General features: G+C 47.5%; 5 protein-coding genes across 16 annotated transcripts; all 5 read left to right on the top strand.

Moving 5' to 3' along the window:
• Window positions 1-5171: 5171 nt before the first annotated feature.
• On the top strand, window positions 5172-16961 carry ATOSB (atos homolog B). Of its 7 annotated transcripts, XM_090274356.1 has the most exons (10): window positions 9750-9989; window positions 11243-11486; window positions 12785-12928; window positions 13170-14133; window positions 14465-14523; window positions 14719-14824; window positions 14944-15102; window positions 15323-15391; window positions 15475-15650; window positions 15787-16961. In XM_090274356.1, exons 4-10 carry the CDS (start codon window positions 13246-13248, stop codon window positions 15938-15940), a joined length of 1611 nt encoding a protein of 536 aa, XP_090130482.1. In that variant the 5' UTR covers window positions 9750-9989; window positions 11243-11486; window positions 12785-12928; window positions 13170-13245; the 3' UTR covers window positions 15941-16961. The 7 variants fall into 7 exon arrangements, with proteins under 7 accessions (XP_090130485.1, XP_090130486.1, XP_090130480.1 ...); XM_090274359.1 differs by lacking the exons at window positions 9750-9989; window positions 11243-11486 and adding an exon at window positions 5172-5226; XM_090274354.1 differs by lacking the exons at window positions 9750-9989; window positions 11243-11486 and adding an exon at window positions 5595-5683.
• Window positions 16962-17945: 984 nt separating this feature from the next.
• On the top strand, window positions 17946-21199 carry STOML2 (stomatin like 2). The gene is made up of 10 exons (XM_090274389.1): window positions 17946-18069; window positions 18307-18444; window positions 18900-18999; window positions 19137-19195; window positions 19287-19388; window positions 19499-19633; window positions 19774-19918; window positions 20019-20098; window positions 20352-20480; window positions 20915-21199. Exons 1-10 carry the CDS (start codon window positions 18025-18027, stop codon window positions 21053-21055), a joined length of 1074 nt encoding a protein of 357 aa, XP_090130515.1. The 5' UTR covers window positions 17946-18024; the 3' UTR covers window positions 21056-21199.
• A 2633-nt stretch (window positions 21200-23832) lies between these two features.
• On the top strand, window positions 23833-31292 carry PIGO (phosphatidylinositol glycan anchor biosynthesis class O). Of its 3 annotated transcripts, none has more exons than XM_090274343.1 (11): window positions 23833-23891; window positions 24629-25172; window positions 25793-25936; window positions 26122-26245; window positions 26563-26722; window positions 26931-27110; window positions 27365-28889; window positions 29463-29669; window positions 29884-30098; window positions 30684-30754; window positions 30906-31292. In XM_090274343.1, the coding sequence occupies exons 2-11, from the start codon at window positions 24662-24664 to the stop codon at window positions 31033-31035; spliced, it is 3267 nt and encodes a 1088-aa protein (XP_090130469.1). In that variant the 5' UTR covers window positions 23833-23891; window positions 24629-24661; the 3' UTR covers window positions 31036-31292. The 3 variants fall into 3 exon arrangements, with proteins under 3 accessions (XP_090130469.1, XP_090130470.1, XP_090130471.1); XM_090274344.1 differs by lacking the exon at window positions 23833-23891 and adding an exon at window positions 23917-23939; XM_090274345.1 differs by lacking the exon at window positions 23833-23891 and having other exon boundaries at window positions 25118-25172; window positions 25765-25936.
• A 5122-nt stretch (window positions 31293-36414) lies between these two features.
• Window positions 36415-42187, top strand: FANCG (FA complementation group G). Of its 4 annotated transcripts, none has more exons than XM_090274349.1 (15): window positions 36415-36627; window positions 36779-36899; window positions 37103-37193; window positions 37572-37703; window positions 37923-38125; window positions 38634-38769; window positions 38894-39024; window positions 39124-39270; window positions 39448-39551; window positions 39918-39984; window positions 40234-40523; window positions 40663-40709; window positions 40905-41063; window positions 41515-41638; window positions 41796-42187. In XM_090274349.1, the coding sequence occupies exons 2-15, from the start codon at window positions 36804-36806 to the stop codon at window positions 41902-41904; spliced, it is 1836 nt and encodes a 611-aa protein (XP_090130475.1). In that variant the 5' UTR covers window positions 36415-36627; window positions 36779-36803; the 3' UTR covers window positions 41905-42187. The 4 variants fall into 4 exon arrangements, with proteins under 4 accessions (XP_090130475.1, XP_090130479.1, XP_090130476.1 ...); XM_090274353.1 differs by having other exon boundaries at window positions 39400-39551; XM_090274350.1 differs by lacking the exon at window positions 39124-39270.
• A 1400-nt stretch (window positions 42188-43587) lies between these two features.
• On the top strand, window positions 43588-57169 carry VCP (valosin containing protein). The gene is made up of 17 exons (XM_090274347.1): window positions 43588-43893; window positions 47134-47245; window positions 47432-47604; window positions 48697-48839; window positions 49384-49514; window positions 50034-50165; window positions 51088-51190; window positions 51845-51978; window positions 52064-52199; window positions 52552-52664; window positions 53068-53232; window positions 53324-53446; window positions 53694-53906; window positions 54111-54419; window positions 54688-54843; window positions 56197-56351; window positions 56504-57169. The coding sequence occupies exons 1-17, from the start codon at window positions 43877-43879 to the stop codon at window positions 56607-56609; spliced, it is 2421 nt and encodes an 806-aa protein (XP_090130473.1). The 5' UTR covers window positions 43588-43876; the 3' UTR covers window positions 56610-57169.
• Window positions 57170-64862: the final 7693 nt, after the last annotated feature.

Below are 64862 nucleotides of genomic sequence, written 5' to 3'. Positions count from 1 at the left end.
ATTTTTTAAATGAACAAATGAATGCATAAATAAGTCAGACAACAAATTGATGTTTCTCTCCTTTCCTCTCTCTAAAATCAATTAGGGGGGGTGAAAAAGGACACATCCTTTTGGATGCAGAGAGCATATGAGGCATAAAGAAGTTGTTTAAGGGTTTTACCTCTTGTAACAATGAGATTTTTGATATGCAAATATAATTTCCTAGAGGAGGTGGGTGTGGAGAAATTGCTTGGCTTGATAAAAAGCATTGGAAGTAGAGATGCAGTGGGAATCATGAGAGAGGGTCTAAAAAATATTATGGGATGGCTTAACACTTAAGACTATTTAAGGATTTGGAATGTCCAAATCTTAAAATTTAAGTGATTTGTGTAGATACATTTGTACCCCTTACCTTACCCACAAAGCTTCAATAAAGCCTGCCACTCACAAATACCTCCCACGAAAGGTTTGGAGGAAAAATAAAGAATTCCATGTCTAGGTCAGAAAAAATCGAGGAGAGAGGGTTTTGGGGATGGCAGGGTATTGGAGTGGGGAGTGGTAAGAGGAAGGAACTCAGGAATGACATAGCCCTGTCCAGTGGTCAAGTCACCAGAGGGAAGGGACTCTCTTGCACAGACCAAACCCTGCCTCCACCCCCAACATATATATGTATTCAAGATCTGAGGCGCCTTTCCCCCTTAATCTACTGTACCTCAAGTTCATTTTCCTTCTCAAACTAGTTAATATAGATATGAAGCAGAGCCCCATTGCTCTGTCAGCCTCTCTTTCTTTCTCCACAAACACTAAACCATGCCCACAGATATCTGCTTTCTATTTATATTCAACAGGTTCCAAAATCTGTATTTTTAGTTCAGAGGGCTCTCTTCAGCTATAGACTAATCTATTCCATAGCCTGCTGGATTTCTCTACCTGAATATCTCTCTAGTACCTAAAACTCAGCATTTAAAAAATTAAAACTGTTACCAGACAGAGGCCAAGCCTGAGGGGGTCTGCTTCAGGCTGGCCTGCCTTGAACTGGCCAGTGGTAGGTGAGTTCTCAACCTCTTGCAGGAAAGATTTCACAACAAGAGACCGGGTCTTTTTCAGAGTACATTTATTAAATCTGGGACAGTGAAACAGGAAAGGGCTTAGTGTGAGAAATGCTCACAATAAAAACTGGGACACAAGACTTGAGCAGCAAAGCAAGGCGTTTATTCACGAGTCTGCAGAGTTGGGCGCACCACCAGCCAGGAGAATGTGCGTGCAAAGTAGACAAAGAAAACTGGTTTTATACTAATGCGATTAGCTCCCCCTCCCTAACGCGATTAACTACCCCTCCCCTTTCCTTCTCCCTAGTTTCTCCATTACTGGTTAATCCAAGTTCACAATCTAACGCGTTCACTGGAGAGGACACTCCAGCGTCATCACAAGATGTCGATTCAACACGGGAGGAGACAGATACCGTGTCACTCCCGAGTCGGACTGCACAGCCATTCTCGGCGGTGCAGATAGACTCTTAAGAAGCTACACCATCGTCTCTCGAGACGGACGGCTGCCGACTACTAATCTAACGTGATTAACTACCTAACTCAGGGTGTGATTAACTAAGGGTAATCTAGTTTTAGGTCTTTCTCCAATTTATTTGCAAAGTTATCTAGTTACATCTTCCCATTTCTCTCTGTTTGGTGACAACAATCTTCCTCCTTTTGATCCCAGAGATATGTGTGAGAAGCTGCGGAATGTCATTTCCTTGCCCCTTTTCCATGATTCATCTGTTAATTATCTCCTGCTGATTTGAGAGTCACTGGCTTGCTTCTTTATCCCTAACATTAGGATAGAAGCAATATGAGAGAGCCTAGGTGGGGCTGCTTTTGCTCTCTACATATGTTGTAGAAAAGATACGAGCCAAGGTGGGGCTGCTATTGGCCCACTGAAAAGTCAGGAAAAGGGGGCTTTGAAACAGGTTCAACGGTTTTGCTGCCTGCTATTCCCCCGGTTGCAAGTCCCCCAGAGGTTTTTTTTTTTTAAGTAAGTACTGGAGAGAATGGCATGAGTGCACTCAGTGCAACTGCACCCTTTATTTTGAGGGTTTTTATGTGGCTTTTGCAGGCAGAGAAATCCTAGGCGAAGTCAACAGCATATTCATCAGCTTCCCAGGTGAGTTGTTTAACATGTTGATGTAAGAAAATGAGCACATAGAGGGACGTGGATGCAAGCCACGTCCTAGCTGGAGGCATGCAAGAGACAACTGACCTTGATGTTTCTCCCCCTCTCTTTCTCCCTCCTTTCCCCTCTCTCAAAAAATAAGTAGCCTTTTTCAATATCTTATTTAAAACATCAGACACTGCTGACTTCTGGCCAAGGCGGAGGCTTAGACGGACATGCTCCATCTTCCTCTACAACTAAAAAGGAATACAACTACCTCAAAACAAAAGATAACCAGAATTTCCAGAAAAGAAAACTACATGAAAGCCCAACGTATAAAGTTATAAACCAGCGGTGCTCGTCCAGACGGGTAGGAGGGGCGTCCAGACGGGTAGGAGGGGGAAAAAACGGCTGTCCGGTCTGTGGTAGCAGCAGGCATAGCGGCGGGACTGCGAGAAATGCCAGGGGAGCAAACACGGCTACAGTTGACTCCCAGCAGCTCGTGACCCCAACGCTGGGGAAGGCAGCCCTCCTATTGCCTCGGATGGTGAGGCCCAGAGAGCGGGGGGTAGGGGGTGGGGGTGGTAATGGATCCCAGTCTCAGCAGAGAGTAACGGCAGGAATCCATCTTGGACCCCTGCTCCCACACAAAGTGCCACAGTACTCGCTGATCACCGCAGGTCGCCAGGCAGTAATGAGTGTATGGGGCTCCACCCCCTATAGCCTGCCCAGGAAGCAAAGCTAATCACAAATCTGTCAGAATGAAGCAGACAACAATTGAAATCCCAGTGATGCAGTTCACCAGGCAGCAGATATGGAATCTGACAGACGAACAAATAGAAAACCTTTCAGAGGCTCAGTTTAGAGCAATAGTTATAAGGTGGCTTACAGAATTAACAAAAGATTTGGAACAGGACAGGGAAGGAATGAAAGCCACTCATACTGAAACAAATGAAAACACATATGAGACAAGTGGTGAGGAAATAAAATCCAGAGATCAAATCAACAAACCAGAACATAGAGAAGGAACAAACAGTCAACCAGTGCAGAGAGAGGAAACAAAAAGTAAGGAAAGTGAGGAGAGGATCAGAAACTTCTGGGACAGCTATAAATGATCAAACATTCAAATAATAGGATTGCCAGAGGGCAAAGAAGAACTAGAAATGGAAAAATTATGTGAAAAAATAATGAAGCAGAACTTCCCAAACTTGGGGAAGGAAATAGACTTACAGGTACAGGAAGCACAGAGAGTTCCAGAAAAACTGGACCCAAGGAGAACCACTCCAAGACACATTATAATCAAATTGTCATAAATTAAAGATAAAGAAAGAATCTTTAAAGCAGCAAGAGAGAAGAAAAGAATCATGTACAAATGGGTCCCAATTAGACTATCAGAGGATTTCTCAAAAGAGACCCTGCAGGCAGAAGGGACTGGCAAGAAATATTCAAAGTAATGAAAAGCAGAAACCTACAGCCACGAATACTCTATCCAGCGAAACTGTCATTCAGAATAGAAGGGCAGAGAAAGTGCTTCCAGAGCAAAGACTGAAGGAGTTCATTAGATCGAAACCACTATTATATGAGATGTTAAAGGGATTGGTTTAGAAGAAGAAGGATCAAAACTATGAACATTAAAATGAAAACCGCATCACAAGAACCAAGAACAGAAGCTAGGGAATTGAAACAAAGGCAAACTAAATAGGCAACGAGAGTGGAAAAAGAACTATAGGTATGGGGAACATATAGGGGGGAGGTCAGCAAGGAGGGGGAAGAGGAAAAGGTAGGGAAATGGTACAGGAATTGAGAAGCATAGTAGGAGATAATGGAGTAGACAGGAAGAGGTTGAGAAGAACTATATGCACAACCAACGGACATGGACTAAAAGGGGGGGACAACTGGAGGGCGGGGGGCCACCTGGTGGAGGGCAGCAGAGGGAAGGGAAATTGGGACAACTGTAACAGCATAATCAATAAAACATATTTAAAAAATAAGAAAGTCAATTAATTTACCCAAATTCATACAACTAGCAAATACCCAATATCCAAAGTTCAAGACCAACCCAAATGACCTCAAATCCTGTGTTTTTCCCATAATACCCTTCTAACTTTCTTCTCTTTAGGATTATAGAGGTATTTGCATGACTATCTGAAACAAGTTCCTAGGGGCAGAGGAAAAAAAAAATTTCTCCCAGCACTTCATCAATATTCAGTAAACCACCTTAAGTTAACTGCTCACAGAAAGTCCTGAAGAATCCGAGATTTGTCAGGTCCGACCTAACACACAGCCATCTCTACAGCATGTTCCTCTGGGCTTAGAGCCACTCATTTCTGCAAGAGTCCTGTGCTGCCATCTACTGGTAGCTAGTAAGCGTTGACCTCCCCAGCTGTATCATTGGAACCACAGAGGAGTGGGGAAGTTGAAGATTAAAAACCTAATTAAATTACAGAACATATGTGTTACAAAGTTCACTCAACATTTGTTCAAGGCAAAGGTCCTACTTTTCTTCAGAGCTTTCAGGCTCTCTTATCTCCGTGTTAAAATTTAGGCTCCTAAAATTCAGACTTCGTCTCTGACCCACCTCCACAGGTACAGATCTGACTTGTATCTCCGAAATCCCAGAATTTATGCTCTCCCGCACAGCCAGACTGCAGAAACCTGTCAACCTCACAAACCTGACACCCCACCGCCTAGATTTTCACACACCCCTGAGGCTCCTTGCACACTACCTTACAAACACCGCAGACCTCCTCTATAAGGGCAAACGCGCGCGCTAACCCAGACCTCCCCAAAAAGAGGTTCAAGTTCCGCATGAATCTCATATCAACCCGAAAGCCTGGGGAGAGCCGGGGTCAGGTTCGGAGCCCTCAGGATAGCTCTCTGGCTCGGGCTCCGGCCGCTACAACCCGCAGTGAACAGGTCAGCCTAGGCCCACAGCCTGCGGGCTGAGGCCCCGCCCCTCTAGACCTGTCATCACAGAAGCCGCACGTGGCCGGGGAGGGCCCTCAGGCGACCAGCAACAATCACTTCGTCTCCCCTGCCATCCTTTGGGGAAGCTGCGGCCAATCAGAGCCAGTGGATCCGGGTTGGATCCCGAGGGCAGGGGTGAGGAGAGCGGCAGAAGGGGTGGGGGTGGAGAGGCTCAGAGATGGGAGGGGGCTTATGTTGGAAGGGGGCCTGGCACAGGCTCTGCCAGGCTGGAATTCTAAGGGGCGGGTCCTAGTGAAAGGCGGAGAGACCAAAAGGGGGCAGGGATCAGGGGTGGGGCCAGGGACAAGCGAAGGATCCTGGGGAGACGCTGAGAATAGGAGAAGGAGCGGAGCCCGAGAGGGGCGTGGTCTGGGTTACGGGGGAGGACCCAGAGGAATTTAAGAAACTAAGAAAGGGGACGAACCCGGGGAAGATGGGAGGTGGGACAAGGGAGAGGGTGGGTCCGGGAGTTGCGGGGGCGGGGCTCGAACCTAAGGGGCGAGGTTTGCAGGCCGAGGGTGCAGATAGGGCCGCTCGGTAACTGCAGCAATCCACTACCTCCCCAGGTACAACGGAATTCACGGAACTACAGGTGTGGGGCAGGGTGCGGGTGGATGAAGGGACAAGGACGGGGGTGCGCTTGCGCAGACATGAGGATGTGGGGGACACTTTAGTGAAGGAGGAGATCTGTAGACTCCTGGGGGGGAGGAGGAAGACAGTTGGGGGAGGAGTTGGGAGCTCAATATGTGGGCAAGGAGGTGCACTATTCAGAGGCTCTTGTGGGGGAGGGGTGGGGTGCTTTGTAGGGGTGGAAGGTAGTATGTGAAGGGGTGAGGTCCCTGTCTGATGTGGAGGGTTGGAGGCGATACGTGATGGGGAGGGGATCGAAGGCACTTTGGGGGAACGTGGTGCTGTGATGAAGGGCTGGTGGTCCACAGTGTGGGAGCGACGGAGGGACTGGAGAAAGGAGGTACCGGGCGGTGGGCACTGTATGAGGGGAAGGGGCTGTGGGTCCCAATTAATGGGAGAGAACCCCTAGTGTTTTGAGAAAGTAATAGCAATAGTCTGGGGGCATTGTAGAGACTCCAGGAAGATGTTTGTGTACCGTATTCTAGGAGTGAGGGTGATGAAATTAATGGGGTGAAGAAGCCGGTCTGTAGTGCTCCTGGCTTCTCAGCTGCTAACTCCACCTTCTGGCCTGAGCACAAGAGAGTAGCCAGGCCCTCCCTTCTGGCCACTAGGGCTTGTGTGGCTTATCTCCTTAGTCTGCCTTGGATCTGTCTGGCGGAGACTGGGAGCATTCTTCTCCTAGTAGGTGTCCCTGAGACCCTTCCCCCATTCCGTTCTATTAACCCCCCCACCCTAGTTCCTCTTCCTCCCAGAAGATTGCCTTGGTCCCTGTCTTCCCCCTCCCCCCTCTCCTTTGCCCTGCCCTTATGCTCTGGGTGTGCTCATTTCCCACTTCCTTCCTCGCCCTGGGGCCTGGCCTGGTCCTTGCCCGTCTAGGAGCTGTGCCCTGCCCCAGACTTTGTATTCAGTGTCCAGAGACCCTAGTAACCAGCAGCAAGGACCAGACCCCACCCACCACTACTATCAAGATCTCTCCCAACAGCCCCCCAAGTGACTGTAGTCATATTTTTACCACTTACCAGAAACTGATTTTCTCCACCTTTTTTTTCTTTTCCTGGGTGAGGAGCCCTACGGCCCTCAAAAATTCTGGACTTCTGTGGGGGGAAGGACATAGGAATATTGAAGGTGTTTGGTCTATGTCTTGAGAGGTGGGCCACAATTGTAGGCTGAAATAGGAAAGGGATGTGAGGTTCCAGCTTCAATTGGGTGAGGAAGAGAGAATGGCTTCCCACACTCCTGGCTTGGAAGCTGACCATCAGCACCAAGACTAGAGCCCAATCCTTTGAGGGGCTCCTCTGGTTCCCTGAGGGAACTTGATATAGTGCCAGAGTTCTTTTTGCCTCTAAGCTGACTAAGAGAGGGTGGGAAAGGTCTGTCCTCCACACAGTGGCTGAATGAGTGTGACAGTGCTGCTGAAAGGGGCCCCTAGCCAGCCTCAGCTAGCTGAGAGACTGACTGGGGAGGGAGGGGGTTCTGAAGCCAAACAAAGCCATGGGGTAGGGTGGGGTAAAGGAGGCCAGGCTGATGCCTTTTGAGGAGGAGCTGATTGCTATGGCAACACAGCTTCCCAGAATGTCAGAGAGGCGGGCCTAGGGCAGACTCACTCCAGCTTCCTCAGGATTGAGGCATTTGTGTGAGTGGGTGGGGCATGAAGAGAAAGGGCATTAGTTTACTGTGCTTAGGCTGTAGTATATAGCCTTTCTCGTTCAATACAAGCAGCAGGGCATTCAGATGCTTGCACCATCTTCTGGAAATGGATATGAGTGAACAATAGCTGTTAGAACTATAGCAGTACAATGCTAGAGGTCATCGGTGGTCATCATTTATGCAAATCCCTCATTTTACAGATTTGGAAATTTACCACCAAAGAGACTTGATTTTCTCCAGGTTTCACAGTAGCAGAGCAGGAATTAGGACCCAAGTTTCCTGATTGCTGTTAACTCAGCCCAAGGCTAGTTGCTTTCTTCAGCAAATGTGTATTGAGCACCTATTATGTGCCAGGCACTTAGGTTGATTCTGGGAATAGCAGCAAGAACAAAACAAAGTTGCTGCGCTCAGTGGAGTTTCCATTCTAACAGGAGGAGAAAGAAAAATGGGGGAGGGGCAGTCAGCTATTGATAATGGCTATGAAAAAAAAATAAAGCAAGGTAAGAGTTAGGGCAACTAGGTAAGGCCTCTTGATTATACCATGCTGCTTTTCTAGGGCACACTGAGGCTTAGAACATCTTTGATCTTTCTCTCTGAACTATTGCCCTCTGACCTTTGAAAGCTACAAAGGTCTGGGTCAATGGTAGTGACACTAAGAGACAACAAGATAGGATCACCAAGGGATTATTCCTTTTCTACAGTGTCCTTTGTCTACCAGGGAGCTTTTACTAAGGCAACTAGATACACTGGTACTCTGCAATTTTGTCCAGGGTTGAAAATTTCTTTACTCCCGTTTCTTACCATTAGGGAAACCACAAGGAAGTCAGTCCATGGCAACTGGATTCCTTTTCAGGATTTTTCCTTGGTCTGAGGTGAGGAGAAGGTAGAGGAACTAACTTACTTGCTTGTCCTTCCTAAGTCTAGGGCACAAGGAGGAAGTAGGAGGAGGGGAACCTCTTTTTCCTGTCCAGTGACAAGGTAAAAACACAGGCAAGGTAGAAACAAGGTCCTTGGGCTTTCTGTGGCCTCTGATCTATTGAAGAACAGGACCCCACCCCCGTGGCTTCCACTTCTGTAGGCACAACCAGGGAACTGCCCTGGCTGATGTTAATCCTCCAGTGCCTCAGTTTCAGTCTTCCTTCTCTGGTTTTGTGTTTCCAGCCTGCTTCTGTGGAAGACCGGGAGCAAAAGCCTCCTAAGTTCAAAATTGTTTGACTTTCTGATAAATGCAGATAGAAAGGTAGACAGTGCTATCTATTTTCTTAGCTTTTCCCTAGAGCAGCCCCTCTGAAAAGTTTCTTTTAATGCCAAATTCTTACAGAGGTTTCCATCTTGGTCATGTAAAGAATAGGAGGATAAGAATTAGGAATCCTGGTTTTGCTGCCACTCAATTTGGCTGAGTCTGCGCTGGGCCTGGGGCCCAGTGATTCAGGGGGAGGGTGGGGAGTTTCAAGGGAACTCTGAGTCATAGGGGTGAACTCTATCATAAGAGTTGGGCATATTTCCCCCACTCTGGGCAGAAGCCTTCCTATCCCATTTCCCAATGGGTGTTCTGCCTCTTTGAACAGGGGCCTAGAATAGAAAGCTTACTGACAGAAGGGATAAAGGAGACTAATCTCAGAATGGGAGTTCTGAGACACGAAGAATGATGTTTAGATCTCTGAATTAAAATGTATCCTGATCTCATGAGCTATTGGGGCCCCTCTATTGAAAGCAAAAGAACATCAATATAGAGTAAGAAAGAATACTGTTTCTCAATGGAAGGAGATAGTATCCCACTTCAGGAGTTTTTCATCTGTTCTGGCAAGAAGGAAACTTCCTAGGCTCCAACAGTTCTCTGGTCCCTGGAGCTCTGGTTTGCAAAGCCAGGAGAGATGAATGGGAGTGGGGATATTTGGGGTCTAGTATAGGAATAGCAGGCAGATTTTGGAGGTTATCCAGTTGTGTCTATGAAAACCCTAGGGCGTCTTATTAACCAGCCTCGGAAAGAGAAGGGGTGAAGGGGGGAGGAAGAAGTGGGAAGCCTACGCCTTTGAAAGGGTTAAATGGCTGGGCAAAGAGAAGCTTTGGACTCTGGCAGCTGTGGGGTTAAGAAGGTGGGGGGGCCACCCTGGGTAGGTCTGCCCCCTTGTGGGCCAATGGGCTTGCACCTCTTGGAGGGGGGTGTGTCTTACACTTGGGGTCGTGGGAGGCTGGCCTCCTATGGGCCAATGAGCATGATCACTGCCATGAAGGGCGTGGTCTGAGGGGGGCGTGGCGGCCGGGGCAGCCGGGGCGGGGGTGTTGGGACGCTGGGCGGGGCGGGCAGCCCCATCAGCTGGTAGGAAATGGCCTGTGAGTCAGAGGGGCAGCAGTGTCGGCAGCGCGGAGCCGGGGTGGCCACGGGGAGGGACAGTCGCGGGGAGGGGCGCAGCAGAGGCTAGGGGGCTGCGGGCGCCAGGGCCCGCTAGTGTTGCACACGAAGCTGAACAGAAAAGAGCCTAGCAGAGCAGAGCTCAGTCTGAGCCACCCTTTGTCTGGGTTGGGGGCCCGTGTCGGGGAGGACTGGGGATTCGAAGGGAGGGACGGGACGCAGGGGCCTGGAGCAGCGACCGCCGTGGCGGAGCCAATTTGGGAGCGGGGTGAGTGTGTTCTAGGGGGAAAGAGCAAACCTACGAAGCTCCAGTAGGGAATGGGGCCTGTCCCAGACTGTGGGGAGGAGAGGGGTGAGAAAGGACCTGGTAGGCTAAGCAGGAGGTGGGGGTGGAGGATTGTCCAGAACAAGGAATCCAGGAACCAGGGTGAGTCTGCCAGGTTCAGTATGGAGGAGGTGCTGAGATCTGCTCCCTTTCCACTGAGGGTGGAGGGCTCTAGGCCAGTGGCCAAGAGAGTGGTGAGAGAGCAGAGGATGACCTTCCTACCCACAGCGGTGGTTTATAAAAGCAAGCCCCCTCGTTTGTGTGCACATGTGTGGGGACAAAATGTAGAGCAGCTGGCAGCAGTTCTCTCTGAACAGGATGAAGGTGGTAAGCACATGGGGAGGAATTCTCCTTCCTGCCACCCTCCTTGATCAGAGTAGAAATGGATATGTTTAATACTGAAGGGAAGAAGAGAGTGAGCCTGGGGAGCTTGTGCCTATACCAACACCCACCTATCCCACCTCCCAGGCCTAGCAGGTGTCTTAGGGTAGAGACCCCATGGTATTCTGGGACTTGTTGTTTTTGCCGGCCTTGCTCCCTTGGCATGTTGGGAGCTGTAGTCTTTGCCAACCAAAGCCTGGCACAGCTGTTTGACGCCAGCTGCTGCCCACCCCCTGCACAGAGAGGAGGTTTGGCCTACCCTTCCCCCACAGTCCTGCCCCATGAGTCAGCTTGAAGCCATGGTCTAGAGCCAGACTCCCTGGGTGGCAGGGAAGTGAGTCTTAAAGCTTCTGATCAACAGGGCAGGAACTGAGAGGGCTCTGGAGTAATGAGCAGGTGCCAGATGTGCTGGGGTCAAGTAGGGCATCATGTCATCGCATGGCTTCCCCAGGGCAAGGACTCAAGAGATCGATTGAGATGACGTGGAGGTGGAAGTACTAAGAAAAAGGCCCTTCCTGAATCTGTATGGCTTGGGTAGAGGAAAGGAGGAGTGGAGAGAGTACAGATTGTGCCCTCTGTCAACACTGCCATTGGCATTCTGCCCTTTCCTACCACACCACCCACCACAGAGAACCAGAATTTTCTTAGGGATCTTAGTTCTAATGAGAACTTGGTGAACTAGGATAGTGTGGGGTGCAATGATGGGAACTTAGTGTAGGAGAGCTTTTCATTCCCTGGATGCAAATCCCCCCCTTTCCCCTTGCCTCCCCCAACTCTCATCTCTGTTGTTGCTGATTCTTATTCTCCCTATGCAGTTCATCTCTCTGGTTCTCTCATCGTGGAAGCTTTTCCCTGCATTGTCAGGACTGCTGCCCACATCTCTGGGGCTTACATTCTACTTTTTTTGAGCTCTGCTGTGCTTACCCCTGTGCTTGGAGTTGGACACAGTAGTGCGGCACAACCTATCCTCAAGAACCCTGTGGTCAGTCTAGGAGATATCTTACCCACAGAAGGAGCAGAACTGTCATTGTGTTACAGGAAGTAGTGACACTGCCACAGGTGAGGTCTCAGAAGAGAGAAAGAGAGAGATCTCTGGGCTGGGTGGCCAGAGGAAACTTTCTGGAGGGGATGACATTTGACCTAGCCAATGAGGAAGGGTAGGTCTTAGGTAGAAAAAGAAGAGGCATTGCTTTCTTTCTTTCTTTCTATTTTTTTTTTTTTTTTTTAATCCTCACCCAAGGACATGCCCATTGATTTTAGAAAGAGGGGGAGAGAGGGAGGGAGAGAAACATCAGCTATCCCCTGCATGCGCCCCGACTGGGGACCATACCCACAACCCAGGCATGTGCCTCAATCTGGAATCAAACCTGTGACCCTTCAGTTTATGGGAGAATGCTCCAACGAACTGAGCCACACCAACCAAGGCCAGGAGGCATTTCTTTAAGTGGAAAGGGCATTGTGGATGTCAGGCAGCAAAGGCTGTTGCCCAAAAGAGAAGTATTTCCTTCCATGAGAGAAAATGGTCTTTAATTTGACATTCTCCTCACCCAGTATGTGCTCCTGAGAGTAGCCTAGTTGGTGAAAATGATCTTATGATCTGGCAGAAAAGTAGTGGTTTGGGTTTTGAGATATTGGATATGTGCTGGATGTGTTGTGGAGGAGTAAGTAGAAGGATACCTCTGGTTGCTTCCAGCTCTCTGACCGCCACTGCCTTATCTCTAGTTTGCAGGGCCTTGGGGGAGGAGTAGTGCCTTTTGGCAGTACCTCCTCTTCCCCATCCCCGCACCCCCCCACATACACACTTGTTTATGATTAGATTTGTTGTCTCTTGTTAAGGGGAGAGACTGCTGGGGGCAATTGGTAGTTTTAAGGCTGAAGGGCTCCCTCTTTGAGACAACCTGAGGTTTATACCTTGGAGGAATGCTGGGAATGCTGATGGGGAGGGGGTGAGTTTCTGCAAATCTCTGCCCTCAGGGCTCTGGGGTGGCACTTGTCTCTTTGGAAATAGATGTAGGGGAAGGAGTTGTGCAACTTGGTAGTCTTGACTAGGAGGGCTGAATTCTTGCCCTGACCACCTCTCAGCAGGCATGGTCTCTTGGATCTTGAGGTATCTCATCCCCCATCCCATTCGGGACATGAGTCCCCAAGGTCTTGGCCTATTACATTTAGCCAAGACCTACTTCTCTGTGACTCCTACGGTAGCCCTGGGACCAGGATTCCAAGACTGCCCCTTTTGTTTCTGAAGAACTCATAAGGGAGGAGAATGTCCTGGGGTATATTCTATTAGCCCACAGTTGGATAGCAGTCTTACCATTGAATGCAGGAATCCTGGCTTAAGTCTGTTTTTCTCTCCTTAGGGTCCAGCTGAGCCCACGAGCTGCACGGAATGGTGGCAGTCACCTTGCCAGTGCAGCGGGCATGGACCAGACTGCAAGCTAGGAGAACAAGGCATCAGTCAGGAAGAGAGAACACTCAGCTAGGCTTAAGGCCTCTTCATCGGGGTGAGTGCGGGGAGAGGGAGGGGAAGCTGGTCCAGTAAGAAACCTGAGCTAAACATGTGACCCTCTCAGAAACTCAGCAGTGGACCTCTATCCCATTAATCCATCTGGGCATTTGGACACCTTTACCCCCACAAACCCTTCAGGGTCACCTCTTTAGGCTAGGGAAGGATCTGAAACACAGCTGGGAGGGTGAAAACTCACTGATTCCTCTGACCACCTTCTCTTCTCTTCTCTTGCACAGATGTCCCCAGGCCCCCCAGCCCAGGCCCAGCATAAAGGCTGTGAGGGGGGGCCCCCCTGACCCAAGGGGGGACTTCATGCGCCACGTGCAGGCGGAGCCATCTCCATCCTCAGAGCCAGAGGCTGGCCCTTCACAGCCTGCAGTCAGGCAGGGGGTCCTCCAGGGTGGCCTGCTCATGGGCTACAGCCCAGCAGGAGGGGCGACATCCCCCGGGGTCTACCAGGTATCCATCTTTTCCTCTCCAGCTGGTGCCTCCGAGCCTCATAGAGCCCTGAAACGGCCATCTCCACTTACTGAGGGTCCCCGGGAGCTGAAGAGAGGCCCTGGGCTAGGGGCCAGAGAGGGACAACCCCCTGAAGAACCATCTATTGTGGGGCTATTGGGCCCAGAGGGGCTGGGGCTGGGTGTGGCCAGTCAGCATTTCTGCCATCATGGCCTGTGTGTTGTAGAACAGGGAGGTAGCTCCACCTCACCTTGGACTTCAGAAGCCCAGATTATCCCCTGGCCCCCGTCAAATGCTTCCTGCAATACTTTGCACACCAGAGACTGGGCTTCCCCAGATCTAGGGGGACAGGGGCCCGTGGGGGAGTCCCCAGGGCGAGCCCCTCCAGGCCAGCTGCGCACACTTAACACTGATTTGCACAGTCTTGCACAAATAGGGGGTAAGAGCCCAGTGGCTGGGGTGGGCAATGGGGGTAGCCCCTGGCATAGGGAGTCCCCTGGCACTGCCAATGGGCACAGTCCCGAGCACACACCCCCTGGCCCTGGACCTCCAGGCCCCTGCCCCACCAAGCGAAGGCTGCTTCCTGCTGGAGAAGCCCTGGATGTCAGCTCTGAGGATGAGGGGCCAGCCCCTCAGAGGCGCCGGGGAATCCTGGGTCACCCTCCTGCTGCCAACAGTTCTGATGCCAAAGCCACACCCTTCTGGAGCCACCTGCTGCCTGGGCCCAAGGAGCCTGTGCTGGTAAGCCAAGAGAGGAGGCAGTCTACATTTATATACCTTACAAAGTGATCACCACAATAAGTCTAGTAAACACCTGTCACTGTATGTAGTTATTATGATATTGTTGACTCTATTCCCTATGCTGTACATTATATCCCTGTGATATATTTTATAACAGGAAGTTTGTTCTTCTTAATCCTCTTCCCTTTTTCTGCCCAATCCCCCACCTCCTACTCTTTGGGAAAAGATGAAGGCCTGGGGGAATGTTCCTATAGGAGCTTGTGATAAGCCCCTGCTTCCCCAAACATTGGACCTCCACCCAATCTTTTTTCCCAATCTGTCATCTCCATAGGACCCAACAGACTGCAGTCCTGTGGGGCGGAGGTTCAAAGGTGCCCGTCGCCTGAAGCTGTAAGTAACCAGCTTCTCCTTCTGTCCTGTCCCTGGAAAATGGGGACAGAAATCTGTAATCCTCTTTCTCACGCCAGGGTAGGGGACCCCCAAGGCAGGATCCATGGGTAATGATTAAAAAGGTGGGGCCTAAGGACATGAGCAGACATCCCAGAATACCTAAGCCAACCCACTGTGTATCTTCTGCTCTACCAGGAGCTCTCTTCGAAGCCTCCGGAAGGTCCCAGACCTGCTGAGCCTCCCCAGTGCCTCCCCTGTTCCTACCGCCTCCATCAGCCGTACCCTGCTGGGCAACTTTGAGGTAGTTACCCTTGGATTCCATAATTGGGTGGGTCTTGGGGAAGTGGGATGGTGGAATGTGGCTTGGATGGTTAAAAAAAAGAACTGGCATCTCTTTCATAGAGTGTATTTCCACCCTAGGAATCGTTACTTCGAGGACGCTTTGCACCATCTGGCCACATTGAGGGCTTCACTGCAGAGATTGGAGCTAGTGGATCCTACTGCCCTCAGCATGTCACGCTGCCTGTCACTGTCACCTTCTTTGATGTTTCTGAGCAAAATGCCCCGGCCCCCTTTCTGGTATGATCTGATTTCAACCCAAAATCAGCTTTTGAGGAAGATGAGGGATTAGGGTGAGGAGGTATTCTTTAGGTGTTCCTCATCTAGAAGAGGGTCAGGGTGGTGGAGAGAACTCTAGTGGAGGACAGAGCCCAGGGCCCAGAGTAAGACTGTGGAGGAGGATGAGTATTCAGGGATCTCCCAGTGCCCACCTTGGCTGATGGCTCCATGGCCTTCCCAGGGCGTCGTGGACCTGAACCCCCTGGGGAGGAAGGGTTACAGCGTGCCCAAGGTGGGCACCATCCAAGTGGTGAGTTTCCCCTGAGGGAGAGTGGGAGTGGGGAGAGGAAAATAGCCCCCAGGCCCTACCAACCTTGTCTGTCCTGCCCCCAGACCTTATTTAACCCCAACCAGACTGTGGTGAAGATGTTCCTTGTGACCTTTGACTTCTCTGATATGCCTGCTGCCCACATGACCTTCTTGCGCCATCGCCTCTTTTTGGTGCCTGTGGGTGAGGAGGGAAATGCTAGCTCCACCCACCGCCTCCTCTGCTACTTGCTGCACCTCAGGTGAGGACAGGGCCCAGGTACAGCTTGGAAGGCCCAGGTATCCTTTCCCCAACCCAGATGTCCCTTCCATGAATAGGATCTCTCCTTGCTTCTCTACTGTCTGGATTCTTATTTTGATCATTCTATTCTCCCCCAGGTTCCGGAGTTCCCGCTCAGGCCGCCTAAGCCTGCATGGAGACATCCGTCTGCTTTTTTCCCGCCGGAGCCTGGAACTAGACACAGGGCTCCCCTACGAACTGCAGGCTGTGACTGAGGCCCCTCACAATCCACGTTATTCACCTTTGCCCTGATTGCCAGTGCCCTGAATCCATGTGGGCCAAGGACCAGCCCATCCTGCTCTATCCTGGACAGACACATGGAGAGGTGGCGAGAGACCTTTCAAGCTTGAATTAAAACCCTCGCCATGCTTATGCCCAAATTGATTATTTGGGTATTTCAAGCTTCTGATCCTTACCACAATCTGCCCTACTCTGGGTTCTCCACGTGCCTGTCCCCTCCTTTGGAATTTCCAGGCCTGCTTAGGTAATGGGGAGGAACCAGAGCTACCCTGAGGTTGTCCCAAGTTCCCAGGCAAGTCATGCCATCGTTGCCTCCCTGTCCTGGGCAGGGGCCATTTATTATTTTATTTATTTTTAATTTATAATTTATTCAGATTGGATTGCCTTGGTAACCTCCCAAACCTGACAATTGGCGTTGCTCCTCCTCCTTTTCCACTCAGATATTGCTCCGACTTCTGGAGTTCAAGAGGCTGATGTAGGGGCTGATGGAGAACTGCTCTCCCTCAGCTGAGGACAGAGAGGTTATTCCAGAAGGACTGAGTAACTAGCCAAACACTCACCTTCTCCTTTCCTTCCCATCTTTTTTCACTTCCCCTACCCTCTGACCCCTCTCTGAAAGCCAACTTATATGTGTGTGTGTACACAAGCTTGTGTATGTGGTATATGTGGGAGAAAACGTGCATGCATGTGCACACACATGGCTCCAGATTTAAGTTGTCCTTTTCCTGCTTGTGTCTCCTTGCTTTGGGGTCCTGACTGAGGAAGGTGTTCAGGAGGCAGAGTCAGGGCCAAGGACCAGGGTCCTTCCTCTCACCTGGCCAGATTCTGACCCACCTACCTCAGCTGGGATGAGGGGCACCCCTCAAAATCAATCATGTGGTTCCCAACTACTCCATATCCCACTCCAGACTCTGACCCAGCCTTAGCCCTAACTCCTGAGGCTGGACTGAGGGGAACAAGCATTTGCTGAAACTTGAAAAAAACAAACAAAAACACAGGAAAAAAATTGTACCTGGTACATTTTTTTTTTAAGAAAAAATAAAGAAAATGAGAAGAAAGAAAATAAATTCTTGTTTGAAAACGAGCTAAGCCCTACTTTTTCTGTTGGGGAGGGCATGGGATTGGGGTGGAGGGCCTAATTGGAGCTGGGACTCGGCCTTTCTTTCATAAAAGGAGCCTGAGGCCATGAAGTCCTAGACAAAGTCCTTCTGAGTCTCAGTCTGGTCTTGCTCTTTTCAGATAATGGGGTTGGGTGGTGGGGAAGATTCAGCCCTAAGAGGTGAACTCTCTGTGGACATGAATTCTTATACTAGTTCCGTTAATGATTTTAGCCCCTCTGAGCTTCAATGCCCTGATATGTAAAATGAGGGTGGCTAAGGGTGTGTCAGAGCATCAGGGATATGTGTAGGGTGACATGCTCCAGACAAGGCTGAACTTTGGGGCTCTGTGCTGGACTCTGCAAGGGTACCAGACGTGATAAACCCTGATAAGAAAGAGGTAGAAAAAGCTATGATGTTTCGGGAAAAGAGGGAAGGGGAAATCTCAGTTCAATCATGGGGCAGTGTTAGACCCAGTCACCATGGCAACGGAAATGGGGTCAGTCCTCAGTAGGAAAGCTGGGCATAACAGCAGGACCGCCAGATAATGTCACTGGTGCCTGTGGACGCGAGTCAGCTCCACTACTCTGGTCGCTATGGTGACAGATGTGCTTGGTTACAAGCTCAAGGATAAACAGGTCTGTCGTATGCGGGTAGAACTCGGTGGGAGGTGTTTCTGAGCCACCTGCACACAGGAAATAGCCTCCATTTCAGTCACCAGGTAAAGGATCTTAAGCTTGATCTGCAAGAACCGGAACAAGCTCCACCCTTGGGCCCTCTCCTGAAGGTCTGCGTTTCCCAGGGAACAACTTGATGTACATTTCTGCCAAGTAACTCTGATTGGCTGAGTGTGAAATGAGTGGAAGGAGCAAAGAGACGGCCGGAAGTACATCCGGGGGAGTGAAAATACAGGAGGAAAAAAGGCTCAGGTCCGGGCTTCTAGAGCAACCGCTCTGCTCCACGTCTCGTTGGTTCCGGAGGTGATTGTGGCCGTGGGAAATGCTGGCGCGCGCGGCGCGGGGCACTGGGGCCCTTTTGCTGAGGGTAGGAGCAAAGCAATCTTCTCCAAGGGTCGGGCCAGAGATCACCTGGGTCCTCAGCTCGGAAGGAGAGGGATTCTAAGTTTGGGTAAAGGACTGGGGTCAGAGGTCATGGTCCCCACGTGAGTCCTCCGAGGATCCTTTAGGGTCGCGGTTTAGGAAGATGTCTTCCACACAGGCGCCTAGGGAGGTGGGGTGCCCCTCCGGCTGGCATCTCTGCTAAGCTGCGTCTTTCTTCCAGGGCTCCGTGCAGGCTTCTGGCCGCGCTCCGCGCCGCGCCTCCTCAGGATTGCCCCGAAACACCGTGGTACTGTTTGTGCCACAGCAGGAGGCCTGGGTGGTGGAGCGAATGGGCCGATTTCACCGGATCCTGGAGCCTGTGAGAACTATTCTGCCTACCCCGGGCCAGCCCAATTCCCAACTCCCTTACGACACAGGGCGCGGGGGGGTAGAATGGGGTACCTACTTGGAGCTTGTCCTCACCTTTGGCTTGCAACTCCCTAGGCCAGAGCGGGCAGGGTCCAGTCTGCTGATTATTTACCCATGTTCCCACCATTTCCAATTGCCCTAGCATCCTACATTCCCCATTCTTGGGACTCCCCTACCCACTCTCAGCTCCATCAGTCTGCATGGAAAAAGATACTCTGCTGGCTCCCATGCCTGTGATTCAGAGGCCTATTCTCAAGGGCCTCCCTACCATTGACAACCACAGCCTTCTTTTTTCTGGACATGTTCCGTATGTTGATTCCCTACCCACTCTAGGCCTAGCTTGGATACCAGCCTTACAACCTTACAGCACTCATCCTTTTAAAGACCCCTGACTCTTCTTCCCAGGGCTTGAACATTCTCATTCCTGTGTTAGACCGGATCCGATATGTGCAGAGTCTCAAGGAAATTGTCATCAACGTGCCTGAGCAGTCAGCTGTGACTCTTGGTGAGAAGTGCAGGGTGATTTGGGTGCTCTGAGGCCATTAGGATGTGGTTGCTGGCGATTGAGAGCTTAGGAGAAAGAGCTGATTGGAAACTGGAGGCCTGACCTTCCTCCCTTTTTCTCCTGCTCCTGTATTGCAGACAACGTAACTCTGCAAATAGATGGAGTCCTTTACCTGCGCATCATGGATCCTTACAAGGTATCTGTCTTCTGCTTTATTCAGTTCCTGAGTTGCTCTCCTCACTAAAATCCTGCACCCAAGCTCCTTACACTATCCATACTCCTTTCAGGCAAGCTATGGTGTGGAGGACCCTGAGTATGCTGTCACCCAGCTAGCTCAGACGACCATGAGGTCAGAGCTAGGCAAACTCTCTCTGGACAAAGTCTTCCGGGTAAGGGGATCTGAATCAGAATTAGGGTTTGAAGACACAGGCTTGGTACTCTTTAGTCCTTTCTGGGGGTCAAGATCAGTCATAGCTCTTTTACAACTCTCTTCCTCCAGGAGCGGGAGTCCTTGAATGCTAACATTGTGGATGCCATCAACCAAGCAGCCGACTGCTGGGGCATCCGCTGTCTCCGTTATGAGATCAAGGATATCCATGTACCTCCTCGGGTGAAAGAGTCCATGCAGATGCAGGTGGGGGCCAGGGAGGACTTCTGATGCTCTAGTTGCCTGGGAACCTGGACTCCCTTCCCTATTGTAATGGGTACAGTTGCAGGTCTGTCTAAGAGTTCCACTCTGATTTCTTGTTGATTGGGGTTGCTGGGGGCTTCCAGGTGGAGGCAGAGCGGCGGAAACGGGCCACAGTTTTAGAGTCTGAGGGGACCAGAGAGTCAGCCATCAATGTGGCAGAAGGGAAGAAGCAGGCACAGATCCTGGCCTCTGAGGCAGAAAAGGCTGAACAAATAAATCAGGCAGCAGGTCAGCAGAGCCTGAGGGAGGAGCAGGGTGTTTGAGGGTTGGTGCTGGGACATGAGCTTGGAGTACCCTGACCTCATGAGTCAAGTTCTATCTCTTCCAGGTGAAGCCAGTGCTGTTCTGGCCAAGGCCAAGGCTAAAGCTGAAGCTATTCGCATCCTGGCTGCAGCTCTGACACAACATGTGAGATGCCCCTGAGTGGGAGTAGGGGACAGAAGTTGACAGTGGAAGAGGTTCTCTTATCTACCCTTGGCAGAAGTTCCTACCTTTGTGGGTTCCATTGAGCCAGATTACACGATCTCTTGCTTTGCAATCTGTATACCCTCTTTCCAGGAACCTGCCTTTCTCTCTCCACTCCCATATTCCACCCCACCCCACCCCATCTCAGCCACTCTTAAATCTGTGATCTCTGATTTTACCCCTCCTGTGGCCACAGAATGGAAATGCAGCAGCCTCACTGACCGTGGCTGAGCAGTATGTCAGCGCGTTCTCCAAACTGGCCAAGGACTCCAACACTATCCTGCTGCCCTCCAACCCCGGCGATGTCACCAGTATGGTGGCTCAGGTTAGAGTGCCCTGCAGATTTGGCACAGAGCACCAATGCCAGAGACTGAGACCCCACCACCACCATCACCATTTATACACCATAGAGGCTTTCAGAATTCTCTTGAGACCTAGGCCTCCCTTCATTCCATGTAAAGAATGAAATTCTAAGGATGAGACACCCCTGTTCACCTCTGGAAATAGGGAAGCTCAGGAAGCTCTTGGGACTTTTTTTTTTTTTTTTTGGTAGATACCTATATAGTATTCTGAGAGTGGCCCTGCTCTGGTAGTTTGTAAGATTCCTAGAACTTGACTCCAAAGTTTATAAGACTGAAGTTTGAGAGAGGGGGAAGGAAAAACAAGCTGACTGCAGCCCCACCTTCTTTTTAACCATTGGTGGGTTGTGTTACACCTTTTACCATATGTCCTCATGGCTCTCTCTGTTCCTCTCCTCAGGCAATGGGTGTGTATGGGGCCCTCACCAAAGCCCCAGTGCCAGGCGCCCCGGACTCAGTCTCCTCCAGTGGGAACAGCAGAGATGTCCAAGGCACAGATGCAAGTCTTAATGAGGAACTTGATCGAGTCAAGTTGAGTTAATGGAGCTGGGCTTGGCCAAAGAGGCTGGGGACAGAGAAGCAGCACTCTCAAACTCTGGCTCTAGACTCTCTGCTGAGATTTTGGTTATTATTTTTTTATTTGAACTTTAATCATGTAATAAACTTGCCAGTAACAAACCAGAAACTGTCCTCTCTGATTGGAAAATGAAGTTGAGAAAATCATCGTTTTCCTTGGATGCTCACTCCCACTCTCTAGTCCTATCAGATCTTGGGAGCTAATCCTCAGTGAGCAAGAATGAACCTGATGTCATATGAAATCAGCCTTTTGTTCTCAGGAGAAGCTGTGGGATAGGGTGGAAGGATTAAGCCACATGTCCACTGAACTGCCAGCTGGGGAATGTAGTCCTTTCTTACTAAGTGTTGGGCTGTGAATTTGAGCAGGTGATTGGGGGCCTTTTTCATGGCAAAGCGGACTTCCCTTGCAGGGTGGTACTGCTGAATGCTTAAAGGGTCTTCAGGGAGACTGACACTCATTTATTCAAAAACATTTAATGATGTCTATGATGTGCCAAACTGCTAGGCATGGGTTACAAAAACAACTGAAGACTCAGCAGTGTTTTGTTTCACAGAATACCAGGTCAGGGAGGGGAGACAAACAAGAAAGCAGAGATAAGTGTAAGTGTTGTGATGAAGGAAATTTCTGGCTGAGGGATACTGGAAGGAGAAGCATGTCATCTTGTGGGCAGCAAAGTTGCCATCTCTGCCATTGAACTCCGGCTGGAAAAATTAATGCATTCACCAAGCTAGGGTTTGGGGCTGGAATATGCAAAGATCCACATCTCCACAGAAATTGGAACATTCAGTATTTGCAGTGGGGTGTTAGGGGGATATGACTATATGGTAAGGACCATATCACAGGGTCCTGAAGTTTGGATTTTAGCCTTAAGGTAGCGGGGAGGAGGAGTCCATGAAAGGTTTCCCCCTTTCCCATGAAGAATTTTAAGAAGGTTAAGATAACCATATTAGTGTGTTAGATACAGCTGTTCTGTCACAATGTGGACAGGGGAATTGGAGAAATGGGAGGCTGGAAGGACAATAAGAAGGCTGCTTCAGGGATCCCTAAGTGGGTGGTGAAGCCTGAACTGAAGTAAGGAGCCATTGGGATCAAGGTGGAGTGATAATTCAACATATTTCTGAATGAGAATTTATCTGTTTGATAACGTGAATCCCAACTATATTCCACAGAGACACGAAGGATACAGTAATGAAAAAAATTGCCTATTCTCAATGAGCTTATATTCTATTTGGAAGGGACAAACCACTAATAAGATGTATAGTATTTCAGATGCTGATGAGTTGTGCTAAGGTAATTAAGGAAAGAAAGGAAGATGGAGAATTTGGGGGTGAGGTGTGTCAGTAATATTAAGTAGAGGGTTCCAGGTGGCCTCACTGATGTTATATTTGAACTTAATACTGAGATGAGGGAAATCTGGGAGTAAATTTGGGCATCTGGGAGTAAAACTAACAGGAGATTGATTGTAAAGGCCCTGAAGCAGAGCATGTCTGTCTTATAACTGAAGAACAAAGGAGCTGTAGTAAATGGAACAGAGTAAAGGAAGCAAAGACGTGGCAGCCAGATGAAGCAGGGAAGTGGGGAGCTGTTGCGTAGACCTGTGGGCTATGTGGGGCCACTATAAAAACTTAGGCTTTACTCTGGTATGAAAAACCAGAGAGAGGTTTTTGTTTTTAACAACGGCTTTACTGAGATGTAATGCACATTCAATTCACCCACTGAAAATATAAATTCAGTAACTTGTAGTACATTCAGAGTTGTGCAACCATCACAATTTTAAAACATTTTCATCACCGCTCCCCCCATCCCCACCCTGCCACAAAAACCCTGTACCCATTAGCAGTAACTTCCCTCTCCCCAGCCCTAGGCAACCACTAATTCACTTTCTCTCTCTAGACTTCCATATTCATATAAATGGAATAATGTGATATTTTGTTTATCCTTCATCAGTGAAGGCCATATGGGTACATTGTACCTTTTGACATGGATAATGCTATTATGAATATTAATGTGCAAGTTTTGGTTTGGATATGTTTTCATTTCTCAAGATATATACCTATGAGTGGAATGGCTGGATCACATGATAACTGTTTAACCTTTTGAAGAATTGCCATACTGTTTTCCAAAACTGCTGCACCATTATACAGTCCCAACAGCAGTGTATGAGGGTTCAACTTTCTCCACATCCACACCAATAGTTGTCATTTTGATTATAACCATCCTAATGGGTGTGAAAAGGTATCTCTAGCATTTCCCTGATGGCTAATGTTGAACATCCTTTCATGAATTTATTGGTCAGTTATAAATCTTTTTTGGAGAAATGTGTATTCAGATCCTTTGCCCACTTTTAGATTGGATTATTGCCTTTTTATTATTGAGTTGTAAGACTGAGTGAGTCTTGAAGAGAGGGAAAAACAAAATCTGCCAGTTAGAGTCAGCGAAAGGAAAAGAGGAAATTATTAGTTATCCCTATTTCACAGTTGAGGTGATACCCAATAATGACAGTGAGCAAAGGATCTAAGATTCAACCGGTTTGATTCCACAGACAAAGCTCTTAGTCTTAACCAAGAATGTAGAGTAGTCTCCTGAACTTGTCTTCTAACTTTGCCTCTAGTCCCCAATTCTCCTAAATACTATAATCTCATTAAACTCTACCTCTTGCCATCCCTGTGCACCTTGCCGAATTTCCTCGGAGGCGCCGGCAGATGGCGATGTGGCCCCCACGGACCGCTCTGTTCGGCGCGCGCACGTCTGTGGTGTCAGGCCGCAGGCGCCGCCGATGCATTTCCGGGCGCCATTGAAGGTGAGCCAGGGTCTCCGAGAACCCCTTTGTGAAACCCCTCTCCTCCAAGTAAGGGAACTTTTCCGCAGCCCGCAGCCTAGGTGCCCAGTACTGGGGTTAGGGTTCCCGCGTGGAGGCCGGGAAGTCGCCGGAGGAGGCAAAGCCATTCGGACGAATGGATCCTGGCGAGGCCCAATTGCCTCTAGACCCCCACGCCTCTGCCTTGCTGCGCGGAGGAGGTCTCGCCTCTGGTCTGGTGATTCTGGTCGTCCGGAAGCGGAGTGTGACTCCTCCCCTTGGTCCCCGCCAGGCGGCGCCGTCAGCCGGGCCCGCAGGGTTACCCGGCGGCTGCGAGCCTTGGCCCCACCAGGGGTGTTGAGATTGGCAAGGAGAGGTGGAGAAACGGATTGTCAGAGAGCAGGCTACCACTTAGAATAAGTTTCCATCGTGCACTCTGTTTTTCATCATTAGGATCTGCTGGAGTACATGTGCGAATTCTTGTGCTCACTCCCAAAGAGGCTGATTCTTCACTAGATCTGGGGAGGGGCCTGGAAATCAGCACTTTAATAGCCACTCCGGGTTGATGCCTGGAGTCTATGGATCTCACCTTCAGAAACACTGGTATAACTAGTGGAGAGAAGCATTGCATTGGGTTGGCTATGAAATTGTTTATCTTCAGGAAGGCTTCCAAGGGGAAGTGATTCTATCTGGGCTTTGCATTGAGGCACTAGAATACCCACTGGTTCTTTGCCCTACAGTGATGAATTCTCTCCCCTACCACCACCACGAGGATGCAGAAGTTCTCAGTGCTGCTCTTCCTGGTCTGGGTCTGCTTCCTCTTCTACGCTGGCATTGCCCTCTTCACCAGTGGTTTTCTGCTCACCCGTTTGGAGCTCACCAACCATAGCAGCTGCCAAGAGCCCCCAGGCCCTGGGCCCCTTCCACGGAGGAGCCAAGGGGAGCCTGGGGCCTGCTGGATGGCTTCGCGATTCTCCCGGGTTGTGTTGGTGTTGATAGATGCTCTGCGATTTGACTTCGCCCAGCCACAGCGCTCACACATTCCTGGCGAGCCTTCTGTCTCTCTGCCCTTCCTGGGCAAATTGGGCTCCTTGCAGAGGATCTTGGAGATTCAACCCCACCATGCCAGGCTTTACCAATCTAAGGCTGATCCTCCCACCACCACCATGCAGCGCCTTAAGGCCCTCACCACTGGATCACTGCCTACCTTTATTGATGCTGGCAGTAACTTTGCCAGCTACGCCATAGTGGAAGACAATCTCATTAAGCAGCTCACCAGTGCAGGTCAGTCTGGGCCTCCTTGGAGGCTAGAAGTACTTTGGCAAGTTTCTTCTTTAGAAGTCAGAGAGCCAGAACTTTGGATGTCTGGCTGCATGCTTGATTATGCTGTGGAAAGACAGGGAAGGAGAAAGAGACCATGCCCCTGCATGCAGGGAGCACAGGTCCAGGCTTTGTCCTTCTGGAGTTTCTAATCTGCATGGGGTGCAGGTTCTACTTTTGGGTCACTCTCAGTAAACGAGCAGGAGAGAGACAAAGAGAAGATGTGGGTCTGGATGTTGTCTCAAATGTGGAGGAGAGAGCAGAAGGTCAGGCACTATCCATTCATTGACTTGGAAAAAGCAAGATATACCCAGGAAAAAACAGCAGCAGAGATAGCCAGAGACTAAGAACTAGCAGAGCCTTGTATGGGAATAAGGAATGAGAGATCTGGGTGGAGTATGGTTATCAGGAAAAGTTTCCTGGCAGAAAATTTTAGATTTGAAGGATAAAGAATTGCTGGGTGGAATTTCAGTGCCGTAGAGCCCATGATTGGGATTTCTGATGAGTCTTTAAAGGGCTTTCTCTCCTCTTTTCCCCTGCCCTGACTCCTGCTCAGGCTGTGACCCACTCTCATGCCCCTGCAGGAAGGCGTGTGGTCTTCATGGGAGATGATACCTGGAAAGATCTTTTTCCTGGAGCTTTCTCCCAAGCTTTCTTCTTCCCCTCCTTCAATGTCAGAGACCTACACACAGTGGACAATGGCATCCTGGAACACCTCTACCCAACCAGTGAGCATGGGGCCAGAGGCAGGCCTAAGACTGGGGGCTGAGAGGGCTACTTTAGTCCACAAATTCTGAGCCTCCAATGGGTGCAATGGCTTGGGCTTGTGTCCCTGGTCATAGGAGCATCAGAGCCTGACTGGGTTTGAGGAGACGGCCTTAGTCCCCTCTGCTCAGTGTTCTCCCCTTCACAGTGGACAGTGGTGAATGGGACGTACTGATTGCTCACTTCCTGGGTGTGGATCACTGTGGCCACAAGCATGGCCCTCACCACCCTGAAATGGCCAAGAAACTTAGCCAAATGGACCAGGTGATCCAGTGAGTGTGGGATATTGTTTGGGGGATTGGGTTTGTGTCTGAGAATCTCAGGATATATGGTCCCAAGAGAAAAAGCCCTTAGCCTTGGAGCCTCCTCCCTGGCTGGATTCCATTTTCTCTAGGCCTTTTTCTGAAGCTAGGGGCTTCCTCCATCTTGATTAGTTAAGTGTGTGGCTTTGGGCAATAGGGTTATTACTGAAGAGGTATCTCTCTGCCAAAGGTCTAGTCTCCACTAATGGAAGTAATGTCTAGGGGTGAATGGGCCCCTGAGAAAAATCTTTATCCATCTCTATCCCTGACACATTCTTGGCCTCCAGGGGAGTTGTGCAACGTCTGGAGAATGACACACTCCTGGTGGTGATTGGAGACCATGGAATGACCAAGAGTGGGGACCATGGAGGGGACAGTGACCTGGAGATCTCAGCTGCACTTTTTCTGTACAGTCCCACAGCCCTCTTCCCCAAGGCCCCACCAGAGGTGAGGCCTGAGGTGTACTTTGGTTTCCAGGTATTCAACCCGTGTCATGATTACAACATCCTTGTGGATTCCTCAATTTTAGACCCCCAAATTCATGACTCCTGGGTATCCCCCACTCTCATTTCCTGCCTACACCCCTGTGTCTTCCATCCCAAGCACTGACTTCACCTTTGTGGTGAACCTGTTGACCCCTGTCCTTGTCCTCTAGGAGCCAGAGATAGTTTCTCAAATCAACCTTGTGCCTACGCTGGCCCTGCTGCTGGGCCTGCCCATCCCATTTGGGAACATCGGGGAGGTGATGAGTGAGCTGTTCTCAGAGGCTGAAGACTCCGAGCCACAGTCCTCTGCTCTGGCCCAAGCTTCGGCTCTCCATCTCAATGCTCAGCAGGTAGGTAACAGGCTGGGCTTCCAGGTGACAGAACTAGGGTAGACATGGGAGAAGCATAATGAGTCACTCTGTTCTTTGTTCAGTCTTAATCTCACCTTCCAAAGCCATGTCCTCCTTCCATTGTCCCTCCCTTCCCCCCTGTCCTGGGCAGGGTTTGGTTCCCTGATTTACAGCTACCCTCTTTGATAATACTTATCGTTGCCTCTGTCCCAGTATCTGATCTGTTCCCCTTGGCCTGTGACTTTCTCTGCCAGGTGTCTCGCTTTCTTCACACCTACTCAGCTGCTGCTCAGGATCTCCAAGTTGAGGAGCTTCATCGGCTGCATAACCTCTTCTCCAAGGCCTCTGCTGACTACCAGCGGCTTCTGCAGAGCCCCCAGAGGGCCGAGGCAGCACTACAGACTGTGATTACTGAGCTGCAGCAGTTCCTGCGGGGAGTTCGGGCCATGTGCATTGAGTCTTGGGCTCGTTTCTCTCTGGTCCGCATGGCAGGGGGTGCTGTTCTCTTGGCTGCTGCCTGCTTTCTCTGCCTGCTGATATCCCAGTGGGCAACAATGCCAGGCTTCTACCTCCGCCGTCTCCTGGTACCCATGGCCTGGGGTCTGGCTGGGGTAGTAGTGTGTGGGGGCCTCCTGGCAACTACAAGGCTGAAACTGGATCCAGTGGTTCTAGGGGCTGTGGCTGCGATGGGTTCACTCCTACATTTTCTGTGGAAAACCTGGGCTGACTGGGGGTCCAGGAGGCCCCTGGCAGCCCTGCTTCCCATCCCTGGGCCTGTTCTATTACTCTTGCTCATTCGCTTTGCTGCTTTCTTCTCTGATAGCTTTGTTGTAGCTGAGGCTAGGGCCACTCGATTCCTTTTGGGCTCACTCATCTTGCTCCTGGTTGCCCAGCTTCATTGGGAAGGCAAGCTGCTACCACCTAAACTACTCACAATACCCCGCCTAGGCTTTTCAGCCCCAACAGGCCCCCCGCGGCACAATGGAATGCATGCCCTGGGGCTTGGAGTCGGATTGCTTTTATGTATAAGGCTAGCTGGGCTTTTTCATCGCTGCCCTGAAGAGACACCTGCTTGCCACTCCTCTCCCTGGCTGAGTCCCCTGGCATCCATGGTGGGGGGTCGAGCCAAGAATTTGTGGTATGGAGCTTCTGTGGGGGCGCTGGTGGCCCTGTTAGCTGCTGTACGCCTGTGGCTTCGCAGCTATGGTAATCTCAAGAGCCCTGAGCCACCTGTGCTCTTTGTGCGGTGGGGGCTGCCCCTAATGGTACTGGGCACTGCTGCCTACTGGGCATTGGCATCGGGAGTGGATGAAGCACCCCCACGTCTCCGGGCCCTGGTCGCTGGTGCATCAGTTGTGCTACCTAGGGCTGTGGCAGGATTGGCTGCTTCTGGGCTCTTACTGTTGCTCTGGAGGCCTGTGACGGTGCTGGCAAAGGCTACGATGGGCGCTCCAAGGACCAGGACTGTCCTCACTCCCTTCTCAGGCCCCCCGGCTTCTCAGGCTGACCTGGACTATGTGGTTCCTCAAATATACCGACATATGCAGGAGGAGTTCCGAGGCCGACTGGAGAGAACCAAATCTCAGGGTCCCCTGACCATGGCTACCTGTCGGTTGGGGAATGTCTACTCGGCTGCTATGGTCACGGCCCTCACCCTCTTGGCCTTCCCACTTCTGCTATTGCACGCAGAGCGCATTAGCCTTGTGTTCCTGCTCCTGTTTCTGCAGAGCTTCCTTCTCCTGCATCTCCTTGCTGCTGGGATACCCATCACCACCCCTGGTAAATACATATCTCAGCCCTGATTCATCCAAGTACAACAGGGATGTGAGTTTGGCCCCTTTTGTGTTCAGGCTGCTGTTGCTCCTCAGGTTCTTCACCTTGACACAGGGTCTCATGTCCCACGCAGTTGGGAGGGTCTTTCTGATGTCCTTTCCCTTATCTGCCGTAGCCAAGCTAATTGGCTCTCATGGCCATCAGGGTTCATGAAGGAGGGAGACAAGGAGTACTCCAAGACTCATTCTTAAGGAAAGGGTGAACCCTCATGAACGCATTTTCTGATTTTCCAGTCATGGGAGTGGTGAATTAGGAGTTTATAATGTCATGGTGAGCTATGTGTATGTGAGAAAGAGAGAAAGATTGACCACAGTGGGGTTCCCATTAGAGTAATGGAGCTTTGTGCCTTAAGAGGGAATTAGAATAATAGAGTGTTGACTATAGAAGGTTGGGGTGATGGGCATGTGTGTGTATAAGAATTAGCACTGAAGACGTAGTATTAGCATATGAACATGGGACAGTAGGCTAATGGATTTGGGAATAGGATATGACTATAAAGAGGCATGTTTCTTTCCCCAGGGCCTTTTACTGTGCCATGGCAGGCAGTCTCTGCTTGGGCCCTCATGGCCACACAGACCTTCTACTCCACGGGTCACCAGCCTGTCTTTCCAACCATCCATTGGCACGCAGCCTTTGTGGGATTCCCAGAAGGTCATGGCTCGTCCACCTGGCTGCCTGCTTTGCTGGTGGGAGCCAACACCTTTGCCTCCCACCTCCTCTTTGCAGGTACCTCCTCATTCCTTCATTCCTTCCATAGTTTACTCTGGCTTTGTAGAAGGAAAGTAACCTGGATTTGAGTAGGGTGATGTAATTTTGTTGGATATCTGGCACTCCTTGGCCTATGTTAATTGGAAACTGAGTGAACTGGGGTAGTTGAGGGCCAGGCTCACGTGGACCCTGGGTCCTCCATTGATTCTAGCTCTGCCTTCCTCTGAGGTAGTAGGTTGCCCGTTGCTCCTGTTCTGGCCCTTCCTATGTGAGAGTCAAGGGTCCCAGAAGAGGCGGCAGCCGCCAGGGAATGAAGGTGAGACCCGAGCTGGGCTTGAGGAAGAGGAAGAACCACTGATGGAGATGCGGCTCCGGAATGCACCTCACCACTTCAGTGTAGCACTGCTGCAGCTGGGCCTCAAGTACCTCTTCGTCCTTGGTATTCAGGTGGGTGCAGGGGAGAATCATGGAGTTTGACTTTTTCTCATGTGTGCACATCACATTCTTTCTTTCAAATTTTGCTAAAATCCTGGGTGAGAGCCTTGACTGAGGTACAGATAAGTGAAGTGGTTGCCCAAAGTAGTGGCCCCGTTTGGCAATATTGAAACTTGAACCTGAATCTCCTTAATCCTGGGCTTAGATTGTTTTCTCTCTACAAGCTAGATTTGGGCCCTGTTGGTTACATTTGGTATTACTCCATTGGTGTTCAGACTGGAAAAGCTGAGGTGATGGCCAGGATTCTTTCCCAAGGCATGGTCATGGATCCTCCTCTTTCCCTTCAGAGGCAGAGGGCGTGGTGTGACTGTGACATCTTCCTCCACTCTGGGAGGCAGAGCCTGAGTGTTAAAGCACAAGTGTTGGGGCCAGGAAGAGAATTAGGTCTCCTAAGTGTTTGCCCAAGCCCAGTTTTTTCCACTTGACACACACTACTTTCTTATTCCTCTCATTCTTCATAGGGGCCCACAGCAGCTCTCTCTGACCTGCTTCCTCCTTCTCTTCCCAAGTAACTTGACTCCTTCTCTCCTCCCTTAGATTCTGGCCTGTGCCTTGGCAGCCTCCATCCTCCGCAGGCATCTCATGGTCTGGAAGGTGTTTGCCCCCAAGTGAGTAGATTTTGCTTGAGAAGTAGAGGTGTTGGGGAGGATGGAACTTGAAACAGATAAACATCCAGGGTGGAAAAGTTTTTGCCTCAGCAGGGAAAAGGCTCTAGACCTACTCTTAGTGTCCCCTGATATTTTCCACCTTTCTTTGCAGGTTCATTTTTGAGGCCATGGGCTTCATTGTGAGCAGCGTGGGACTTTTTCTGGGCCTAGCTTTGGTCATGCGAGTGGATGGTGCTGTGAGCTCCTGGTTCCGGCAGCTAGTTCTGGCCCAGCATAGGTAGCCTTGGCTGTGGGTGTTGACTCCTGGCCACAGGGAGAACTGAAGAACAATCTAGTCTGGCCTATACAGGTGCTGGATCATCTGCAAGAAAGGCTCAGCCACACCTCTTACCACCATGCAGCCGGGAGCTACTGGCATCTGGGACTTTATTATTTTATAATTAAAAATCATAATGGGCCCTGATCCTTAACTCCTGCTTTGGATGCATCTGAGAGACTTGGGGGTAGGGTCCAAAGTGGAATAAAATAATAATGTAAATATGTGTGTTTGAGATGTGGGGAAGTGCCTACTATCCTAAGAGGGAGGGGCTCATTGGAGAGTCATTCTCCCTTCCCACTAGGCACAAACAGAATCAGTTCTGCAGAACTGCTTTACCTGAGAGCCTTTGGGAAATGGTTGGAGTTGTGTGAATTCATTTCTCCCCAGCTCTTCCCAAATCACTCCCACTATCTCACCTGCCATTTTCCTTTGCCATGTAGCATATCTTACTATGTTTTTGTCTTTGACTATTAATAGAGATGGCTGAAAAGATGAGCCCAGGCATCTTGGGGCACACAGACTTTCACATCTAAAGCCCTGAAAGTGCTTTGTCTACTCTACTGTGTCCTTTCACTTAAGAACGCCCCTTGCCCTTCACTTCTGTGGAGGCCTCCCTAGTTTCCCAACCTGTATTTCCTTTTATCAGATCTACTTGCCCAGCTTAAAGCATTCCTTTTCCCATTGATTATTCCTGGCTTTATGCCAAAACTGTATAAATCTAATTTCCTCATGCATGTCTCCTGTGTCCTCTGTCCACCTCAATACTCCTGTGTTTTTGGAAGTGCTAACATGAAATCTGTGTGGAAATGTCCATCAAAGGAGTAAGGAAGAGGCTCTGAGGAAAAAGGTTAGGACTGGGGTTTGAGGTTTGAGAGTACTCCGGACAGGAGGGAATGAGATCACTGAAAGAGTAGAATGGATATTAAAATTGTGGGCTAGCACCTACTTTTACTTGGCAGGGTAAGAAGAGAAGCTGAGTAGCAGTGATTGTGCAGTAAAGGCATTCACTGCTGCAGTAGCTAAAGGAAGAGTTCTAACTATTAATGACCAACAGTCTCTAGTGTCATAGAGGTCAAATTCGAAGATGATGAAAAGTGTGTACTCTTTCGGGCAATTAGAGGATAGGACGCTGGACCTGGCAGGAATAGTTTTAATAATGTGAGGGGAGAAGTTAGGCCTCAGCTAGCCTTAAGATGAATTAGAAAAAAGTCCCATCCCCTCCCTCAATCTGGAAGACACAACTCCTAAGCATTATTTAGTGAGCAGACAGTGCCTTTGTGAAAAGAAAAAGACCTTTTCTCCATCCCTAGACCCATGGGAAGGATTTTAGACCCCAGTTCCTCACCCTGTCCTCAGGTTAGCTCCTTGCCTGCCCCCTGCCCCTTACCCTGGCTGCTTTTGCTTTTTAGGGAGCCCCCTTCCATGGATCCTAAGGATATACTGATCTGCCAACCACTATTTCCTTTTTTCCTGGTCTGTCTACAAAATTCTTTTATTTGCACATTGATTTACACTATCAAAAATTCTTATCCCTGCCTTTTACTTGACATCAAAGAGCCCATTTCACATTAACTGGTTTCTTTTATTTTTTAAAAGATTTTATTTATTTTTAGAGAGAGGGGAAGGGAGGGAGAAAGAGGGAGAGAAACATTGATGGGAAAGGGAAATATCTATCGATTGCCTCACACACTCCTAACTGGAGACCTGGCCTGCAACCCTGACCCGGAATCACAATGGCCACCTTTCAGTTTGCAGCATGACGCTCAGCCCGTTGAGCCACACCAGTCATGGCTTCATTGTTCCTTTTTTAAATTTATTTTACTTAAAAGATTTTATTTATTTTTAGGGAAAGGAGAGAGGAAGGAGAAAGGGAGAGAACATCAATGTGTGGTTGCCTCTCACATGCCCCCAGCTGGGACCTGTTCTACAACCCAGGCATGTTCCCTGACTGGGAATTGAACCAGCAACTCTGGTTCGCAAGCCAGCACTCAATCCACTGAGCCACACCAGCCAGGGCTTCCTTTTTTGAAAAAAACTTTATTGAGGTACAATTTACCATAAAATATACCCATTTAAAGTGTACAATTTAATGATTTTTAGTGTCTTCACAGTTGTGCAGCCACCACCACAGTCAATCTTAGAACATTTTATCAACCTGCAAAAAAACTAGACACTTTCCTATCACCCTCCACCCCACCCCACCTGCATTTGCTAACCTTAGGCAACCACTATTCTGGACATTTCATAGAAATGGGATCATATAATGTATGACATTTTCTGACTGGCTTTTTCTCACTCAGCTTAATATTTTCAAGTTTCATCCATATAGTAACATGTATCAGTACTTCATTCTTTTTCTTTTTTAAAATTGAGGTAAAATTCATATAACATAACATGAACCATTTAAAAATTTACAACTCATTTACCCTTAGTACATTTACAATATGCTACCATCACTGCTATATCCAGAACATTTCCATCATCCCCCAAAGAAATCACCCATTAGCAGTTACTTCCAATTCCCTTTGCCCTCAACCTCTGAGAAATACTAATTCGTTTTCTTTCTCTGGATTTGCTTATTCCGGATATTTCATATAAATGAAACAATATAATATGTGGCCTTTTCAGTCAGACTTCTTTCACGTAGCCTAATGCTTTCAAGGTTCATCCATGTAGCATGGAATCAAACTGATGACATTTCAGTGTGTGGGATAGCACCCAGCCCACTGAGACATACCAATAGGGCAGTACTTTGTTTCTTTTTATGACCAAATATTCCATTGTATGGATATATCACATTTTATTTATTCATTCCCCTATTGATGAACATTTGGATTGTTTGCACCTTTTGGCTATTAATAATGCTGCTGTGAACACCCATACACAAGTTTTTGTTTGGACATATGTTTTCATTTCTTTTGGGTTTAAATTTCCAGGTCACAAGTTAATTCTGTTAAACTTATTGAGGAGTTGTTTTTAAAAAGTTAAAAGTTGTTTTAAAAAATGAACTGTATCCCTGGCTGGTGTGGCTCAGTGGGTTGAGTGCTGGCCTGAAAGTGAAAGGTTGTCACTTTGATTTCCTGTCAGGGCACATGTCTGGGTTGTAGGTCAGGTCGCTGATTGGGGGTGTGTGAGAGGCAACTGATCCATGAGTCTCTTGCAGATCGGTGTTTCTCTCCCTCTTTTTCTCCCTCCCTTCCCTTCTCTCTCTAAAAAAGAGTTAAACTGTGTGTTTAACTTTTTGAGGCGCTACCTCTCTATTTTCCAAAGCTGCCGCACCATATTATATTCCCACCAGCAGTATATGAGAGTACCAATTTCTGCACATCCATGCCAATACTTATTATTCATCTTGTTTCTAATCATCTTGGTGGGTGTGAAGTGGTATCTCACAGTAGTTTTAGTTAACATATCCTTGGTGACTAGGGCTGTTGGGTATCTTTCTTGTGCTTACTGAACTACTGTCCATTTAGATCCTTTGTTTTTCAGTTGGGTTGACTTTTTATTATTGAGTTATAAGCATTGTTTATATATTCTAGATGCAAGTCCCTTATCACATATATGGTTTGAAAATGTTAGAAAAATAATAAACTTAAAAATAATACTCATTCTGTGGGTGGTTATCTTTTAATTTTTTGAGTGTCCTTTCAAGCACAGAATTTTAAAGTTTTTTGTTTATTTGTCTCATGGAGATTGGAAACATTACTATTTAGTTATACTGCTAATTAATCTTCAACTACTTGTATAGCACCTAAGAACAAAAATTTTTAATTTTGATGAAGTTCATTTCATCCTATTTTTTTTCTTTTGCTGCTTATTCTTTTAATATCATATGTAAGAAACCATTATCAGGTACTACAATTTTAGTTTTAGAAAATTTTCATCACTCCCACAAATTTTCTGTACTTTGTTTACAATAAACCTTCAATCCTACTTCAGGTCACTGATCTTTATTTTTTCTGGACATTTCATGTTAGTGGAGTCATGTAATATGTGGTCTTTTGGTTTGGCTCCTTTGACTTAAAGTTTGTGATGTTCCTGCGTGTTGTTGAGTGTATCACTTTTTGCCCCCTTTTATTGCTAAGTCATATATTCCATTCCATGTCTATGATCAACTGATGGACATTTGCATTACTTACAATTTTTAGCTCTTGTGAATTTTTTTTAAAGAGCTTGAGCATTTGCGTACAAGTCTTGGTGTAAACATGTTTTCATTTCTCTTGGGAGGATTCCTTAGAGTGGAATTGCTGGGTTGACCATATGATAAGTTTATGATTAATTTTTAAAGAAACTGCCAAACTGTTTACCAAAGTAACTGTACCACTTTATATACCTATTGGTAATGTATGAGGGTTCCAGTTTTTCCACATCTGTATCAATATTTGGTAATATCTATTTTTTTTATTGCAACCATTTTAAATGTGTGTATGCATAGTGGTACCTCATGGTTTTAGTTTGTATTTCCCTAATGGCTAATGATGTTAAGCTTCTTTTTGTGTGCTTTTTAGCCATTCATGTGTCTTTTTGGTAAAATATCTATTCATATGTTTTCTGCCTGCCTTAAATTGGTTCAGATAAGTCTTTTTATTATTGAGATTTGAGAGTAACATGTTGTGGATACAAGTTCATTATGAAGTTCATGATTTGCAAATAATTTTTACCACTTTGTAGTTGAATTTTCTTGAAGGTGTCTTTGTAGCATGAGGTTTTTTTTTTTTTTTTTTTTTAAGCTCTTATTTATTTTTAGAGAGAGGAAGGGAGGGAGAAAGGGAGAGAAACATCAATGTGTGAGAAACATTCATAGGTTGCCTATCGCCCCCAGCTGGGGACTCAGCAGCAATCCAGGCATGTGCTCTGACCAGGAATCCAACCGGCGACCTTTCGGTTCATAGGCCGGCGCTCAATCCACTGGCCACACCAGCCAAGACTGTGGCATATGAGTTTAATTTACATAAAGTCCAATCCACCCATTTTGAGTTGATTTTATGTATGGCATACGAATACCCAACTCTCCTATCCATCTGCTGAAAGGATCGGGCAGGTACCTGTGAGCAATGCAGGCTGCACACACAGTGCTGCGCTGCCAGCAGTTAGACTGCATGCGGGGAGCGTGTTGATGCTCTGTGCCTCGCAGAAAAAGGATGGCCATATCACCGAAGGCCTTGGTCTCCAACCAGTTCCTTTTGGAGACTTTCTCCCTGCGGACTTCTCAAGCAGCTCTCGGCGGTCCCGCGACTCCCAGCATGCACCGCACGGGCCTGCCCTCCGCGGAGGGAGGGGAAATCCAATAGACCAGGAAGTGTGGTTGCGGACGAAGGGCTGAGCCTCTGGCTCTGGCTTCGATATCGATTTCTCAAGGCCTGCACCCCGAGCCAGTGGAATGCTGAGCGGTAGGGAACCCTTTTCAGACACGCCTCCCGCCTCCCACCCGCTTCAGCCTTCCTTACTAGTTTGTCCGGCCTCGTTTCTTTTTCGAGTTTCCCACGGGGACTATCCCTTGAAGACGACCAACCGCATCCGAAAGTTTTGTCGGCCCGGCCAACCAGAAGCGAGGGTGAGAGAACCTGGCCAGGCTGCGTGGAGAGAGTCCATTTCTCCTGGAGCGGAGCAGAGGAGACGCTGTGGGGTGGGGGAGTGCACGGGTTCCTCCTCGCTCGGGTAGGGACTGCGCGGCGACACGCTTACCCTTTTGCATCCCTCTCCAGGTGTTCGGGCCCAGCCTCGGCCATCATGTCTCACCAGACCCCTCTGGGCTCCTCAGTGCCACAAGCCAACTGCCTGGACTTGTGGAGGGAAGAGAATAACCGGCTAGTTCGACAGGCCAAGGTAACGCGGTTGCTTGGACCCTCACTTTGCAGCCCCAAAATACCAGAAAGAGGGTTTGCTGTGGATTTACCCCAGCGAATTGGGGCGGTGGGCCTGAGCTTGACCTCCCCCTAAAGCCAGAAATGACTGGAGAATGACATCCACTGCTACAGGAGGAGAGGAAAGGACTTATTCTCAGTGACACTACACCCCACATTTGGCAGGTGGCTCAGGACTCGGGTCTGTCTCTGCGGAGACAGCAGTTGGCTCAAGATGTGCTGGAAGGGCTCAGGGGACTCCTCCATACTCTGCAGGGTAAGCAGGGTCCTCCCCAGGGTGGTCAGTACCACCCTGTTACCCACACACACCCTCCTCAGCCAGAGACTAATTCCTCTTCTCCATTTCTGGGATTGAGGCAGTTACTCGTGACAGGGGGTCCTGTTTAAGGCACAAACAAGACTGGAGTGGATCATGTTTGTACAGGCGAATCTCCTTATTATATACACACACACAGCAGCAGCAGCATTTGAAGAAGTGGTTTCCAGAATGGTTTAATCTGGAGAACTTTCTGCCCAAAGGGTGGGTTCTTTATGGAGGCCATTTGGTTGAGGTGGGGTGATCTGTGGTTTGGGATCTTATTCAGGGAATTTTTCATGGGGGAGCAGCCTGTGAGACCAGCATTTGTTGCTCTAGGGCTCCCTGCAGCTGTTCTTCTTCTCCCCTTGGAACTGACTGTGATCTGCAACTTCACTACTTTGAGGGCGAGCCTGGCCCAGGGTTTCACTGAGGACCAGGCACAGGATATCCAACGGGGCCTAGAGAGAGGTGAGGGCCAGAGATTCTCTCCTGTACTCCTTCCAGCCTCAGTCCTTGCAAGGAGGATGGGAGGAGCAACATAATCTCAGCTCCACAAAGAAAGATGCCCTTCCCTGAACCTCCATGTGCTCCTCAGACGAGGAGCACCTTTGTGGTCTTTGGGCTACTGCATAAAAGGAAAGCCAGAGATGGGGTCCCATCTCAGCTGCATGTGTGTGTACTCTACAGTGCTGGAAATGCAGAAGCAGCTGGGGCCCAACCTGGAACGTGGGCTGGTGGGGCTGTGGAACTCCGTCCTCCATGCTTCCTCTCTTCTGCCGGAGCTGCTCCCTGCCCTTCACCACCTGGCTGGCCTGCAGGCTGCCCTCTGGCTGAGCACTGATCGTCTTGGGGACCTGACCTGGCTGCTGCAGACCCTGAATGGCAGCCAGGTAATTTGGGAAATGATCCGGATCTAAGGGTCTCCCTCCCCTTCTAGCTGCAGTAGCATCATTATGTGCTGGGAAGGGCGCTCTGTTGGTGGTTAGAACACCTGGGTTCTCTCAAGGAATCTTAGGTGACCTTGGTCTGGTTGATCTCTCATTGGAGGGGTTCTCTTGGGAATGTTTTTAAAATAGCTTAATAATCTTGGGTGGGGTTAGCACTTTCATGACCTTGCTGAAGTCACTTCCCAGTCTCAGTCTTTTCATCAGTAACTCAAACATGGTCCTTGCCCTGTGTCCTCATGGACTTACCCTGAGTGAAGAGGTACACTAGAATATATTATCACTGTCCAGGTTTTTCTTCCTCCTTTTATTTTTTCCCCACACTATTTGTCTCCTAGAATTGAGGGAACAGGAATCAGGAGTACCCTTGAATTCAAGGTCCAGCCAGGGTAGACTGAGACAGGAGAAGAATGAGTTACAGGCTTGGATCCTCTGATGGTCCTTCTTTCCCCAGAGTGGGGCCTCTGGGGATCCGCTGCTCCTTCTAAAAACTTGGAGCCCCCCAACTAAGGAGTCAGATGACCCACTGACCCTGCAGGATGCCCAGGGATTGAGGGATGTTCTTCTGACAGCATCTGCCTTTCGCCAAGGTCAGTTAGAAGTCTGACTCATTCCTTCTCCACACCCCATCGTAAGGCTCCTGATTTCCCTGTCATGTCTTATTTAACTAGTGCCCTATGGGCCTCTCCAAGCTCACACTCTGATTGCTCTCAGGCCTCCAGGAGCTGACCACAGGGAGTCTGCCCAAGGCACTGAGCAACCTGTATGAAGCAGCTTCAGGTCTCTGCCCAAGGTCTGTGTTTGTCCAGGTGTACACAGCACTGGGGACCTGTCTCCGAAAGATGGTAAAGACAGTGCTATGGTGGGTTGGGGAAACCATGGGTGTTAAGGACAGCTTTTTTCTTTGTGAGGGTGGCTGAGGCTTGTGTCCACTCCCCCTCTAGGGCAAGCCACAGAGTGCTCTGCTCTACTTGGGTACAGCCCTAAAAGGGGGGTCAACCTGTGGTCCTCCACTTCTGGAGGCCTCGAGGCTGTATCGGCAACTGGGTAACACAGCAGCAGAGCTGGAGAGTCTGGAACTTCTGTTTGAGGTAAGGAACTATACCAATTGAAGATGTGGGGATTGCTGAGGTGCTTGTGTGGAGGCGACTAGTCAAGCATAAGTAGAAGGAAGTATGGCACCCAAAGATGATAGATATACTTTCTTTTGTCCCTTTTAGGCCTTGAATGTCACTCCTAGTTCTGAAGTCCCCCATTTTCTTATTGAGGTAGAGTTGCTACTCCCACGACCTGACCCAGCTTCACCCCTTTACTGTGGTACACCGAGCCAGATCAAACACCTGCTAGCAAGCCGATGCCTACAGATAGGAAGGTGAGGTTCTGCTTTACTCACAGGAGCTCCTCTTCCCACTTCCGATGCCTCCTTGGGGTGTGACTCTGTTTCTGTTCTTGCGAGTCAGAGGGATGGGTGAGTCAGTGGCGGGGTGTAAGTCTCCATTCCTCAACCCCCTGCCTTGCCACTGGACCTGAACTGAGGACTCTTCCCCCAGACACTAACTTGTATCTTTAAAACTGAAGTCTCCTCCCAGATCCATTCTGTACGTAGGGTATATTCATACCGAGACGAGATTGGAGCTCTGAGATGCACTCCCCACGGCCCTTGAGCATCCCTCACTTAAGAGTCCTTGAAGGGCCCTGCAAGGGTTTGATGTAAGGCTCATGGGCTATGACTTCTCAGGGCAGAAGACGCTGTAGAGCACTACTTGGACCTGCTGGCCCTGTTGCTGGATGGCTCAGAGCCAAAGGTGGGTGTATCTTCAAGGTTCTCTGCTGCTAGGGTACGAAAGGGTTGGAGTCTCCTTTGGAGTAGAGCAGGACTGCTGTTTTCTGTTCTGTCTGTCCAGCCTTGGGGGCCAGACCAGGAAGGCTTCCCAGAGCAAGGGATCCAGAGCAGTAAGCAGTGGGTGGTCTACATATGGTACCAGAGCCTGGTGAAGAGGTTGGGGATGGTGGCTCATATTTGTTCAAGACACTGCATCTTTCTCCCACTCCAGTTCTCCCCACCCCCCTGCCCCCCAGGGCCCTGTATGCCTGAGGTGTTCTTGGAGACAGCAGCAGCACTGATCCAGGCAGGCCGAGCTCAGGATGCTTTGACAATATGTGAAGAGCTGCTGAGCCGCACATCATCTCTGCTTCCCAAGATGTCCTGGCTATGGGAAGATGCCAGAAAAGGAACCAGGGAGTCACCACACTGCCCATCCTGGGTCTCTGCCACCTACTTGCTTCAGGGCCAAGCCTGGGTGCAACTAGGGGCCCCAAAACAGGCAATTAGCGAATTTAGCCGGTGAGCCCAGGAATCCAACTAGGGGCCCAGGGGAAGTGTGGAGGGATAAATTTCTGATTGGTGAGCTCCATTCTTACTTATGCACCCCAGAGTTTCTGAGCTTGACTCCTCTTCGCCTCTGCTCTATGTCCTGTTTCAGATGCCTTGAGCTGCTCTTCCGGGCCACACCTAAGGACAAAGAACAAGGTGATCTAGACTCAATTTTCCTCTTTCCTTCTGAAAGTGGTGGTGGTAGATATCAGTTCCCTCTTCATGTGTCCCAGCCCACCAGGAAATTTAAGAGAAAGGGACTCCGGACACAAGAAGAGATAGAGGGGAACTTGGGGTTTTAGTGACTATGTGGCTGGGAACACACCTCTTGACTTTGGGGGTGGTCCCCAGGGCCTACTTCCAGCTGTAAGCAGGGGTATACATCAAACGTGGAACTACTACAAGAGCTTCAGGCAGCTGCCCTGATTAGTCGTGGACTAGTATGGGTGGCCAGTGGCCAAGATATCAAAGCGCTACAGGACTTCCTCCTCAGTGTGCAGGTGTACCCAGGTATGTATACTTGCATGATGTCAGCTATGCACAGGTGCACAAAGACAGGAGGTGCCCATGGGGGAGGTACTGAGTGATGTCCCTATGTAGGAGGGATGAAAGGGATTGTGCTGTATATACCTAGAGGTATATCCAAGTGTACAGACATACACAAGACATATATAAGAGTGTATGAAGGCTTTTCAAGGGTTCTCCAATGTTCCCAATGTCCTCAGACACAAAGACAATGACTACATTGGAAATGTGTTATGCAGGAGCAGAATTAGCTGAGGCTTCTGTCCTGGGCAGGAAGTGAGTAGGGATAGGGACAGTCGTGCATGATCTACTCCTGGTTCAGTGCGTGACTGTAGGCAAGGAAGTTTTCTGCTTTATGCCTTAGTTTTCCCTTTTATAAAATGATGCTTAAGACTGGGTCAAGTTCTAAGATTCTGTATTCTGGGGTGGACTACAGGTAATGGAGACGCTTCCTTTCATCTGCTTCAGACTCTGAGGAGGCTGAATCGGAGGGATGAGGCCACTGCTCTTTGGCAGAGACTGGAGGCCCAAACTAAGTTGCCACAGGAGAATGCTACATGGTGAGGTTGAGGCCTGATGGCTTGGGTGTGAGGGGTAGTTGGTGTCCTGGAATCAGTGTGCCTACTGGGAAGCATGGTGGTAAACGAAAGGAAGGGAATGGCTGCCCAACCTTCTGCCTATCCTTCACTCTTAGGCCTCACCCTTCTTGCTTTCCAGGTCTCTCCCCCTGTACCTTGAAATTTGTTTGAGCTGGATTCATCCTCCAGACCGTGAAGCCACTCTTGAAGAGTTTCGAACATCTCTGCTGGAGCCTTGTGACTTGTAGCTGCCAAGTTTTGAAGAGTCTGAGCTTGGGCCCCAGTGGGTCATCTTTCAGTGGGGAGGGCTTTCAGCCTTACCATCTTTGGGGAATGTAGCTGGAGCTGGCCATTCCTATAAAAGTCTGGCTTTGGTGAGGTTGGTGGTACTCCTGTGAAATTTTTTGGCCTAGTTACTGGCATCTGCTTCCAGAGGACCCCTCTCTCCCCAACCAACATGGCATTGACTTTGCTCATGACACCTCTTATCCTGTTTCTCCTTTTCTTGTATTGAGTAAAATCTCATATCTATCTTTTGTCTGCCTACTATATATATTTGAGTAGGATGGCTTACAGCTGTGTGATTTAATTAAGCGCTGGTTGTCTAAAGTGCCCTCTACCAGCATTGTCTACTTTATGACTTGAGGTCTGGGGTTAGAAGAAAGGGCTACAGAAATCCTTACTCAGAAGGCAATAACTTTAGTCCTTCCTATTGCCAGAAGTAGAGCCCCAAAGCCCAGAATCCTGTGTGAGGTGACAGAATGAGTGGAGGTGGGTCTGGAAGGTGGTCTAGGCAGGCCTGTCATGACAAGGGCAGATATTTGATTCTTAGAGGGAGAGACAAGCAGATCTGAGTCAGTGACTTCCCACCTGCTCCTTAATCCCAAATTCTAGAAATAAGAGATTCGACTGCCTCAGTCAAATAAGTCTTTGGATAAGGGTGAAGGGTGAGTCGAGTTAGTGTGCAACCAGAGTTTCCTATTGAATATAGTCAGGGCTAGCTGGCATTTTGGGCCCAAGAACTTCAACTCAGCATGCAATTTTCTTGCAGCTTTGGGCTCTGTTGAATCGGTTATGTGTTTTGATAGCCTTTTGACCTCTCTCTGGATGTTAGTGCCCTCCCTCCTCAAAATATTAATATTAATACCCAGTGGTAAGAGAAAGCATGGACCTCCAAGCTCTGAGGAACTGTAGTCTTGTGGGATTAGGGTTACCAGAGGGTTCAAAGACTACAGAATTAAGAGCTGGGGTGCTGCTGTGACTGTTGTGGCTCTGGTGGGTGTCATCCCGCAAAGCTAAAGGCCGCTGGTTTAATTCCTGGTTAGGGCACACGCTTGGGTTTTGGTTTGATCCCCAGTTAGGATGCTATAGGAAGCGATTGATGTTTCTCTCATGGATGTTTCCCTCGCTTCCTTCCCCTCTTAAAAAAAAAAAAAAGCTGCGGTGCTAGTCAAAGGGTCCCACATTAAGAAGGGTTGGCCTGAGCCAGAGTTTTGAAGGTGCAAGGAAAGGGGTTAGGGTGAATCCTCAAGTTTTGGAGGAAGATAAATGTGTAGGTTATCGCTACAACAATATTGGACTAATGCAAGAGTTCAATCCATTGTGCCAGGATTTTTTCAGCTGGATAAACTCAATAGCCAATGAACTGGAGCCAAGTGGGAGAGTCCGCCTCCAAGGGATTAAGCACTCCTCCCACCAGTCGATCTGGCTCCATTCCTTTCATTGATTGGTTGAGATTCCCAACCCGTCGAGGAAGCGCAGCGTTGCGGCCAATTGACGTGGCGTTACTAGGCCTGTTGCATCCCTGAGGCGGGAGCCAGGCCAAAGCAAATTTCCTGATTGGCTCTGGTCCGCGGGTTGCTGGGAAGAGGCGCCGAGAGGCGGGCTGAAGTCCCTAGGGCAGGTGCTGATTGGCTGAGGCGAGGGCACCTCTTCTTCCGATGATTCGGCTCTTCTGGGCTAGGTCTCAGTGAAGCGTCTGCGGTCGTCGTTTGAGTCGTCGCTGCCGCTGCCCACTCGCGCATCAGGAGCCAACGTCTCCTGCCCGCCCACCGCACGGGTGCTGCTGGGAGGAAGCGAGAGGGAAGCTGCTTGCGGGTTTGTCGCTACTGCTCGCCAGTCGCCCGGGAGAGCCGAGCCCCAGTCCAGCCGGTCGTCTGCCATCCCTTGTAGCCGTTACTCGCGGGCCGCCACAGCCGCCGGCCGGGAGAGGCGCGCGCCATGGCCTCCGGAGCTGAGTGAGTGTGTGTGTGCGTGTGCGTGTGCGCGCGCCCCCCAGCTACGCTCACTGTGGGTGCGCGCACCCTAGGACCCTTCGGTGCTTGGTAGGCCCGGCGGGGCCTGGCTGTGGGCGCGTCTAAAAGATGGAGACCGGGAAAGAGGGAGACTTAACGAGAGGAGAAGAAGGGGTGAAGGAAGGGCCGTGGGCCCGGGTGGGCCTGGCTACGCACCCGCGCGCCCCCTAGGAGGTGTTTGGTGGGCCCGGGTCGGGGCCTGGGCCGGATCGTGCTGTGTCATGCAGGCCCCGGCCGGCCTGATTAGCTCACTTGAAACTGCCGTGCCGGCCTGGTGAGGTCTGCGGACCTACATTGCCGGCGCGGAGCCTTGGGGCCTTGGCGATCCCCCTTGCGATTCGGCCTACCACCCGCTGAAAGCCTTTGGTTCCCGCAGAAAGCAGGCCCCTACGCCCTAACTGGGCTCGATGGGCGTGGACTTTGGGCCACGTGAAGGCCTTCAGAGGCCAGAGCAGGGGAAGGCCCGGCGGCGAGCTCAGGAAGCTTACCACGGCCTTTTTGGAGCCGGGTTCGCTTGGCCCGTGGTTAGCATCCTGTGCCACCGGAGTAGCGAGGGAGAGAGTGGGCCCTGCTTTTCGCTTCTGGCCTTCTTCCTACTGCGGGCCGGTTGTTACTCTTATGAGAAAACTTTAGTCAATTTTCCTTGATACGAAATAGGCGAAGAGAGAAAGGTACTTTTCCTTTCTGTACTATTTTAGGTTCTTGCTCTATCGTTCAAATCTGAGTTCCTATTTTCTGGGCCTTATTGGATTTCAACCATCGTGATGTGAAGGTTAGAGTTGCCCTAACTCTTATCTTCCCTCAAGCTGCTATGTATATTGAAAAATCCTGGGCCCTCTAGCCCTGAGAAAAGCATCAGATAAAACCTGCACCTCTGTCCACCGAATTTATAATCAAGAGCTTTACATGTTGGGGAAAAAAAAAAAGATGGCCTACCTTTGGAAACACTTCTATGCAAATCACCTTCCTGACTTGAGAGTTTTGCTTTTTGGTATGTTCCTTTTTTTCAAGTTTCTGAATCGAGATGAAGTATTCCTTAGTTGTCTATTTAAAAAGACCACTTACTAATACTTAAAGTATTCCCTTAAGTCATTCAGTCAGTTTTTTGTTTTCAAGACTAAAAACAAAAATTCAATATTCTTCGAACCTGAAATCATAGGTGGTTTCTACCCTCTATGTCCTCTTGATGACTCTTACCTGAACTCCCTCCAAGTCCTCTGTGGCCCATTGGAGTTCTGGAAAGGGCCTGACTCATGGAAAAGACAATGTGAGGTATCCCCAAAGAGCCTCCAGGACTGCTGTTGGGTCATCATCGGGCTGAATTCTCTTAAGAGGTTTCTTTGATCTCAATAGATGGATGTGGCATTAAAGGTCTTTATCTTAAGGGAGGAGCATACCTCTCATTCCCAATGCTAGGGTTAGTAATCGTAGGCAAAGTGGAGATTTTCTTAGGCTCTAACTTTGGGGTTAAAATACAAACGATGATGGTTAGAGGCATCAGCCATTTTGTTTTTCTGCAGCCCTACTCCTGTAGGTCAAGCAGGAAGATGGGCAGCCCTTGGAGGCTATTTTGAGGTGTGAAGGAGAGGGAGAATTGATGGATTTCAATTGCTCTTAGCTGTCACATTGACCATGATTGCTCTCCAGGGTTGAAAAGCACTGGGAAAATTTGTCTGCTCTCAAGCATTGTGCCCAAAGTGCCACACTTTTGAGTTGGGGAGGCAAGTTTAAGCCTAGGCAACCCCACTCTTGGAAACTTGTTTAAAGGTGATGATTAAAGGTGCAACCCATGTGAGAGTGTCAGCAGAAAGTTTACAATCTTATTTGATGAATGGGATTTGTATTTCTGTTGTGTGTATCAAGACCAAAGATACAAAAATCCCGTAACTCCACAGCAGGTATTTTAGAGCATAGGCATCTTTTTCTTGCAAGTTGTGAAGATATTTCTAATAGGAATACTATTTTGTCTTGTTTTGTTAACTGATGTAGCCCTGGATCCTAGGAGGGTGCCTGGCATGCAATACACACACACACACACACACACACACACACACACACTCATTTATTTGTCGAATGAAGAAATAATTTATGAAGACATTCTTTTTTGCTTTCTCCATTGTTTGCCTCGCTACTTTGGTTAATGCACATGTTTTCCTGAGCCTTCCTAAGAGGAGGTGGCTCTTCAAAGGGAGAGACCACTGAGTTTAGTTAGTGAAGGCTAGAGATGAGCTAGGTAAGAAATTGGTCTGGTAAATGATCTTAATGTCTAGGAAATAATTGAGGGTGGACAGTTTAAACTGAGTTTAGACTCAGGCAGTATTAATTTGGGTGAGAGGGATGTTGAACAACTCCATGGAGTTGTGTGTCTTTACAAGAGATTACCTTTTGAACTTAAACCTCTTTCTGAAGGTTCCAGATCTGTTAGTGTTTTTTTCAGATATGATGGTCTTAATGTTTGGCATTCCTGTGGTATATAGAAAGCTCTGACATTCAGCAGGTTTAGCCAGTAAAGAAGGGTGGTGCTAATTTTGCTTCATTGTCCCCAGCCTTGCTTGATGGGAGTTGGGAACTCCCTGAGCCCTACGATGAGGTGTCCTGCTAACTTTATTCTGCAAGGTTAGCAAAGGAAGGGGTTATGCTTCATTCTGCAGTGCTAATTAATCATAGTGACCATTAATACCACATGCCAGGCATTGTGTTGTACATTTTGCATTCATTATCTCACTTAAAACAATAATTTTGAGGTAGGTATTACTGTATCCGTATTTTAGATTAGGACATCAACTTCCAGAGAGGTTAAATAACTTGTCCAAGATCACAGTTAAGTAATGGCAGGGTTGGGATTCAGACCCAGCAGGTCTGACTACAGGGCATCTTCTCTTAATTACTATTCTATCTTGTCTAAGACTAATTTCATTTCTCTAATTAGACTTAGTCCTTAGCCTCCACTTTTATTTCATCTTTTTAGGCCATAGTTTTCTGACCCTCAAACTTTATACTAGGGTACTGGTGCTCAAAATACAAAGAGCTACTAGAATGGGAATTGTAATATTTGCTTGGTGTTACTCGTTAAAACCTTGGCCGAATTTCCTTCATCTGAGCTTATAAGTGTGAGTTTTTGGAATTAATGGAGTTCCTGGGGCTGAAGTATGTATTGGGACTGACTTCCCTTTCTCTTTCTAGTTCAAAAGGTGATGACTTATCAACAGCCATTCTTAAACAGAAGAATCGTCCCAATCGGTTAATTGTTGATGAAGCCATCAATGAGGACAACAGTGTGGTGTCCTTGTCCCAGGTAAGTTAGGTCCACAGTCTAATCTTTCCTTCCTGCACTTAACCTGAGGGCTTTTCCCAGGTTTCTTTTCTCATTTTTCTTGCAGTGACCACAGATAGAGTGGGGTTTACTGGGAATCCCAACCTCCAGGGCTGCTGCTTACCCCCCTGGCCCAGTGACCCAAAGGCCTTAACCTTCTTTCCTCAGCCCAAGATGGATGAACTCCAGTTGTTCCGAGGGGATACAGTGTTGCTGAAAGGAAAGAAGAGGCGGGAAGCTGTGTGCATTGTGCTTTCTGATGACACATGTTCTGATGAGAAGATTCGAATGAATAGAGTTGTTCGGAATAACCTTCGCGTACGCCTAGGGGATGTCATCAGGTGTGTGTGTGGTTCTTGGCTCCTCAGGGATGGGAGGCCAGAGACAGCCTGCTTTGTAGGCAGGACCCTGTGAAGGTCTTGGCAGCTACAGCTATCAGAAGTCTAACCATGGGAAGACTTATGTATGAGGGTTGTCTTTAGGTTTTGGTTCTGCCTCCCTGGGACTTTAAAATCTGCTTCTGTGTGACCTTTGGGACAAATTGGCATTTCTGTGACTTTCTTGATGCCTCTTTTTTTCCCCTATAGGAGGTGTAATTTATCACACCTTAAACCCTGGTTTAGGATGCCATTTGAGGGTGTCTTGCCAAATAACCTCACTGCTGTGTTGGGTTAATGACTTTTGTTGGGGCTGGAATGAGGTAGGAGTGTGGGTGTGGAAGGTGAACTCCTGGTAGGTCTTTTTAAAGATCTAAGTTAATCTAGGAGAGAGGCATAGTTTGAGCCAGACCCAGTATAGTTGCAGTCTGAGTGATTTTGGACTTAACTGTAAGCAAGAGGCTTTCCCATCTTGGAGCCTTCTCTAGCCATTGCTATCCAACCACCTGGCTCCTGGCCAGGAATATCTTAGACTTCTGATTCTTTTTTATAGATTCTGTGTTTTACGTAGCCTTCCTAGAGGTGCTTAGTCACTTTTCTCAAGGTGCTCTGAGATGATTTTTTAATTTCTATTTCTCTGACCCTGACATTTAACAGACTAAGGCCTCCCTTTGTAATTTTGGGTCACCAATATTAGCCAGAATGGGTCATCCTTGGATATTTCTCACTGAAGACTTTTCTACCGTCTTCTTTGTAAGGGTTCCAGGTGTATGAGTCTTCCTTTTGGTTCATTGATTGGGAGTGGGTAGCCCAAGAAGCTTCTTCTAATGGCTTCTGTTACCCCTTCCTGAGTGTGACCTGTCTTAGTTCTCTTAGTTCTGCTTGGCTGTTCCTTTGTCCTCGTTCCCACTTTACCCTTCTGCTTCTCTTCACCTAAAGCCACCTCTGCCTTTTCTCTTTTGCTTGCCATCAGCTCTCTGTGCCAGGCCCTTTCAGACGCCCAGTGCTTGGGGCTACAGTGCAGTTGGTAATATGGAGTCTGCTTGTCATTCTCAGCATCCAGCCATGCCCTGACGTGAAGTATGGCAAACGCATCCACGTGCTACCTATCGATGACACGGTGGAAGGCATCACTGGCAATCTTTTCGAGGTATACCTTAAGCCATACTTCCTGGAAGCTTATCGGCCCATCCGGAAAGGTGAGAGATAACTCTTAAGGACTGACCTTAAAGGTGGTTTTTTGTAGGGATACTTCGGGGTAAACTTTTGAACATCTGTCTCAGTCTCATATATGTACATACATGTGTACTCTCTCCTTCCCCTTGTCTTCCCTCCCACATCCCCATTACTCCATTTCCACTCCCTGCTCTAGGAGAGTAAGCTATCTTTTCTTAAGTCTCTGAAGGAGGAGGTAGGCCATTTTGGCTGCATCACAGTACGAAGTGTATTTAATATTCAACACAGCTTTACCATTTGTGGTTGTTGTAAAAGTAGGGTTGCCAATACGCCAGCAGTCAAAACCTGTGGACTTCTGGCACATCAGGTTGTTCACTATTCTCCTGAGAGCCAGAGGGACATTTCACAGGTTAGCTTTCGCCTCTTGCCTGATACTTAACAGGATCAAGGGGTGAGAAGGCAAAAGGGCAATATCTAGTGAACTTGCATTCTAGACTCCAGGTTCTGGTGAGTAATTAGTCTTGTAGTTGACACTGCTAATGGCACTTATGCTGATTGCTCTCACAGGAGACATTTTCCTTGTCCGGGGTGGAATGCGTGCTGTGGAGTTCAAAGTAGTGGAGACAGACCCCAGCCCTTACTGCATTGTTGCTCCAGACACAGTGATCCACTGTGAAGGGGAGCCTATCAAACGAGAGGTGAGTTCTCTCTCTGACTTCAATATATGAGTACATGGTTACTCAGTGGGGCAGGCATGTGGTAGCTATCAAGGTAGGGTGCTCTTTGGAATTAAGCATCTTTGCATAGGTGGGAAACCTCTCAGCTATTCATTTCTGGGCCTGGATGTTTCTTAGAAGTATCTGATACCAGTAATTTTTAAAATCTAGATTGAACCAAAAAGATCTAAGTGGTTGGACTGACTTTTGAAGAAGTGATACTGATAATGAGGCTGGAATGCCCATTTACCAGAATTTCCAGCTTCAGGTCTTAGGGGCACCCTTCCCAGTAAGACTAAGTACAGTGTGACAGGAAAAAGCCATGCTAGACATCTTTGCCTTAGGGCTTTGAGTTGTTCTTCGAGGCATGGTCCCCTTAGAGGAGAGTCTTCTAATACAGCATATTTTTCCACACCAGATGGTGAAAGGATTTGAAGAAACTCAGCTTTTGCTAATAGTAGTATTCTTGCCTTCTCCTCTTCTTTGTCTCCTCCATTTCAGGATGAGGAAGAGTCCTTGAATGAAGTAGGCTATGATGACATTGGTGGCTGCAGGAAACAGCTAGCTCAGATAAAGGAGATGGTGGAGCTGCCCCTGAGACATCCTGCCCTATTTAAGGCAATTGGCGTGAAGGTGAGCATCTTTGGGTCTGTGGAATATAGTCTAGGTTGGTGATTAACAACTATTTGGTGTCTGATCCTAGGACTTGTTTTGAGTTTATAGAGGACTCTAAATTTATTAAAGCTACTAATGGTCTAGAACAAAGTGGGGTAGTGAAGTTCACTATAACCCTTGAAAAATATAAAACCCATTCTTATGGAGTCTGTAAAAGCAAATCTCACCATAGCTTGCCAAACTATCTAGAAGAGTACTGCCCAACAGAAATAGAAATTAAGGAAATTTGCAGAACGTTAAGGGTCCTCAGTCTAAAATATTTGAGAACTGCTGGTCTAGAATGTAACTTTCTAACCATTTTCGTGTCATGGGATACACTTAAGATGAAATTATTACTACTTCCCCTAGTATGCATTGTATAAATAACTATCTTCTATGTGGGCACTTCCCGTGTGCTGCTTGTGGATGAGGCCACAGAAAAGACAGCTTCAAAGAGGAAAACTTGTGGTTGGTGGTAAGAAAAAGCATTCTAACATGATAAATCCTAAAAGCTGTGATTACTGAAGTGAATGAGTCTCTGGCAACACTCTTAAAATGACTAAGCTAGTCTTTGGCCTAATGGCCTCTTGCTTTTGCCTGATGCCAGGATCTTCAGATTCACTAGTTTCTTAAGGTGATTTCTCTGCCCTTAGTCTCCTACGTAAGTTGTAATCATAAATGTCAGCCTTCTGGGAGTATTTACTCTGCTGATAAGAGGAGTGAGTGGCCTGAAGTAAACTCTTCCTAGCAGTTATGGCTGAGGACTCATTCTTACTGGCGTCAGGTTGAGCTATGATCCTCACTCTTTCTAGATAGAGCCCTATTCAGACCATTTTAGGGTGATTGGGGTTGGGAGAAGGTGTGAGTCTGAACCTAATCATACTCTCTGTACTGACCTCAGCCTCCTCGGGGAATCCTGCTCTACGGACCTCCTGGGACTGGGAAGACCCTGATTGCTCGAGCTGTGGCAAATGAGACTGGGGCCTTCTTCTTTTTGATCAATGGTAAGAGACTTGGCTCACCTTGTGTTTGGCTGAACCCAGTTCTGAACTAAGCATGACCCAGTCTCCTGAGCTGGATAAGTCATGGACACATTAATTTATAGGCATCCCCTTGTGTACACATTAGCATCTTTTTTTTTTTTTTGCTGGGGTACATTATAGACAAATAAGCAACAAGGGGAAGATACTCTACTCTTGTGCACTCGAGCTATCCTCCTTTGAGAAAGATTATAGACAGGCTGAAGGCATTTAGGGGGGAGTAAGTTAGGATGGGAAACCCCAAAAGTCTGTGCTTATTTATTGTAGAGGGTTTGGGGGAAAGTCTACTGGTTCTTTAAGAATGATATTTAGCTGTTAGAAGTCCAACTGGTATGCTGCTTCTCTTGTTCTGGTCAGAGGTCCCAAAGCCTCTTCTGTCATCTTTATACTTTTTTCTCAACTGTGAGATTAGTACTGAGTCCCTTGGCTTCTGTCCAGGCTGGTCTAATGCCTATCTTGGGTTAGTGGCTAATAGAGTTGTGAAAAGGTAGGTGGAGATTACCTACTTTCTTTTCACCCACGACCTGTCTCTGAGCTGGGCAAGCAAAATAATCTGATTTCTTTTAGGAATGAGGAAGGATGTAGTTTTGTCATTGCCTCTATCCTGTATCCTTACAGGTCCCGAGATCATGAGCAAGTTGGCTGGCGAGTCTGAGAGCAACCTTCGTAAAGCCTTTGAGGAGGCTGAAAAGAATGCTCCTGCTATCATTTTTATTGATGAGCTAGATGCAATTGCTCCCAAAAGAGAGAAAGTAGGACCTTAACCTGAGGGGTTAGGTTGGGGGGGGGGTTGGAAGGTCCTGACTTCACTTCTGACCAGATATCCTGTCCTGACAGACTCATGGGGAGGTGGAACGGCGTATTGTATCACAGTTGTTGACCCTTATGGATGGTCTAAAGCAGAGAGCACATGTGATTGTCATGGCAGCAACCAACAGACCCAACAGCATTGACCCAGCCCTTCGGCGATTTGGTAAGGACCCCACATTTCTTTACACCCTATTCTTGTTCTTCGGGAGATTATAACTGCTGGGTTTAATCTCTTTAATCCCTCATCTGTCCTTTATCTACGTCTTCTAATCTTGTGTATTTCTTGAAGCTTTTTGTAGTGATTGGGCCTAGGGGTCCTTTTCCTTATTTCATGTCCTGTCTAGGGTGACCAGCTGTCCTGGTTTGCCTGAGACTGAGGGGTTTACCAGGGCATGAAATTTTGAGTGCTACATCAAAACAGTGGGGCATATTGGGATGGTTGATCACATTAGGCCTATCCCTTCTTCCCTCGGACCAGAAATTAACCCTGTCTGTGTTCACACACTGTCCCGCAGGTCGCTTTGACAGGGAGGTAGATATTGGAATCCCTGATGCTACAGGACGCTTGGAAATTCTTCAGATCCATACCAAGAACATGAAGCTGGCAGATGACGTGGACCTGGAACAGGTGGAGTAGTGTTGAAGGCTGGTCAGGCGTTTTAGGGATCCATTTCTAGGCAGCTGAAGGGAACTGGCTAGGAATATAAACTTAAGATGTGAGGTGACTGATTTTGATTCTTGAGCAGGGAAAAGAAAGTGATTTGAGATTGAAGCCAGGAAACTGGAGGTGGCATGTTTCTTGGTTGACACTGTATTAGAGTAAAGTAGAATTTGGGGGGCAGCTTTATTTCCAGGTCCCAAATCCAGGCTTGAATACGTTAGCCAGTGAAAGAACTGCTAGTACGTATTCAGGTTAAATGGGAGGACCCAGAGATAGGAGTCAGGGGAAGGGACCAGGATTTTGTTGTCTTTGACTTCCTAAGGCAGTGAAGTCTTAAAGACAGGATAATAAGTAGGTCTTCTCTCTGCAGGTAGCCAATGAGACTCATGGGCATGTGGGTGCTGACTTAGCAGCCTTGTGCTCGGAGGCCGCTCTACAAGCCATTCGTAAGAAGATGGACCTCATTGACCTAGAGGATGAAACCATTGATGCTGAGGTCATGAACTCTCTGGCAGTTACTATGGATGACTTCCGGGTAAGTACTGCATTCCTATTTAAGGTCCATACACATGCACTTTGATGCCTTCCCTGACAAGTCTCATCCCAAGTTTTTCTTCCCTTTTTAGTGGGCCCTGAGCCAGAGCAACCCATCAGCACTGCGGGAAACTGTGGTGGAGGTGCCACAAGTGACCTGGGAGGACATTGGGGGCCTGGAGGATGTCAAACGTGAACTTCAGGAACTGGTCCAGGTAGGATAGCTTGCTTCAGGGTGAATCACTGCTTCAGTACTTTGTAATTGAGCTGGTTAGTCTTGGGGTGTTGGCACATTTGTTGCAGGAATTGTGAGAGAATAATTCAGGATCCTGCTATTCTCATGTTTGAGGCACAGAGGAGCCTAGGTCTTAACACCATGGAATGGTGAGGGATAGGCTTCTGTTGGGTTAGGTTTCTTTAAACTGTAGGGATATCCCTGAATCCTCTTTCTTTTTCTTCTAGTATCCTGTGGAGCACCCAGACAAATTCCTCAAGTTTGGCATGACACCCTCCAAGGGAGTACTGTTCTATGGACCTCCTGGCTGTGGGAAAACCTTGCTGGCCAAAGCCATTGCTAATGAATGCCAGGCCAACTTCATCTCCATCAAAGGTCCTGAGCTGCTCACTATGTGGTTTGGGGAGTCTGAGGCCAATGTCAGAGAAATCTTTGACAAGGTGAGCTACAGGCAGCTGGGCTATCTATTTACTTGCTTGGAGGCAAGGTAGAGATAGAGGCTGTTTCTTTGGGAAGAGTTAAGAACATCTCATTCTGGAAGCTCAGCTGAGGCAGTGAAGGTCACTTTATTGTCCTTCTCAGGTCTGAGAGACCCAGTTGTGCTAATGCTTGAGTCCATCTGTCCCCCCCCCCCCCACACACAGGCCCGCCAAGCTGCCCCCTGTGTACTGTTCTTTGATGAGCTGGATTCAATTGCCAAGGCCCGTGGTGGTAACATTGGAGATGGTGGTGGGGCTGCAGACCGAGTTATCAATCAGATCCTGACAGAAATGGATGGCATGTCCACAAAAAAGAATGTTTTTATTATTGGCGCTACCAACCGGCCTGACATCATTGATCCTGCCATCCTGCGACCTGGCCGCCTGGATCAACTCATCTACATCCCACTTCCTGATGAGAAGTCCCGTGTTGCCATCCTCAAGGCCAACCTGCGCAAGTCCCCAGTTGCCAAGGCAGGTGCAAGATCATGGGCTATGGGGACTTCTGTGAATCCTCAGGCTAGTGCAGAGTGCTGTTTGGTTCCCAGACAAGATTTTGTTGGGGATTTTTAGGGTTGTAAAGGGAAGATGGAAGATTTGAAGGTATTAGGATAATCTAGAATTGGGAATAAAATAGTGGTGAAAGATGGGATGAATGGGAAGTATATCAGTGGCTCAGAGATTGTGTTTGTGTATCATGGGAGGAGAGGCTAAATGCTAGAAAACTCTGTTACTTCTTTAGGATGTGGATTTGGAGTTCCTGGCTAAGATGACTAATGGCTTCTCTGGAGCTGATTTGACTGAGATTTGCCAACGAGCCTGTAAGCTGGCCATTCGTGAATCTATCGAGAGTGAGATTAGGCGAGACCGTGAGAGGCAGACCAACCCATCAGCCATGGTGAGTTTGCATCTTTTCCCTAGAAGTGCAAGTTCTTGGGAGCAAGGGACAATCTCCACCAAGTCCTAGAAGAGTGTAAGGTTTGGAAAAATTATCCAACTGAGGTATTTAGCAGGGCATCAAAAAAGAAAGAAGTAATTGAGGGTTAACTCCTTCCGTCTGGAATTATAAAGGCTGAGAAGAGATGGGTAGGCTGTATGCTCAGTATGAAATAGGCTCCGTGAAGGGAATCAAAGTATAATAATGCAGATAAACATAGAGCAGGGCCTAGAACCTAGGAACCATGGACCTATCTATAATGGTAGTCCCATGTGCCTCCTGAAATTAAATGCAAATTTTGGTGTGTTGAGTGTAAGCTCCATAAAGATAAGCATTCCATATCTTCTTGTTGCCACCACATTAAAGGATTGATGGATGGATGGACAGACGGCTTTCTCTGCCATTTGGAGGGGTCTGTGACATCCCTCCTGTCTCCCATAACAACTTAAAAACTACTGATAAACTTATCCTAGAGAGCAATCTCGTAAGTCAGCAGGAGTGGCTTCTCAGTGGAAGAGAGAGGGTTTGAGCTGGGCCATTGAAAGAAGAGTAGAATTTGGATAAAGAAAATAAGCAGCCTGAATAATCTGTTTTGAAGTAGGGTTACAGAAATTGATAAAACCTGGGTAGATTTAAAAGGGCATATGTTATTGAAAGGCCATGCCCTGCCTGTGTAGTTCAGTTTGTTAGAGCATCCTCCTGAAACACCAGGGTTGTGGGTTCAATCCTCGATCAGGGCACCTACAAGAATCAACTGATGAATACATAAATAAGTGGAACAACAAATCTCTCCTTCTCTCCCTCTCTCTCCCTTCCGCTCCCCCTCCAATCAATTTTTTAACAAGTGAGGCCACTAGGTAAGGTGTAATTCAGATTTGGTAAACACTGAGAGCCATTGATATTTTCATTTTAAAATACAGATTTACTGAAGCATAATTTATATATAATAAAAATTCACCCTTTTTAGGTACATTATTTACATGCTTTTTGACAAATGTGTATGTTCTATAACTACTACCACAGTTGAGATACAGAAATTTCTGTCATCCCCAAAGTTCTCTTGGGCCACTTAGGTCAATTTCCTTTTTTACCACCCTAAACTCCTGACAGCCCTGATGTTATTTCTTTCCCTACAGTTTTTCCTTTTCCAGAATACACTGACAGGTTTTTAAGCAGGTCAGTGACTTACTCAGGTTGTATTGCAGAGGTAGGGAGACCAATTGCTTACTGTAATAAAAGAGGATTGGAAGGCCAGGGAAGGGATCCAGGCTGGGCTTAACCATCCCTGTTGGTCTGTGTTTATCAATGCTACAGGAGGTAGAAGAGGATGATCCAGTGCCTGAGATCCGCCGAGATCACTTCGAGGAAGCCATGCGCTTTGCCCGCCGTTCTGTTAGTGACAATGACATTCGAAAATACGAGATGTTTGCTCAGACCCTTCAGCAGAGTCGGGGCTTTGGCAGTTTCAGGTAACTAGGCTACAGTGGACACTGTTTAAATTGTCTTGGGGACCTATACAACCAAGGTAGTAGAAATCCTAAGGAGACTAGAGGAGTAGTTGTGAAAATCCTATACAGGCCCTGTCCTAACCTTTGTTGATGCTCTTGTTTTTTGTGCACAGATTCCCTTCAGGAAATCAGGGTGGAGCTGGCCCCAGTCAGGGCAGTGGAGGTGGCACAGGTGGCAGTGTATACACAGAAGACAATGATGATGACCTGTATGGCTAAGTGGTGATGGCCAGTGTGCTGCGAGCTGGCCTGGCTGGACCTTGTTCCCTGAGGGTGGGGGTGCTTGCCCAGGAGGGACCAGGGGTGCGCCCACAGCCTGCTCCATTTCTCAGTCTGAACAGTTCAGCTACAGTCAGACTCTGGACAAGGGGTTTCTGTTGCAAAAAAAATGCAAAACAAAAGCGATAAAATAAAAGCAATTTTCATTTGGGAGGTGGAGAGTGAATTACCAACAGGGAATTGGACCTTGGGCCTACGTCATTTCTGTTGTAGTTTTGGGCAGTGCAGGGGTCCTGTGTGTGGGTGTGAACCAAGGTACTACCAACACTCCCCACAGTAAAGCATCTGCACTTCATTCAATGATTCTCAAGCCCTCCCTTCTTCCCCCTACCTAACCTGGGCAGGAGGGTGAAGGGCCACAGTTGCTGGGTGTTTATATAGAGAGTAGGTTGATCTTATTTTACATGCTTTTGAGTTAATGTTGGAAAACTAATCACAAGCAGTTTCTAAACCAAAAATGACATGTTGTAAAAGAACAATAAATGTTGGATCAAAATGGAGCCTGAGTCCTGGCCCCTGTGCCTGTTTCTTTTCCTGGGAGGGGCCTTGGGTTACGCCTCAGTGCCAAGGCATTCTTCCAAATGTGAAATCCTGTAAGATTGTTCTCTTCTCCTCCTGATTAACATTGGTGTGGTACTGCTGCCTAGCCCCATATGCAGTATCGCAGGACAGCCTGATGGAGTTCCAGATGTGGATGATGTGGCATCCTCTACCTACATTTGATGTGGATGGTAAGGCTAGGACTGCAGAGTCCCCTTTTCCTGACCAAGGACTAGATTGGGTGCCTTCCAAAAATCTTAGGGTTGCAGAAAGATCGAATCTATCTGGAGTGGATGTTCTTTTGGTGCATTAAAAAATTCCAGACATTTATGTTTTGGTTGAGGATCACTTACAATTGTGTCCACCTTTATTTATGTATTTTGTATTATAAAAAATTTGCTTTTTCTAATATAAAATTCAAGTATTGGATGTGTTTTTTTTTTTATAAATTAAACATCTCCCTCAGCTCTGTTTTTCAAATGATTGCTTGTATAGTTTTATTCAGCTGTAGAGTATCTTATTCTTTTATTATTTTTTATTATGCTATTACAGTTGTCTGATTTTCCCCTCTTTGCCCTCCTTCCCCCAGTACCCTGCTTCCCTCCAGCAGTCCCCTCTCTTAGTTCATGTATCTAGGTTGTGCATATAAGTTCTTTGGCTTCTCCATTCCTTACTGTTCTTAACATCCCCCTATTTTGCACCCACCAATTATGCTTCTTCATCCCTGCACCTTTTCCCCCTTTCTCCCCCTCCCCTTCCCAGCCGGTAACCCTCCAGATGATCTCCGTACCTATGATTCTGTTCTTGTTCTGGTTGTTTGGTTTTTTAGATTTAGTTGTTGATAGTTGTGAGTTTGTTGTCATTTTAAGATTCATAATTTTGTTATTTTTCTTAAATAAGTCCCTTTAACATTTCATGTAATAACGGTTTGGTGATGATGAACTCTTTTAGCTTTACCTTGTCTGGGAAGCACTTCATCTGCCCTTCCATTCCAAATGATATCTTCGCTGGATAGAATAATGTAGGTCGTAGGTCCTTGCTTTACATCACTTTGAATACTTCTGCCAGTCCCTTGCCTGCAGTTTCTTTTGAGAAATCAGCTGACAGTCTTATGGGAACTCCTTTGTAGGTAACTGCTTTCCTCTTGCTGCTTTTAAGATTCTGTCTTTAACCTTTGGCATTTTAATTATGATGTGTCTTGCTGTGGTCCTTTTTGGGTCCAGCTTGTTTGGGACTCTGCTTCCTAGGCTTGTATATATTTTTAGAGGGGGAGGGAGGGAGAGAAACATCAGTCAGTTGCCTCTTGCACACGCCATCTGGGCACCTGGTCTGCAACCCGTGCATGTTCCCCAACAGGGAATCGAACCAGTGACCTTTTCGGTTTGCAGCCCAGCACTCAATCCACTGAGTCACACCAGCCAGGGTTTATTATTTTTTCAAATAAGTTTTTAGTTCCTTAGTCTTCTGGTACTCGTGATTTGGATGTTGGTACATTTGGAGATGCCCCAGAGGCTTCTTATACTATCCTTGTTCTTTTGAATTGTTTCTTCTTGCTGTTCTGGTTTAATGTTTATTTCTTATGTTCCAAATCATTGATTTAAATCTCAAATTCCGCTCCTTCACTGTTGGTTCCCTGTAGATTTTACTGTATTTCACTTTGTGTAACCTTCATTTCTTTCATTATGCTGCCATACTCAATTTTATTTGAGCATCCTGATCACCTGTGTGAACTATACATCTGATAGGTTGGTTATCTCCTTTTCTTTGAGTTTTCTGTTTTCTGTTCTTTCATTTAGGCTGTATTTCTTTGTCTCCTCAATTTGGCAGCCTCCTTGTGTGTGTTTTTGTTTCTGTATATTAGGTAGATTGTGTTAGGTAGAGCTGCTTTGGCTCCCGGTCTTAGTAGGGTGGCCTATTGTAGAAAAGGCACCTGCAAATTGTGTGGGGCAGAGCCTTAGGTAATCGACAGGGTGGGGCAACCTGCTTCAGTGCTTTGTAGCTCTGGGGAGAGGGCTGGCTCAGGGGGGACAGTGCTGCTTCCTGGCTTCTGGAGGTTTGCCCAACATTTGCCCAATTTCTAGTAAATTCACCCACACCCCGTTTGGGACTGGTGTCCTTCTAGCTGTTGCCCTGGTGCTGAATCCAGTAGGGTGGTTTTGCATATGTTCTAAGACCATGCGGGCCCTTTAAGTGGAGTCTTCTGAAAATCCAGCAGTTTCTTCCACTTTCCCAACCCCCACTGGTTTTTATAGCCAGAAGTTATGGGGATTTATCTTTCTGATACTGGCTGAGCAGCCTGGCTTGGGGCTGGGATCACTTGTTCCCAAGGTATCCCTCCCAGTTTTTATCCACCACACATAAATCTGGGACTGTCCATGTGGCTGCCACTGCCTTTGTGTCTCCTTTCTTCTCAGCCTGTCTCTGTCCTACCTGTCCTACCCATCTGGGTGGATGTGACTTCATTAAGTCCTTGTTTGTTGGACTTCCATATAGTACTATTTTCTGACAGTTCTGTGTGTTTCTTATTTTGAGGTTTAGTTGTAATTCTCTGGTTATGTGAGGAAGTGAAGTATGTCTACCTACACCTGCATCTTAGCCAGAAATCGAGTGTCCTTATTTTTTGAAGATTAAAAAAGAATTTTTTAGAAGGGAAGGAGGGGAAAAGAGAGGGAGGGATACATCAATATGTGTGAGATATCTCAAATGGTTGCCTCTTGCACACCTCCAACTGGGGACCTGGCCCATAGCCCAGGCATGTGCCCTGACTGGGAATTGAACTGTGAACCTTTGGGTTTGCAGGTTGGCACTCAATCCATTGAACCACATAAGCCAGGGCAAATGTCCTCTTAAATAGCTACCGTTATAATCATTTAGTTCTGGGATCAGTACCATGGTGCCTTACCCAAAGGAGAGTATGGTGCAGAAAAAAATTGTTCACTGAGTCAAATTTGTGTTGTTTGTCCTAGTATTTATACCAGGCTCTCATCTGGTCCAAATAGATAGTCTTCAAGGACACAAAGTAATTACACTAGCTGCTCTGATTATACTGGGACATCTTGAACTCGGGTACTTAGATATTTTTGTACTTTTTGGACTTGAATGGTCTGTGTTCTTTTCCTTGACGCTATCTCCAGCAATTCTGTCTTGTTCTGTTTTCCCACCATTTAGGTAACCTGATGGCTCAGCCTTCAGTCTTCTTCCCACACTGAACATTGTTACTCTGTCCTATGGATTGGCAGCCTAACTGCAGAGCTAATGACAAGGTCTTTTGGGGAGACATTTAGTACCTCTGCATCAAGCTATGGGAGCATAACAGAAAAGATATTTTCCCACAAAAGTAGGGAAAATAAGCGATAAGAAATTCGTGTTGGAATGCTTGCTTTATATTTTCACTTGTCACATAGTGTTGTCTATAGGGAAGATAGTTGGCACTCTACTGATTCTTTAGGAAAAACTGAGACCAGACTTAGTGAGAGGCCTGGTTCTAGTGCTGGCCCTTGATCTTGTAGCAGTGTTGCTTTGAACAAGCTTAGCTCTTTTGTGGCCTCAAGATTCTCAGCCTGATAAAATGATTGACAGTGATTTGTAAACTGTTGGAAGCGGTGAGGAACTGGTTATCACCTTCTGTGGAAGCCTGCATACTTAAACCAAGAGGCAAGTTGTATCAACAGTCTATCTTTTCCCCTCCAGTGTTCCCAGAAAGAAATTGGAATGTGGTCTTAACTGTAGGTAATCACTTCTTCCCATAGGGTAAGTACTATGATTAAAAGATGGGTTTTTAACTGATAAGGCATCAATTATAGAGAACCAAAATTATGCCACAGATGAAACAAGTCTAACATCTTAGGATATAGTTGGGTCCAAGATATTGATCCTACAAGTTGCCCAGAGAATCTGTTAGTCACACAATGCCCATGAGGAATACTGGTGTGCTAGTTGTTAATTTGGTCTGCCAGTCATTAATTGGAGTGAACTGTGGCAAACATTAAATGATTGGTTACTCTTACTCAGTCCTACAATCCACTGAATCCTTGAAAAGACAAGGATATAGGACTTGGGTTTTTCATTAAACCACCCAGAGGTGAATAGACTCATTCAATGTCTGTGCCAAGTAGAAGTTAAGAATTTTCCTAGAGACTTTTTGGGGGTATGGTGTTGCGGGGTCAGCTATAGGTGGGAAGAAGGAATGTACCTTCAGTTCCACCTTTGGCCAGCAGGTGGTGAGTTTTGGACTCAGGCCCTCAGGTTTGGGCTATAAATAAAGCTTTGGAACAGAATAGTGACATTAGAGAGATGAGGCAGAGGAACAACATGTACCTCTGACTGATTTTCTCAACCAAACAGAAGGAATATTGTAGAATGGGAAGAACACTGGACTGAGAATGTAGACTTGACCTCACAGAATCTCACTTTCTTTGAAGGGCTTGCATTGCTATACTATCAGGAAATGGGTGCTATCACAACAAGGCACAAATTGGTTTTTTGTTTTGTTTATTAGAGGAAAACAACAATTTGTTGTTCCACTTATTTATGTATTCATTGGTGGTTTCTTGTATGTGCCCTGATGAGATCAAACTCACAACCTTGGCGTATCAGGATGATGCTCTAACCAACTGAGCTACCTGGTCAGGGCTTAAGGCACAAATTGTGGGACTGCAAGAAGGGGTAAACAGAATCAGAGAAAGCTCTGAAGGTAGTCTGAGCTGGGCATTAAAGGAACGTAAGCGACTTGACATGGTAAAGTTTAGGAGAAAAATTAGCAAAAGGTACAGAGGTCAGAAAATAGAGAATGCCTAAGGGGCGTCAGGGTGACTAGCAAGTGAGTCCTGGAGCGAATTTGGAGAAGTTGACCTTCATATGCCAGGAATGAACTTTAGTCTAAAGATATTATGGGTCCTTGTGGAGCAGTGTCGGGTGGGGGCAGTTTAGGTAGGGAAGTGAGTCAAATTTCAATGCAGAGGATTCATTTTTTTAAATTACTTAATTGATTTTTAAATTGTTCTATTACAGTTGTCCCCATTTTCCCCCAGTTGCTCTCCACTACCCTGCCCCCTCTTTATTGATTTTGAAGTTTTTTAATTTATTGACCTTTTTAGAGGAAGGGAGACATCGATTTATTATACTTATTTATGCATTAGTTGGTTGGTTTATTTTTAAAAAGTATTTATCTTTTAGAAGGGGGGGTAGGGAGGGAGGGAGAAAGAGAGGGAGAGGAACCTTGATCTGCAAGAGAAACATCAATGGTTTGCCTCTTGCTTGCCCCCAAACAGGGACCTGGCCCACAGCCCAGGCATGTGCCCTGACCAGGAATCAAACCAGCGACCCCTTGGTTCACAGGCTAGCCAGGGCTATTTATTGATTCTAGAGAGAGAAAGAGAAACGTTGATTTGTCGTTCCACTTATTTATGTATTCATTTGGTTGATTCTTTTATGTGCCCCGACCAGTGATCCAACTCACAACCTTGGTGTATTGGGGCAATGCTCTAACCAACTAAGCTACCTGGCCAGGGCCATTTTTTTTTTAATTGTGACAAAAAAAATTTTTTTTACCTAACAATTACCAAATGTATAGAATAGACAATTCACTTTAAACATAATCTTTTATTTTACCCTGGCCTGTATGACTCAGTTAGTTGGACGTTGTCCTGTGCACTGAAAGGTTGTGGGTTCGATTTCCAGTCAGGGCGTATGCCTAGGTTGTGGATTCAGTCCCCATTCGGGGCATACCAGGGGCAACCAAATGAAGTTTCTCTCCTTTTTTTTTCCTCCCTTCCCCTCTCTAAACCCTCTCTCCCTTCCTCTTTATCTCAAAGCGATGAAAAATTGTCCTTGGGTGAGAATAAAAAAAAAAAAAAAAAAACACCTTTGCCCTGGCTGGTGTGGCTCTGGATTGAGTGCAGACCTGCAAATCAAAGGGTCGCTGGTTTGATTCCCAGTCAGGGCACATGCCTGGGTTGCAGGCCAGGTCCCCAGTTGGGGATGTGCAAGAGCAACCACACATTGATGTTTCTCCCTCTTTTTCTCCCTTCCTTTCCCTCTCTCTAAAAGTAAATAAAACAAATAATAACCTTTTATTTTTATAGACACAGTAATGTGCATTGCAGAAATTTAGAAAAATAAAAGCAAAGTGTAAAAAATTGATATTCCCAGTAAGAGGTCACTATCTTTAGTTCATATTTGTGAGTCTTTCTGTGTATGTGTGTAAATATGTGTCTCTACCTATGGTATTTTTAAATCAAAATAAGGTCATTCTTTATAACTTTTTTAATGCTAATCTCTTCCTTTCAGTAAATTTCATTTAACACACCATATTCACAATTTCCCAAGTGACCCAGATATGTCATTCACAACCATTTTGACCAAACCAATATCCAATCCAAAGCCACAGGTTGCATCTATTATGTTCCTTTACTCAAATTTATTTTTTTCTACCCAGAAGTGAAACCAAGTAGTATTTTTTCCCTCCATGTTTTTATGTAATTTTTTTAAAATGTAGTTTTAATTGTAATACTCAAATTTTTATGACACTTGTTGAAGAGTTTGGGTCAGCTGACCTCCAGAGATTTGTAGCCATGTGAAGGGATGGATTAGAACGAATGAGCTACTGATTTGGTGAGAAATGATTACTGAACTGACAGTGATGATGAAGATGGAGAGGTGGAAATGGATTTGAAATATACATCATAGCTTTAATTAACGGGGTTTGATGTTGGATTTGATTGGGAAGTGAGAGGAAGGGAGGAGTCAAGGATGACAGTCTTCTGGCTATGGTATTGGGGTGGTTGTGGTACCCTTCAATAGGAATGGCCACATTGAAGGAACATTTTACAGGGAAAATGAGTAAGTTTTGGACAAGTTGCATATGAGATTATGTGTAATAGACTATTGGATGTATGTACCTGAAGCCTAGAGATGCTTAAAATTTTACCCATGTTTTGAAATATGGCACTTAATGGAATGGGTTTAAGACATTTTATATTTTTTTAATGATACTTACTGGTAAAATTGGACATCTGTTTGGGGTGGTGGTACATTTTCACCTACTGTACTCAGAAACTAGTTTAGCAATCAACATTAATATATAGAAGAATAAAAGTGCCAGATGAACATTAAAATTTTAGGAGCCATAAAGGAAAATGTTGGTAGATTTAGTAAAAATCACCTTAAACAAAATTAGAAAATAAGCCAAATATTGGGAGAAAATATCTGCAACATACGTAATAGGTTGAGTTAATATTCGTGATAGGCAGGATAATGGCTCCCTCATGATGTTCACGTTCTAATCCCTGGAATCTGTGAATATGGTATTTTACATGGAAAAGGGAATTAGGCTATAAATGGAAATAAGGTTATTAACCAACTGACTTTAAGATAGGAATATAGTATTTTGGGCCCAATGTATTTACAAGTGTTTTTAAAGGTGGAAGAGGGAAGCCTTTGCTAACTTTGAAGATAGAGTAAGAGGGCCAGTAGCCAAGGAATGTGGGCAACCTTTAGAAGCCAGGAAAGACAAGGAATGAATCCTACCCTGTGCCTACAGAAAAGAACCTCTTGATTTTATTTTTCTGACAAAATAACTTTGTGTTGTTTTGTGGTAATTTGTTATGGCAGCAATAGAAAACTAACACAATATCCAACAAATAGTGCAGTAGA

Source organism: Furipterus horrens, unplaced genomic scaffold (genome assembly GCF_987537825.1).
Source record: "Furipterus horrens unplaced genomic scaffold, mFurHor1.1.pri manual_scaffold_4, whole genome shotgun sequence".
NCBI classification, from domain to species: Eukaryota; Metazoa; Chordata; class Mammalia; order Chiroptera; family Furipteridae; genus Furipterus; species Furipterus horrens.
Note: the sequence above shows the minus strand (reverse complement) of the source record. Positions and strands in the feature narration are given on the sequence as shown.

Coding starts and splice junctions, on each gene's coding strand:
- ATOSB (XM_090274359.1), top strand. CDS start 13,246: ATGCGCCACGTGCAGGCGGAGCCATCTCCATCCTCAGAGCCAGAGGCT. Junction 14,134..14,464: donor GGCCCAAGGAGCCTGTGCTG/GTAAGCCAAGAG, acceptor TCATCTCCATAG/GACCCAACAGACTGCAGTCC. Junction 15,103..15,322: donor ATGCCCCGGCCCCCTTTCTG/GTATGATCTGAT, acceptor TGGCCTTCCCAG/GGCGTCGTGGACCTGAACCC.
- STOML2 (XM_090274389.1), top strand. CDS start 18,025: ATGCTGGCGCGCGCGGCGCGGGGCACTGGGGCCCTTTTGCTGAGG. Junction 19,196..19,286: donor GCATCATGGATCCTTACAAG/GTATCTGTCTTC, acceptor TACTCCTTTCAG/GCAAGCTATGGTGTGGAGGA. Junction 19,919..20,018: donor ACAAATAAATCAGGCAGCAG/GTCAGCAGAGCC, acceptor TATCTCTTCCAG/GTGAAGCCAGTGCTGTTCTG.
- PIGO (XM_090274343.1), top strand. CDS start 24,662: ATGCAGAAGTTCTCAGTGCTGCTCTTCCTGGTCTGGGTCTGCTTCCTC. Junction 25,937..26,121: donor GGAACACCTCTACCCAACCA/GTGAGCATGGGG, acceptor TCCCCTTCACAG/TGGACAGTGGTGAATGGGAC. Junction 26,246..26,562: donor CAAATGGACCAGGTGATCCA/GTGAGTGTGGGA, acceptor CTTGGCCTCCAG/GGGAGTTGTGCAACGTCTGG.
- FANCG (XM_090274353.1), top strand. CDS start 36,804: ATGTCTCACCAGACCCCTCTGGGCTCCTCAGTGCCACAAGCCAACTGC. Junction 37,704..37,922: donor CCAACGGGGCCTAGAGAGAG/GTGAGGGCCAGA, acceptor TGTACTCTACAG/TGCTGGAAATGCAGAAGCAG. Junction 41,064..41,514: donor CAGTGTGCAGGTGTACCCAG/GTATGTATACTT, acceptor GGTGGACTACAG/GTAATGGAGACGCTTCCTTT.
- VCP (XM_090274347.1), top strand. Junction 52,200..52,551: donor CCCAGCCCTTCGGCGATTTG/GTAAGGACCCCA, acceptor ACTGTCCCGCAG/GTCGCTTTGACAGGGAGGTA. Junction 53,907..54,110: donor TCAGAGAAATCTTTGACAAG/GTGAGCTACAGG, acceptor CCCCACACACAG/GCCCGCCAAGCTGCCCCCTG.